The sequence below is a fragment of the Carica papaya genome, chromosome 2 (assembly GCF_054855325.1).
Source record: "Carica papaya isolate Zhongbai chromosome 2, ASM5485532v1, whole genome shotgun sequence".
In the NCBI taxonomy this organism is placed as follows: domain Eukaryota; kingdom Viridiplantae; phylum Streptophyta; class Magnoliopsida; order Brassicales; family Caricaceae; genus Carica; species Carica papaya.
In genome coordinates this window covers 33032214-33099054 of record NC_142310.1, presented here as the reverse complement: position 1 = coordinate 33099054, position 66841 = coordinate 33032214, and the positions used below count along the sequence as shown (strand labels likewise).

Below are 66841 nucleotides of genomic sequence, written 5' to 3'. Positions count from 1 at the left end.
CACAATCCCTGGACTCACCTTGGGATCCTGCTCAGCCTTAAAGTTGAAATCTTGTCGAGGGTGATCACACGGAATTGAATTGGGTTCTGTAATGTGATCCGATGGGTGTGTAGGGAGGCTGCCGGAGCAGAGAATTCGTCGCAAGATTCCGGCAAGACATCCGGCGGTGGCACTTTTTGAAGTGCACATGTTGGGATCAAAAGAAACAGATGAAGATGATGAGATTGAAGAAGAATGGGATAAGAACTTCATGATGTCTTAAATCACCAGTCAAAACCCTCCTAAAAAAGGAAACTTTCGCAATGCCAATTAAATTAAACACGAACAATGTGATTTACTAAAAGTATAGAAACGATTAGGGGCCAAATTCATGAAAAAGTTGAAGAACCCAGACGAGAAAACGAATTGTTGAAAGAGAAGAAAAGATTTTTGGGTTGTGGGTATTTCAAAATTTGAAGTTTTTCAAGCGTGAAAGTTGAGAAAAAGGGAAAAGCAATGGCATGAAAAAGGTAAAAAGAGAAGGAATTTTGAATGTGGATGGTGGCGGGCTACGCATTTGAATAAAGAAAGGTGGTGGTGATGGCAAAAGGGTGGGAGAAGACATGAACAGGGAAGGGAGGACAATGTTTGCACGCGCCGTGAGAAGTCAATTTCTTTTGCAAATTCTTGTCTAGTCCGTGTTTCATTGGTGGGTTTAGCATCTCAGAAATTCTGGGTTTGCTTTTAGAAAATAAAATTGATAATTAAACCATAAACCCACAGGTCCCTTTTTTTTCCTAGCAAAAATTCAAATAAATAATCAATTAAATTATATTGTTATTATTTATTATTTTATTCACATATTTAATTTCAATAAATTAAAAAGATATGGATATAAAAATATATGTTTTATTCAAAACTATATAAGAGGTTGCAAAATTTAGCGGAGAGGGTAGTGCAGGATCTGCAATTGATGAATGATGAGCCGCGCAGGTGGCCAAAAAGAACAGAGCAGTGGTGTGGGGCTGGGGCACTTCAGTTTCCTCTCTTCTAGTTTTCAGTGATTTAAATTAAATTTATGGAAAATTTATTACCATTATAAAATAAATATAATTGAATTAAATCTTGCTGCTACTAAAAATAAAATTTGTTAAATTAAACATAAAATACATAGTTTACCCTCAAATGGAAGAGTAAATATCTCTTTTACCATTAGGTTATTTTTTCCTCTTCTCTCGCCCTTCCAAAAATTATTTTCTAACTTTATATTTCTTCCAACTAAATGACTCTTTTTTTTTTTTTTTAATTCTTTTGTTCCTTGGCTGCTTTATTCCATTGTTACAATTAGTCAAGTTTCTAGCATTAGTAAGTTTTAGGCATTCCGAGAGAGAGATATAGAGAGAAAATATAAACTGAATCGAAATGAGAATAATAACTAAAATAGAATCAGAAACAGAAATGCCGTAAAGAGCTAATGAAAAATTAAAGTATTTAAAAAAAGAAAAATTATAATGAATTACAATAATGGTAAGCATTGTAAAGATTTTAATTCTCGTAATAGTTTATATAGTGCATAAGCGTGAATCGATCGATCTAGACATTGTACATCAATGGTAGTTGATCATCAAAAGAAACTAATTAACCAAGCTTAAGGATTTGTATAATGAACTAGTTGATCATTAAAAGGAATTACGTACACTGTTAGAATTTTTGAGTAGAATAACAATAGTGAAGAGGTGATTAGACTCAATTAGTTTTAGATTAATTTCTTTAATTACTTGTTTATTATTTAAGTATTTAAATTAAATTCTGATAGTTTTCAGAAATAGTGAGCTTTTTGTACATATTAATAATTTTTAATTTTGTTTTCCTTCTTTTTCTTTGAGTTGATGTGATAAATGATTTGTGGATGATACTTGTGGTAGGACATGTTATTCATGTGCAATTTCATGATTGAGATGTTTATTAACATATTATTTAACATCTTTTTTTTTATTTTTATTTTAAAAAAAAAACAAAATTATTGAATGCTATATGAATTGAATTTAAAATTCCTAGTGCAATCAAGCTTGGAGAAGAAAAAGAAGAGCTATATTGGTAATTTTATAAATTTTTATTTCTATAATACCCATTGTTTATTTTAAATAATGTTAAATTCATATGTTATAGTTATATTTTTGTAAAGTGAAAATAAAACATGATATTTTCTTGCATTTATGTTTCTTTAAAATAACCCAAATGTGAGTATTGATATTTCTTATGAACCCTAAATTTATTGGTGTTGATTTTTTTTTTAAAAAATTAATAAATACATTTTAAATAAGAAACATTTATTTTCTTTTAAAAACTAGTAATAAAATTTTAAATTAGACACGGCTATGGTAAAAAAAATTCGTAAATTTTTATAGGATGTATTTAAAAATTTACACATGCTTTAGTAAAAAAAAAAAAAAAGTAAAATAACAAAAATTGAATTCATATTTCTATGAAATTCAAAATATTGTTTGAATTTTATTTTAAAGTTTTCTCATGATTAAAAAATTTATCACGTTTTAAATAAAAATTTAATCTCATGACAGTAATCAAGTGTGTGATTCTAAATAAGTTTAATTGAAATCTTAAGATTTATTTCAAACATCATGTAAATATTTAGTGATAAATTCAAATTACACCAAGTTGAAAAGATAAATACAAATTGATTTTATCAATTCAATACATCAGGTTAGTAGTTAATCATTTCATACATAAATGGACTACGGTTAGTTTTACAAAAGCATTTATACACACACACATATATATAAATAAAATGTACACGTGGAAATATAACAATGCATGGATTACATATAAACCTAAATGCATGTTTAGTGCATGGAGAATGGAATTGGATTCGTGCTATATATATATATATATATATATATGTGAATTGAAAAAGTTGATGGGAAGTCTGTTGAGGTCGCAGGCAGATATATTTGACTTTTTTGTCAGTAAAATTTGAAAATAACATAAAAGTAAAAAGCAAAATGTGACGTGAGGGTGAAGTGATATTGTCTGGGAAAGAAGGTTAATGTACTGCTCTTTGCCGACCACACACTTCTGCTTTCCCTGCTCTGCCGTGTTTGGAGTTTTGAACTCTCTGCCCTCTGTAATTTATTATGCCATATTCTCCCCGAATCTTGCCCAGTGGATCGGGTCGACTCAGATTTTATTGGGTTTGGATTGGATCAAAATTTCGAGAGAGAGAGAGATATATTTAGTTATTATTTTATTTATATTTTACCCTTTTATTCATATTTTATAGAATTGAAATTTCAAAACAAATAAAATTTTAATATTTCTTGGGCTCATGTTCATTATGCTTGGATAAAAATGTGGCTTTCGGTTTAAAATAAAAGTTTCTGTAAAAATCAATTGTTAGATACAAAAAAGTATGTTTTTGCAAGACGGGCTTGACGAAGGGAAATGACGATTGCCATGGGCCTCTGTGAACTTCTTTTCACTTAATCAACTAGCAACCAGTTAATGGGGCCCGTCAAGAACTTTTCACTCTCTCTTTTCTTACCTTGAGAGAAATGAAAAAAGGTTGAAGTTCTTGTGGTAATTCATAGTTTTGATCTGAGACTAGCTTGAGGGTAAAGGAATCAAGTGATCTCTAAGCAAAAGTTCCATCTTTCCAGTTGATGAGTTCTTTTAAAATAGACTCGGTTCTTGAGCTTGCTTGAAAGATCTTTAAAAAGTCTTGGATCAGTCTGGCAGAACACAACATCTGCAGTACCGCCCACGAAGTGATCATGTCTCAGACTTCCCATCAAATTCTTGAACAAATGAAATGGAAATAGCCCAGATTTTCTCGGCTCGCAATAATACTTTCCCATAATTGTCTTTGTTGCTTTTGTCCGCAATGCAAAATTATGCAAGTTTTTAGTTCTAAATTTCCCAGGCAATAATGGTGTATATGTCTGTGCGTGTGTGAATGGGGATGTATAGTATTTATACCGCTTCTACAAGATGGTTTAAAAATCTGATATGATGGAATATTTGCATAAATTACCAAAGAGCAGATTGCTAATCTGACAATCTTCATCTTGATAATCTTTAATTTGATTGACTCACTCAGCAAATAAGGTATGCCATAGAGTTTAAGCATCTGGATTGAACCAAACAGAAAAGATAAACAGATGAGCAAAACCACCATTAAAGTCCAACACAAAGTTGAAGTTATCACAAGGTTTCTCTCATTAGGTGCGAGTAAATCACTATACGGATTGAAATGAGATCCTGTCTTTCCTGGACTTCTGTGCCACTGTAATATAACCAACAAAGAAAATAACATCAAGATTTCATTCAGGAAAATCTCTCTCTCGACTTTTTCCTGAATGGCAAAGACGAGTATAATCGGGTGATGAAGATGGATCTATTGACCCAAGGAGTGTTTGTCAGGAAAGATTTGGAAGTAGCTATCTCGTTGGATGGTCCGTGGAATGACCTTCAACCCCACCATCTCTTTTTCACTGTATCTTTTTCGTCTTTTTCGCCAGTTTTTCTCGCCTCAACGCCAACCCAACCATTATTTTGCCACCACATCTGAATTTTTGTATTTCTTCCCATTGCCGATGGAAAGGTTGAGGCAGAAAGGTTTGCGAGTATCAATGTTCACCTGGAGTGGACAAGTTTATGATGGAAGACGACACCGGAGGAAGAGGGAAATTAGAGGATTTTTTTTTTTTTTTCCTTCTAAAAACCCAAGTCGCGGTTAAATATATAATTTAATTTTTTTTTAATACCGCATTATAAATTTAATACATAATATTTAATTTAATGATATTAATAATAAATAATTAACATATGATATTTAATTTAAACGGTGTTAACAATAAATAATTGAGAAAGACTAAAATGATAATTTTTGAAAAATTAAAAAATCGAGGTAAATATTAATTTAAACGAAAGTTAAAAGTTTAAGTATCCAAAATAATTATTTTAGGGTATTTAAAACAAAAAGAAAGTAAAACATAATTAGGTTAATTCCATTTCTTGCAATGTCCCGTCTAGCCTTAACATAATTATGATTATAATCAAATTATCACTATTATTATTAAATATTTTTATTAAGTTGAAAAAAAAGAGCGCCACGTCAGTAGACCCAGTCAGCAGTCCTGGCTAACCAGGACCTGCCACGTGGCAAGACCACGTCGACCGGGGACGGGCCACGTTAGCGATCCGCGTATGCGCGATCGGACGGCCCAGATCAAGCGTGCGCACGGACGGCCCAGATGCAATCGCACGGACGACCCAGATTCAATCAAAAACGGACGGTCCAGATTAAATCAAAATGGACGGCTGAGATCAAAAGGCAAAAGGGTATAAATAGAACCCCCACACCTGACCACAAAAACCCTAGCCGCCTGCCCTCGCCGGAGAAGACGAACCAGACGCCGGAGAAGCTGGCCGCCACACCCGAGAGCACCGCCGCTGGTAAGCTTCGATTTTCCGTAATTTTTTGGCCCCCCGAGGGCCCTAGGGTTGTTTTATCGCAAGGACCGATGCAAGTGTGGCCGAATTCGGCAGGAAACGGCTGAAAACGGCCAACCCGAGGCGAATCGCCGCCGGAGCACGACGGAGCCGCCGTACCAGAATTGCGATATTGGCCAAAAAGGGGCCCTGGGCCTAATTTGGGATTTTTTGGAACACGTGCAGGTACCAGTAGTGCGTTTCAGTTTCCCGGAAAAAATTCAGGGAAAATTAGGGACAGCCTGTAGGCGCACTGTGAAGCCGTGTTCGGACCCCGAAACGAGTAAGGACCCCTCATCCTATTTCCTATCACGGTATTAAAGTTCAATAATGATAAAACGGTATTTCTTGAATCAACGAATGTGTAAAATTGCTTAAGGTCGCTAATGGAGCCCGAGTCTAGTGTGTTTGTCGGTTAACTGTTATTTGACATATTTTACAGTTTTAAATGCAGTATGAGGTCTGATGTTTTCATTTCATTGTTTCGCGTGCATATTTTACTGTTTTATTGATTATGGGTTGAATGACTGAGAAACCGATGCTGTATGTTATCTTGTTTGGCATAAATTACTGTTTGCTTGTTTGTATGTAAATTGATGATGCTGACTGAGGAAAAGGAGAATGAAAGATTATGTAAATTGATAATTGTATAATGTGGTCAGCCTGACTAGATATCCTGGGAGATGGTGGACGGACCGGGTCCGTAGGGAACCCTACCGGGATTGTGGTCTCTCATACCGGACGGGGTATGGAGACTTTATGTGTTTTGGCACCCATACCGGACGGGGTATGGGGACGGCCCTGGAATCTGATTTCAAGTGTTAAGGGTTAACGGGTAGTGGGACCCCTATGAATCCCCATGGATACTAGTGGGCTGGTAAATAAGGAAAATATGTTGTGTAATGATTGAATTACAAAAGGCGTGATAAGTATTATATTATACAGTTTATATGATTTCATGATGATGATAATGTTATTGCTTTCTATATTGTTTTATGAATTTCACCGAGGTAAGTGGATGGTAAAGGATTTATTATTGATAAAAGGATTTGTTGTAAATTATGCTCCATTGGTCTTTTTGTGTTTTATACCCACCTTTACCTCCGTGACGGTGAGATATCGTGATGTCTTTACTGGGCTAGTGTAGCTCATTCCTTATTTAATCATTTCAGATCAGGAAGACATTGTTCCCGAGCCCGTTCTGCAGGAGGACGACGAAGGGGACACCTAAAGACTCCATAGTCATATTCATAGCTTTTACTTTCGAGTTTCTCCTTTAGTTAGTTTGATCTTTTATATTTTGTGAGCACGTTTTTGGTTTTAGTGTAAGGGATGTTAATCGAAATTTTGACTTCGCTTCCGCATTTGATATTTTTAATACACATTTCATTTTAAATTTTCGGGGCCGTTACAGTTGGTATCAGAGCCGCATTTCATCGGACTCATCCCTTACACAATAGTGCCTTAGAGAAATACTCACCGATAGATCGTTACTCAACCATTCCTTGTGAATGCAGGTACACGGAAATGAGGAGAGGAAGGCCCCCACTTAACCGAGCGGCCCAAGATAATTTGCTTCGGGAGGATTTAGACAGATTATTTGAGATGGTGGAAGCTCTCGTAGCTGCCCAGCAAAGGCGAGAGGAGAGAAGGGAGTTACCCGGACCTCCTCCGCTATCGCAGGTTGAGCCCCCACTACAGCAGGCTGATCCCGAGCCACGGTACCAGCAGTACCACCCAGCACCACAGCCGCGGTACGACCCGGTACCACAGCCACGGTACCAGCAGGCGCCGCCACAACACATTCCAGTACCCCCACCACATCAGCAGGTGCCACCACAGGGTCCCCCAGTTCACCCTCAGCCGGCCCTAGTCCCTCTACCTCGGGACCCCGCTCATTCCTTGATCGACCCTGGCTTCATAGAGAGGTACAGAAGACTGAACCCTTCTACTTTTGCAGGGGGATCCTCTTTTGAAGAGGCCCAATACTGGCTGGCAGAGACTGAGAGAGCTTTCGAGACCTTGGGAGTAGTTCCTGAGCAGAGGGCTGCCATTGCCTCCTACATGCTGGTAGGGGAAGCAGTACGCTGGTGGGAGCTCAAGCGGACCACCCTACCTACACCAGCTACTTGGGAGCAGTTCCTAGCGGCCTTCCACGTGGAGTATCTCCCTAAACACATCCAACACCTAAAGGAAATGGAGTTTGCTCAATTGGTCCAGGGAAACATGACAGTTTCGGAGTATGCCCGTAAGTTCCTGGAGCTGGGCCGACATGCCTCGGAGACATTGATGGATGAGGGCCGAAAGGCCAGAAAATTCCAGTGGGGTCTCCGCCCGGAGATCAGACAGCACTTACTGGTGATGGAGCTCGAGACATATTCAGCAGTCCTGGCAAAGGCGCAAATCATAGAAAGGAGCTTCGACACCCACCCTCAGCTAGCGGGGAGTTCCCGACCCTCAGCCCCGCTCCCCAGGCCAGCACCTACCATGCCTGTCCAACCCAGTAAGAGGCCTAAACCCTCCATCCAGGCCCCTCCTCAGGCTACAGGGGCAGCACGTGGGAAGATCTGCCAGTACTGTGGCAGGGATCACGGGGACCGACCCTGCTACCGCCTCAACAACACCTGTCGCATATGCGGCAGTGCCCAGCACTATGCAAGGGAATGCCCTAGGAACCAGAATCAAAGAAGGCCTCTAATCCAGGGCATAGTTTACAACCTTACCCAGAAGGATGCCGACGCAGACCCGGACGTGGTACATGGTATGTATACTATCTCTGGCCACGTTGCTCATGTTTTGTTTGATACTAGTGCATCACATTCTTTTATTTCACATGTCCTTGCTTCCAAAATTTGTGTATCACCTGATAGACTTGATTCATTATTGCTTGTATCTACCGCTGGGGGGGAGACATTGCTAGGAGAGGTTGTATACAGGGCATGTACCGTGGAGATAGCAGATAGGAAATTGAGGGTAGACCTGATAGGGTTAGACACGAGGGATTTTGATGTAATCCTAGGAATGGATTGGTTAGCGGCGTATCACGCCACTATAGACTGCTTTAACAAAAAGATTGTATTTAATCCTTCCAACGAGGAGCCATTTACAAGTTAATAAAATTATTCAGTACTGATTTTCCCTAATGGCAAGTTTTCTAAATTCCTAGTGCCTTAATCTTGTATTTTCTCTAACTAGGTAAACCCAAGAAAGAAGTTTGTATCCAAGAGATTCCAGTAGTCCGAGACTTTCCAGACGTATTTCCGGATGAACTGCCCGGTCTACCAGCAGACAGAGAGGTCGAGTTCACCATAGACTTACAGCCAGGTACCCAGGCCATCTCGGTTGCTCCTTACCGAATGAGCCGCATCGAGATGGAAGAACTAAGGAAACAGATCACTGAGCTACAAGACAGTGGTTTCATTAGACACAGCGTTTCCCCATGGGGTGCCGGGGTTACTTTTGCAAGGAAGGGAGATGGAACGTTGAGACTGTGCATTGATTACAGAAGGATTAACAAGGTAACAATTAAGAACAAATATCCTCTTCCCCGGATTGATGACCTTTTCGATCAGTTGCAGGGTGTGCGGGTCTTTTCTAAAATAGATCTACGATCAGGTTACCATCAGGTAAAGGTAAGAGCAGAAGACATCCCCAAGACGGCATTCCGAACCAGGTACGAACACTATGAGTTCCTGGTCATGCCGTTCGGGCTGACCAACGCCCCGACCATCTTTATGGATCTAATGAACAGGATCTTCAGAGAGTTCTTGGATCAATTTGTCATCGTGTTCATCGATGATATCTTAGTCTACTCAAAAAGTAGAGAAGAACATGCTCATCATCTTGCCCAAGTCCTACAGGTACTCAGGGAAAAGAAGTTGTATGCAAAGTTGAGCAAGTGTGGATTTTGGCTCGAGCAAACTGCCTTCCTAGGACATGTTATATCGAAGGAAGGGGTGTCAGTGAACCCCGAAAAGGTTGAAGCGGTACTTGGTTGGGAAATGCTGACAACAGTTAAGGAAATTCGCAGTTTCCTAGGGATGGCAGGTTATTACCGCCGGTTTGTCGAAGGGTTCTTTAGAGTAGCAGCTCCTCTAACCCGACTCACAAAGAAGAATGCAAAGTTTGAATGGAATGAGAACTGTGAAAGGAGTTTTTCAGAATTGAAGAAGCGACTGACTACTGCACCCGTGCTGGCTCTACCGAGTGGATCAGGAGGGTATACAATTTATAGTGATGCCTCCTATCTGGGCCTGGGTTGTGTCCTGATGCACTATGGAAAGGTTATAGCATATGGGTCTAGACAGCTAAAGAATCATGAGAAGAACTATCCTACCCATGACTTGGAGCTTGCCGCAATCATACACGCCTTGAAAACCTGGCGCCATTATTTGTATGGAGAGACCTTTAAGATCTATACCGATCATAAGAGTTTGAAGCACATCTTCACTCAGAAGGATCTCAACATGCGTCAGAGGAGGTGGATGGAACTCCTCAAGGACTATGATTGTGACATCCTATACCATCAAGGTAAGGGCAACGTAGTAGGCAATGCCCTCAGCAGGAAAAGTGCAGGCACCCTAGCCCATTTGATGGTTTTAGAATGCAGGTCAATTGGGGCCACGCAGCAGGTTCGAGTGCGAGATCTGAAGAGGGCCACATGTTTGGGCCACCTAGTAGTCCAACCCGAGTTAATCCAAAGAATAAAGGAAGCCCAGTCCGTCGACCTCGCTCTAGTAACCCGCAAGAAGGATGCAGAACAGGGAGTGAGCTCAGAATTTTAGATCTCGGCCGACGGATTGATTCGTTTCAAGGACAGAGTGTGTGTCCCAGAGGACAGTGAGTTAAAAAGAGACATCATGACGGAGTCCCATAGTTCAAGGTTTGCCATGCATCCAGGAAGTACAAAAATGTACCAAATTATGCGACCTCGGTTCTGGTGGAATGGGATGAAGAGAGATATAGCCGACTTTGTATCTAAGTGCTTGGTATGTCAGCAGGTCAAAGCAGAACATCAACGCCCAGGTGGGTTACTTCAGCCTTTACTGATTCCAGAGTGGAAGTGGGAACACATCACCATGGACTTCGTATCGGGACTACCCAAGGCACGATCGAGACATGATGCTATATGGGTAATTGTTGACCGACTCACTAAGTCTTCCCACTTCCTAGCCATCAGAATGACTGATTCTTTGGACAAGTTGGCAAGAATGTATATCCGGGAGATAGTCAGACTGCATGGAGTCCCAGTAACAGTGGTATCCGACAGGGATCCCAGATTCACTTCTCAGTTTTGGAATAGTTTCCAGCAAGCTATGGGAACAAAGCTGTCTCTTAGTACTGCCTTCCACCCCCAAACTGATGGACAATCAGAGAGGACAATTCGTACGCTTGAGGATATGCTCCGAGCTTGTGTCCTTGACTCCGGGGGTCATTGGGACGACCATCTACCCCTGATAGAGTTTGCCTACAATAACAGCTACCAAGCAAGCATCGGCATGGCCCCATACGAGGCGCTATACGGGCGTCCGTGCAGGTCACCAATTTGTTGGGAGGAAGTGGGCGATAGAAGATTGTTTGGCCCGGATTTGGTAGAAGAAACCACGTCCAAGATAGTTAAAATCAAGAAGAACATTCAGACAGCTCAGAGTAGGTAGAAAAGTTATGCTGATACCCGGAGGAGAGACCTGGCTTTTGAGAAAGGTGACCAGGTGTTTCTTAAAGTCACTCCCTTAAAGGGAATTAGTAGGTTCGGCAGGAGGGGAAAATTAAACCCCAGATATATTGGACCCTTTGAAATCTTAGACAAGATTGGTACCACTGCCTACAGACTTGCACTGCCTCCTGAGCTCTCCCGGGTTCATAATGTGTTTCACGTATCTATGCTACGTAAGTACAACCCGGACCCTTCTCATGTCTTGGCTCATGAACCGCTTCCACTCCAAGAGGACTTGTCTTATGAAGAAGTACCGGTCAGTATCACGGACCGAGAGAGCAGAATACTTCGCAACTGGGAAATATCATTTGTAAAGGTCGTGTGACAGAACCACACGCCCAGGGAGGATACTTGGGAACTGGAATAAGAATTTAGGGCCCAATATCCCCATCTGTTCGATCAAGAGTAAGAGGCAAATTTGGGGACCAAATTTCTTTAAGGGGGGAGAGTTGTAACACCCGTAAAATTTGGAAAATTTGTTATTTTATTATTAAATATTTTTATTAAGTTTTTTTTTTTAAAAGAGAGCGCCACGTCAGCAGCCACGTCAGCAGACCCAGTCAGCAGTCATGGCCAACCAGGACCTGCCACGTGGCAAGACCATGTCGACCGGGGACGGGCCACGTTGGCGATCCGCGTACGCGCGATCGGACGGCCCAGATCAAGCGTGCGCACGGACGACCTAGATTCAATCAAAAACGGACGGCCCAGATTAAATCAAAATGGACGGCTTAGATCAAAAGGCAAAAGGGTATAAATAGAACCCCCACACCTGACCACAAAAACCCTAGCCGCCTGCCCTCGCCGGAGAAGACGAACTAGACGCCGGAGAAGCCGGTCGCCGCCACCCGCCGCCGCACCGGGGAGATTTTCGACCGCCGATCGAGGTAAATTTCATACCCCCGACTCGTTTTTCCACGCTGATTTCTCCTGTGGCCAAATCGGAGCCAAAATCCCGGCAAAACGGCCGGAAAACACGGCCGAAACCCAGTGCCGCCGCCGCGCCCCTCCTCGATTTTTGCCTCCAATGAGGCCATTTCTGGCCTCCGTTTGATGCAATTTTTATATCACCGTGATCACCATTCTTTTCTCTACAGGTTGATCAGAGCCGAATCACCAAAACACGAACCTCACCAGAGAGCCGCCGCACCCGAGAGCACCGCCGTCGGTAAGCTTCGGTTTTCTGTAATTTTTTTGCCCCCCGAGGGCCCTAGGGTTGTTTTATCACAAGGACCGATGCAAGTGTGGCCGAATTCGGCCGGAAACGGCCTAAAACGGCCAACCCGAGGTGAATCGCCGCTGTAAGCGGCGGCGCCGTCGCCGGAGCACGGCGGAGCCGCCGTGCCAGAATTGCGATATTGGCCAAAAAGGGGCCCTGGGCCTAATTTGGGATTTTTTGGAACACGTGCAGGTACCAGTAGTGCGTTTCAGTTCCCTGGGAAAAATTCAGGGAAAATTAGGGACAGCCTGTAGGCGCACTGTGAAGCCGTGTTCGGACCCCGAAATGAGTAAGGACCCCTCACCCTATTTCCTATCACGGTATTAAAGTTCAATAATGATAAAACGGTATTTCTTGAGTCAACGAATGTGTGAAATTACTTAAGGTCGCTAATGGAGCCCGAGTCTAGTGTGTTTGTCGGTTAACTGTTATTTGGCATATTTTACAGTTTTAAATGCAATATGAGGTATGATGTTTTCATTTCATTGTTTCGCGTGCATATTTTACTGTTTTATTGATTATGGGTTGAATGACTAAGAAACCGATGCTGTATGTTGTCTTGTTTGGCATAAATTACTGTTTGCTTGTTTGTATGTAAATTGATGATGCTGACTGAGGAAAAGAAGAATGAAAGATTATGTAAATTGATAATTGTATAATGTGGTCAGCCTGACTAGATATCCTAGGAGATGGTGGACGGACCAGGTCCGTAGGGAACCCTACCGGGATTGTGGTCTCTCATACCGGACGGGGTATGGAGACCTTATGTGTTTTGGCGCCCATACCGGATGGGGTATGGGGACGGCCCGTTTCACCCTCATACTGGACGGGGTAATGAGGTTTATAGTTTTGGCGCCCATACCGGACGGGGTATGGGGACGGCCCTGGAATCTGATTTCAAGTGTTAAGGGTTAACGGGTAGCGGGACCCCTATGGATCCCCATGGATACTAGTGGGCTGGTAAATGAGGAAAATATGTTGTGTAATGATTGAATTACAAAAGGCGTGATAAGTATTATGTTATACAGTTTATATGATTTCATGATGATGATAATGTTATTGCTTTCGTATATTGTTTTATGAATTTCACCGAGGTAAGTGGATGGTAAAAGATTTATTATTAATAAAAGGATTTGTTGTAAATTATGCTCCATTGGTCTTTTTGTGTTTTCTACCCACCTTTACCTCCGTGACGGTGAGATATCGTGATATCTTTACTGGGTTAGTGTAGCTCATTCCTTATTTAATCATTTCAGATCAGGAAGACATTGTTCCCGAGCCCGTTCTGCAGGAGGACGACGAAGGGGACGCCTAAAGACTCCATAGTCATATTCATATATTTTACTTTCGAGTTTCTCCTTTAGTTAGTTTGATTTTTTATATTTTGTGAGCACGTTTTTGGTTTTAGTGTAAGGGATGTTAATCGAAATTTTGACTTCGCTTTCGCATTTGATATTTTTAATACATATTTCATTTTAAATTTCCGGGGCCGTTACATCTTATCTTTATAATATAATATAATTTTATTTGGTATGTTTTAATTCTATTAGAATTTACTTAAACTAATTAATATGTAAGATTATTATAATACATTATATTTAATATTACAATGTTAGTTTTGAACTTTTATTAGCATACTTTAAAAGTTTAAATGCGTGCAAATATTTTTAAATTTCAACAAATTTATATAACAATATAAAAAACCAAATCAAAGTAATAGAATCATATATTATCACAAAAAAAATCACATTATATATAGTATTAGAATGGAACACTAAATTTATTCATTAATTGTATTATTGATGGGATTAATATTCATTCCCATAATAATTTTCACAGTACGTCTGTTATTGCCTTATAATTCAACTAGGTTTAAAAGTTCTCTTTGCAAGTTTGTTCCACTTAGTCTATTTTTCTTTAAAGAACCAACTTTCTTGTACTTATATTTACTATTTTATTACAATTTATTAGAAAAATTTATCATATTAAATTTTAAAATCTCAATAAAAAATTTTATAAAATGAAAAAAGGAAATCATTTCTCTAAACTTGCAGTTTTTCATTACAGACAAAATTGATAATCCACTTTCTAATTCCATCTTCCAACAATTTGCTACAAAAACCTTTCAATGAGGTTCTCCCTCTTCTTCTCTTCTCACCTTAAGAGAAAAAAAAAATGGTAACTGGATAGAGGGTATGGAATCAAGTGATATATCTAAGCAAAAGTTACATCTTTCCAGCTGATGACTTCTTGTAAAACAGACTCAGTCCTCGAGCTTGCTTGAAGGATCTTTAATCAGTCTTGGATCAGTCTGGTAGAACACGATATCTCCAGTATCGCTAACAAAGTGATCATGTCTCAAACTTTCCATCAAATTCTGGAACAGATGAAATGGAAATAGCCCAGATTTCCTTGGCTCGCGGTAATACTTTCCCAGCACTGGTTTTGCTGCTTTCGTCTGCAATGCAAAAATATTGAAAAAAAAAAAAATGAATTTTTAAGGCAACCCAGATCCAAGTTTTTACTTCTAAATTTCCCAGGCAATAATGGTGTATGTGTGTGAATTGGAGATATTGAGATATATAGTATTTATACCGCTTCTACAAGGTGATAGTGTGGTATTTGAGGGAAGAGATGGTGTATAACGTGAGTGCCAATATCGTGATGAATATTGTTGAACACTCCGTAATCACGGTCCACAGTTGTAAGTCCTCCGCGTAGATAACTCCATTCCTGCCAAATTGACAATCTCTTATTCGTGTATAACTAATAGATTGAACTCTTTACTGTCTATAATTGGTTAACCTCCTCGACCAAAAGTTTTGTGGAATTCAGATCAAACAGTAACCAGTTCAAATTTAGATACCTGGCCACGGTACCAAGGAAGTTTCTGCTCATGACCATGGTGATGCAAGTATGTCACAAAATCCAACCACATCACAAAGATCTGGAAAAAGGATATATGCATAAATTATCAATTGCAAATCTGAAAATCAGGAACAATTTTCAGAAATCTTAGAAACTTGTAAGGTCATCTTGATAATCCTTAATTTGATTGACTCACCAAATAAGGTATGCCATAGAGCTTAAGCATCTGGATTGGACCCAACAGAAAAGATAAAGAGGCAAGCAAAACCACCATTAAAGTCCAACACAAAGTTGAGGTTATCACAAGGTTTCTTTCATTAGATGCAAATAAGTCACTGTATGGATTGAAATGAGATCCTGTCTTTCCTGGACTTCTGTACCACTGTAATAGAAACCAACAAAGAAAATAACATCAAAATTTTGTCAGGAAAATCAGAAGGATGGCTATGGAAACTTGAGATCAATTAACAAGACCAGCAATATTTATTACCAAGTACATAGGATATGCCAACATGGGGAAAGGCACTGTGAATCTAAGAGTCAGTGTTTTTGGACCCAATTTCTTGTAGATCTTTTCAGGCAGCTGAAAACATTGACAACAATAAATGGATATACATATGTGTGTGTGTGTGTGTGTGTGGAGAAATTAGATGACAAGGATTCTTACTGGCACCCAAGACTCATCCTTCTCAATATTTCCATGGTTTTGATGGTGGGTCCTGTGGCTGATTCTCCTGTGAGATCCCATTGTAGAGAATTTGATTCCATTAACTCACAACCATCAAGATTTAAATGAAGAAAAGTATGGAAGATATGAAATAAAGAAAAGGGTTTTAAAGTTTATTGTCAAAGGAAAGCACACCATCCATGGTAAGGTACGAGAATGGATGAATGTAAGATATGACCCACCACACTGTTCAGCTTGGGATTATCAGAGAAGCTGCTATGGCCACTGTACGATTCAACACAAAAAAACCAGGTTACATTCATCTAACAGATGACTGACATTGACAAAAACACAATGCCATAGCTACATATATAGATATAGTACAAGATATCTACATATAAATATATATACCAATCATGTCCAAGAACAAATATTGCCCAGAACATTGTTCCTTGCGCAAGCCAGTAAAGAGGCCAAAAAACCCAGTTGTTGAAAAACACAGCAGCCGCCACCAATAAAGAAACCACCACTAAATCTCTGAGAACATAACTTAGCGATCTCCATGGGTTCTTGATCCAACAGTGCTTGGGAATGGCTGCTCGGATCTCGGCAATCCTAAATGGAGGCGGTTTTCTTGGATCAAAACTGAGGCCATCGTCCTGCTTGTAAATCCCATTTAGACCGTTACTGATGAAATTTCCTTCACTCCCCATTTCTTGGTGTCCTGCTTTTAAGGACTCACTTTCTTGGGCTCCTGACAATTATTCTGTAAAAACCCGAGTTAAAAAAAGAAAAAACAGAGACAGAACAGAGATAGAGAGGCCGTTGCAGAGCTCTTGAAATTTGAAATGCTGAAGAAGACAGACTTGGGATGTGTGAATTATAGAGAGAGTTAGGAGGACGAAGGTTTGTCGAGTTGCCATTGAAGCAATGAGGAGGTTCTTTATATAGGCACCAAAAATTTTGACGCACCCAAACAGAAAACTGAACACGTTAATCAGCCATAAGAAAGGAAAATAAATTGCTTATATATCCTTTTTGATTCCTAAATTATTATTTTTTTCATTTCAAATGAATCCCTTAATTTTTTTAAATTACTCAAAAGTCCCTTTTGAAAACCTGGAGTTATGAGTTAGGACTAAATTGCAAATTTTTGATAGATTAGAAAGTTTGTAAATAATTTAAGAAAGATTTATGTTTCTTTGTCAAAATTTTTTGAGTTATTGCTTAGTTGCACGGTAGAATAGATAACTCACCTAGCTGCAAAGAAAGCTAACCGTGCACGAGAATGTGAGGCGGGAGAAGAAGACATCCGTGATGTTGTTATTCTCCCGAGAAAATTCGTTAGACTATAAACTTAGTGTGTGTGTATATATTTTTTCTCCTAAATATGTAACCTAGAATGTACAGAAATAAATTTGTACTTTCTCACCTAGATAATACAAAACCAAATATAACTACTTCATTCTCGGTAACTAATGAAGAAAGACCCTTTAAGATTTCAAGGCAAGATAATAGCAACGCTGACTTTTTTCACCAACTTAGAAAATTTATAGAATTTAAAGATCTCCCACTTATCTTGAGGATTTATATATGAGGAGACCAATACTTCAATCAACCACTTACAATCGTTTGATAAAAAGACTACACCACAGGTAAGTTTATACTCATATCTTGTAGTATTTTATATGCCAAACTCACTGATAAATATTAGAATTTTGTATATTCAATTAACTCTCAAGGTGAAACTAATTTCTATTATAAAGTTTGCAAGAATTCACAATAGATAAAGGTTATGAAAAATGAAATTACTACACTGGAATATAATAAAACCTGGACACTCACTGATATGCTATATAAGAAGAAAGTTATAGGATGTAAGTGATTATATAAAGTGAAGTTCAATGTTGATAAATTCGTGGAAAGATACAATGTAAAGCTTGTTGCAAACCAATTTTCTAAAAAAAAATGATTAAATTACCATGAAACCTTCTACCTTGTTGCAAAGATTGTCTCTATAAGATCACTGCTTGCTTTAGCTACTTTAAAGGGATGATATCTTCATCAATTTGATGTCAACAATAAGTTCCTACGTAGAGATTTAAACAAAGATGTTTACATTGTCACCTAGGTATATTTATGAAGAGAAAACAAAAGTGTATAAACTTGTAACAATGTATATGGACTCAAACAAGCTTCACAATGATGGTATGTTAAGTTTTTTGGCTTTTATTATTTAATAAAGCTTTATACAATCAAGGATAGATTACTGTCTATTCATGCGAATGAATGAGAAATATTTTATTGCATTATTAGTTCACATTTATGATATAATTATTATAAGCAATAATATAGAATCAATTGATTATATGAGATCTGTAATGGATGAGAAATTCAAAATTAAGGATTTTAGAAGCCTTAACTATTTTATTAACATTGAAATTGTTAGATAAAAGGAAAGGATTTATACTAAATGATTCTAGAACTTTAGGCATAAGAACTTCAAAGTTACGACTCATATCAAATTTGAAATTGGTCAAAAGAAGATTGTAAATTTATTCCAGATTTGATAATGCAGAGAAGAGTCATTGAAAGATTGATATACTTGAGTCTTACAAGATCATATCTATCATATTCCATACAACTTCTTAATCAATTTATGGAGTATCCCTGAAGCCAACATCTTATGTTTCTCATAAGGTTCTAAGATGCATCAAAATGCTCTTTGGTAAAGTTTATACCTACTTCTTCAAAGATGTAGCTTAATGCCTACGACAACAGTTTTAAAGAGGTTGTCTAGATACTTAAGATCCATTACAGAATATTGTATTTTTCTTAGGTCATGTTTTGTCTCTTGGAAATCAAAGAAACAATACAGTATCTCTTGTTCCTCTATTGAAGGTGAGTAGTAATGACTGTTGTGTGCTGTGAATTAACCTAAATAAGATATTTACTTTAACACTTATAGATTCATAGTTTCAATCGTATATTGTGACAATAAAGTTGCAATATACATTACAACACATTTTTTTTTTTTTTACGAAATAACCAAATTCATAGAACTGAATTCTATTTTATTTGTGAGAAGATCAAAACATAAATATGATAGGGCATGTCAACAGTGCACTGTAATAACAAATATGTTTATCAAGCCTTTCCTTTACATACCCTTTTATTCACATGTGGTCAATATGTAAGTAAAAATATCTATTCTTTATTTTGTGAGAGGATGTTAAAACTTGTTGAGTTATTGCCAAGTTGTTTGCCAAATCAGATAATTTAGCCAGTTATATAATAACCTAACCATGCACGAAAATATAAAACGCGAAATAGACCTCCTTAATGTTGTTATTCTATCTCTATTGATACTATTTTTTTTCTCTTAAAATTTTTTTAGACTGTAATCGTAGTGTGTATGTATATATTCTTTTTTTAATATATGTAATATTATTTCATATACTACACTAATAATACCTTGTTTGGATGCAGAGACAAGGTTTTCAATATAAGACAAACTAGCTTTAGTCAAAGTGATAACAATAAGGAAGCTTTGGTATAAGCTCAAAAAATGGTGATCCTCACAAGCCAACTGGCCAAGTAGGTTTTGTAAAATTCAAATTAAGCTAAAGCAATTATGAAGAGGAACATTGAACTAAGAGAGTTGTGTATACACCACACAAACTGACTTTGTTGTGGAATGTGCAAGTTTAGGGATTGGGAAGTAAGAAGATTCCGAGTCAGCCACTTATCTAAACATTGTACATCAACCGTGTTTTCAGTCATAATAGAAGCAGTGCAACCCTAATGTTGCAAATTGATAACCCAATATGCTTGAGATTCAACTAACCATAGAGAGATTATTTAGAGGACAAAACCTTAAGAAACAATCCCTCGCCTAGACTTGGCAAAATTTTGGCTACATCATTAATATCGTCTATAGAAACATGGTCATTGATGAATTGTCCCCATAAAATTGCAGTCTTTAAGATTATATTGATAAAATAGATTTCTTTAATTAGAAGGCCGTGGTAATGTAAAGAAAGCTTTTTTTATATGTATTACTAATTTAAAATATTTAAAGAAATAAAGAAAATGAAAAAGTAAAATCTACTTATGCACCACCTCAGCACTAGACATGCAAAAACTACAAGGGTAGCAACCACGTACCCTTGAGAGGTAACAGTAAAGATGAAAAACCTAAAGTGCCATTCAATTGTTCATCACCACAGAGGTTGAATTATACAAATTTTTTAGTAACTTAGGGTTTAATCGCACACAAAATTTCTTGAGGGACTTCTGCACAATTTGAAAAAAAATTCAGGAGCAACTCTTTTTTTTTTTTTTTTGTGTGTGTGTGCAATCAGCAAGACAAATTTAATGGGTTTTGAGACTTAATTATACTATAATTAGCAAAATATATCATCATTATTTACACGTAATTATTTTTCTACAATAAATAAAATATCATAATTTATGGGCACTAATTAGTTTGTCATTACATAAATTATTATTACCAGATGCATAAAGTTTATGGTATCGACGTATATGAATCAAATGAAAAGTAAATAAAAAAATTTTCCAATGGTTTCTTATAGGAATTTTCTAATGTTTTGATATTGTTTGTAGTTAAGATAGTAACAATAGGTTCTTTAAAGCAATTAAAAATAGGTCTCCAAAATACATATTCAATGAACATATCTGTACATCTAATTCAAGTTAAATTAACTTAATTTAATATCAAATCTTGGATTATATTTTTAATTTTTTTATTTTATTAAAGTTTTAATATGAGCTGAATGAACACTTATTACTATTTTTTTTTTTGGTATCAAATCAATTTATTTTTTTGTATAATTATTATTATTATTTAAAAAATTATACTATAAATTATGTAATTTATTAACACTAATTATAACATAACAAAAAAAAAATTTAAAATGAATATATGCAGAATCAAAGTTTGAAACAAAATCATAATTTCTTATAAAAAAAAAAGAAATATACTAACTATTCAATTAAATGGTAATCGGTGACTAAAAAATAAATTAAACACATTATCTTAAAAATTTTAGTTTGTATTCCGTATCGTATAACTTGATTTTTCTCCTAAACGTTATCATTATTATAGCCACTTATTTTAGTATTTTGCATTGAAATGCGACTAAAAACTGTCTCTTACACATTTTTCTTTTCCTATAAATATAAAACCAGGAATTAAATGAGGAAAATGAGATAAAAGTTGTGTGAGAAAATGGAGGAGGGAGATAAAAATTGAAAGTCTCTTTCCGAATGTATATGAAAATTGTTTGGGACAATGAGTACACAATTTTTTTTATTAAACTGTTTATAAAAATTATTTAATAGAAAGGTAAGTATTTTTATCAATATACATAAATTACACCGTATAATTTTTAAAAGATAAATGTAACTTTGACACAAATAAATGAATTAGAAATGAAATTGTCTTACTTCTTCTGTATCAATGAATATATTTGATGATGCTTATATGTATACGATATAATTTTTAAAAATAATAAATTACGAGCACGAAATAAAAGAGTCTTGCAAACATAAATAAATGATAAGGAAATGAAATTATCATAATTCTATCACGTAGAGGTAATATGTTTAATGATGATGATTTGATTGAACATGCATCCAATGCTAAGAACCGACAAGGAGACACAATCAAGAAAGTTTCAAAGAAAAAGAAAAAAAAAAAAAAAAGCTTCCCTATAAAGCGCCCTCATTGAAGGAGTTCATAAGATTGAAAATCAAATTTTGTTAGAGACTAGCAACAATGCCCTGTTCACAGTCACTAATTTTGTACCATAAAAGTTGAACAGAAGGGGTTCTAAATGGTCTGTTAGTTTCTTTTCGGAGAAACCTGTAATTATGCCACCTCTTTTCTGGGTTTTTATCTTTTGTAGTTTTTAGTTTACCCCAAGAAAAAAAAAAAAGGGTGAATGGAATGTTAAATAAGACTATAAAACAAACAGAGGAAAACAGAGTATGAAACAGAGCAGACAGAGTCCCTTGATTTATGCAAGAAAAGAAAAAAAAAAGGAAGGTAGAAAAATGAAATGCAGGGTAAAATTGAAACGAAGCAGAGACATAATAAGTAATTTATTTTTTACGAGAGATAAAAATAACAATGATTCAAGTTAAAAAGAAGAGGAAGAAGAAGAAGAAAAAAAAAAAAAACAGAGAGAGTACCTCGATTCTCTGTTTGAGGCTGGGTTGGTTTCCTGTTTGATGGGTTGCTAATTTGATATGATCAAGTTAACGAAATAGGAAAATCGGGTTACTAACGCCGAGGAGAAAAATTGGAAAGTAATTTGAGTAGAAGGGAAACATTTTGGTGGAGCACAGGGTGGTTCAACCATGCAACAGTTCTACCGGTTAATAGGTTTCCAACTGGCTAATAATACTGCTGCTTGACCATTTCATTGCCTATTTTATTATCTCATATTATAAATTTCGTTTTTCTTTTCTAAATTAAAATTTCAAAAATATTGTTCCTACAAGAAATAATGTCTTCCAACAAAAATAATGATATTTTTCTAATTTTTATTTTATATGTATTTTATTTATAAGTTTATACAAATTATTAGTTAATAAAGAAGAAGTCATGAAAAAATGATGATGTAATTAAAAAAAAATTCTCAAAATATTATTTTATTTTTGATTCAATTATTCTATAAATAAATTTTGTATGTATTTTTTAAATAATCTAATAAAAAAAATTTAGATTTGTTCGGAACGTACCAAGAAGTTTATTTTTAAAAATTATGGAATTGTGAATTTTAAAATATTAACATTTATTTGAGATTCTTGCATATCTCATCAAATATATATATATATATATTAATTTTTTAATTGTAAAGTAAAAAATAATTTGGTACAATAATAAAAAGAAGGCATTGCATATATTGAATTGTATTAAATAATAATCCAATCGAATATTAAAAAGTGAAAATACAATTAATTATAATCTCATTCATTGCCATATAATATTATAAGTTATAATTAAACCTATGATTCCTTCCAAAGCGAAAACTACGACAGTTTACTGCATTGCCAGTGATGAGCATCTAATCTATCCATACTTCACACAAGGTTTAATTACTAAATTTAAGATTTCCAGTTTCTCTCTTCCTTAATTGGGCAAGTGGGTAAATTAAAGATTAATTATGAGATTAACATCATAAGCACTCCACGTGAATTGCAAAAGTATTTCTGACATTATTAAATGGAATTTTATAATACAAATATTATACTGATTTGGAATAATTTATATATTCGTTGTGTAAATTTTTTTATTTTTTATTTTTAAAGATTATAATTCAAGATGGCATCTTTTTAACTTTATTTATAAATATTACCACAACATAGTTTAAGAAGATTTCTTCTGTTTTTTAAAAAATAAAAACAAAAATTCAAGTTTCAAATTTTCAGAGCACTAATTTCCAAAATTAGCAACAAAGCTGTTTCTTAGCATAACAATTATTTATTTAATTAATCTGTGATTAGTTAAAGAGGGACTGTTGAATGGTAGCTGCAATGATGTTCTGATAAGAATAAAATGCAGAGACGTTGGACAGTCATCACGTGGAAATGCAATGAATTGATTTAGAATACTCTGATTGCTCATTGCCCCAATTTAGCTGCAATAATTTTTTTGGAAGATTCTCCACTGGGTGCATCTGATTATTTCAACTTCATGATTGTTACACCACAAACTCTTAAGCAGCTCTCATGTCCAAATATCTAAACACCCAATATTGAACCAGTTACCAAATATCAAAGTTCAAATTCTACTCAAAATCCTCTCCGTCAATAAAATACTAAAAAAGTATTGAACCGATAGTCACCACCAACAGAACTGAGGAGGGCTAAGGCAGAGTCCCTCAACTTCTAACCTCTAAATAATCAAAGAAGAAGATGGTGTGGGATTCACACTCCCAAAATTGTCCACGGTCAAAAATCTTAGCCTGAAATGGTGTTACAGGAGTTCGGTTTTTTGAATTCTTAAATCTTTTTCCCTTCAGAATCACTTGCATCAACCATTAAAATGGGCTCCCAATTAAAAGAACTACATTGCCAATCTATCTGGTAGCATTTTCACAGTTGGATACATTTACTGATTCAGACAAGTGGAGAAAACAGGAGGCATAACATTGAAATTTGACCTCTTTTGCGTTTCACATCCTTAATGATGAAACTAACATTAATGCCAACTAAACTAATCCAGAATTATATGCTACAAAAGTTAGTGTTACTGTATCATTGATTTGACAATACCAGTTATCGATATTAATATTTTAACCGTAGTTAGATTATAATTTTTTAGAAAAATTATTTTTTAAGTATTAACATTCACCAGTTGAAAGACTAGCACTCACAATTAATATTGTGAACTTAAGCTTGTTATAATGTTCCCTATGTGCTAATGTGCTTGAAAATCAAACAGAAGGCAACAACTGGGTCAAAGAGTTCCCTTCCTAATATTCTAACCAGAAATACTTCATATAATTACTTGACATTATGCAACTACTCTTTTCCACTTCATTAAGTGTGACACCAGAGGAGGCAATCACTTTACATTGAAAAGGAGGTATTTCTCACAAGGAAGCCAAATTTGGGATGCTTTTTAAGTGTCAACTATTCTAACTGAGGAACAACTAAAAAAAATGTATGAATTAGCAAACGACATCCTCTTAAAACTGTCCCCCAAAAGAATATGAATTTCTATACGAATCTTACTTGACAATAATGCACAACAAATCAGCTTATTTCTTCCCTCTAATGTGTGTAAAATTGGGTGATTTTTAAATACTATACAAAATAAATAGCTTACAGTATAAACACAAGAAGTATGACAGAATCATTTCCCATCACTACCTACCTTCGTTCTCGAGCTTGACTAGTGTGTTGACCACTAACTCCTGATATTTGCTTTAGGTTGGTAAGAGCATCTTGAGCATGCCTCCTTGCATTGGTATTCCCGTGCTTGAAGGCTTCCACCAAAGCTCTAACTAGAGACTGATTGAGAGAATACTGATGGCTGAGGCCTTCGACTCTTAACATCCTCTCTATCATCCAAAGTGTCTTCTCCTGGAGCTCCCCAGGACGAACTTCAATGAAAAGATTAATTAGAGCACTTACGACACCGAGTTTCTCAAGCTCATCAGCAGCTCTTTTAAGGCCAGTACTAGAGGTGTCCTGTAATAGAGTTGATAGTGCCTCTACTGCAGCAATTTGGACATTGGCATCCTGGTCGTTGAGAAGATTTACAAGAGGTTTAACACAATTAGTCTTTAGCAAGCACAGCTGATAGTCATCTTTGCATCGGGCATTGTGTATAGGACACATTGAAGGTTTTGTAGAACTGCTCCCGCAAATAAAACCCAGTGACGTGCAGAGCCCCTTGGGGACTGGTGGTTCTAAGTCCCTAGAAGCGAATGACCTTCCAGCTTCTGACAAATTCTTCAATCCAATAGCAGCTAGTCTTTTCACTCTTGAATTTGAAGGAAAGATGAGCTGCTCATGGAAGATGGTCATAAGGCAATGCTCTTTGGCCATACTAACAATTTGTGGGTCAAGGGTCCTTGTAAAGTGAAGTAAGAGGCCAAGAAGCCCCTCTACCATGCTTGATGCTGGTCGAAAAGTTCTCCCATTAGAGCTATGGCGCTGGTTCTTGAGACTGGCAACAATCCATGTCAAAAAGCTAGGTCCTAGGAGTTCTTTTACTTCATCTTCTCTTAGGGGAATGTTGGCAAGTATGCATGCAGCATCTGATCTCTCATCATCTGGTGATTGATCATCTAAGAGCTTGTCTTTGAAAATAGAAAGCCTATTGGACCATTTCAACTCATTAGCTAAATCTTGGCCAAATATCCCTGAGAATATTCTTGTCAGCTTAAAAGCATAAATTCTGTGCTCAACTTCTGGATGTTCAAGAAATGGTATAATGATTTTGATGCCATCCCCAGATTTTAGATGAGTCGCTACTGAACCTGCAAAAAGTAGTTACTGCCTCAGTACAACCTACTACACCTAAACTTCTGATTCTATGAAGTAACTCTATGAATACTTGTAGCATTTAAATCAACAGCTTGTAATTACTAAATGCAAATAACAAAAGAAACTATTTTAAAACATGTAGGAGGATAATCTCATGGTAACAAGAACAAACAAATTATTCAGCAAATAATTACCTGCTGCTTGGGGAGAAGAGGCAATTCCGTGCAGAATATGGAGAATTGAAACCTGGCATTGAGGGGATACAACAGATAGAAGTCTTAAAAGGCTCAAGACCATGGATTCTGATTGCATAGACTGCCCTTTTTTGTCAGCAGATGCTAATTCCCAGTGCCCTGGATTTGATACAATGTTTGCCATGGTTGATGCTGCCAATTCCGTCCACTCTAGAGAATAATCTTGGTTTTCAAAAAGAATGTCTGTAAGAGCTGGAAGCACAGCACAATTGACAAGGATAGTTGCATTGTCATCCAAACTAGACAGGTTAAACAAGGCTTGTAAGCTTGGTGCTCTTCCCTCTGGTTTAGCAAGCAACTCAATTAGCACCCTAGCACTTTGCCTTGCAATCTGTTCCTTGCTGCTATTTGTCAGGGTCAGTCTTCCTATGATGGATGCCATCTCCATCTTAACATCATCAGAACCTGTTTCGAGGGCAAGAGCAACTTCAATTAAATTCATGGTCATAAAAGTATACCATCACTTTGTCAAATTGATAAATGTAATTCTCCATGGATTCTTGTTTGCTGCTTAGGATATCTTGTCGTTCTGTCTGGAAACTGATATTTCAGAGTTTATTTTGCAAGTCTACTTCAACTGAAACACACATGATAGTATCCAAAGTGCAAACATGTAATGGCATCAGATATACCTTCATGTAACCTGCTAAGCAGGGGTTCAAATCTTCCCGCTGATGCTAGATGCTGAACATTTGCTTCCACTCTCCCCAACTGCTTTAAGACCTCCTCAGCTAAATTTGATAAAGAAGGATGCTCCACATCCCCGGCCATGCTTGAGAGAAGAACCAATGCCCCTTTTTCTGATGCAAGTTTTATGCAGTAAGCTTCATCACTAGAGAACTCAAGTAGTAACTTCACAGCATACTCTCTCTCTTTCTCAGAGCTTCCAATAAGACCATGTATGGCTAATCTAGTGATACCCTCCCCGAGCATTATCTTCTGTAAAATGTTTTAAGAGATTTTATCAGAAACCGAAATGGTATTGATTCAATCACCAGAAGTGTCTAGCATATACAATTATCAATCCAGACGCAAGGGAATAAATGTACCATGTCAAAATTAACATATAGAAAAGCAATTTAGCATGACAGAAAAGATGATTAAGAAGGAAAATTCTAACAATGTGAGATGATATGCAATTAGACATTCTAATCTTTCCATCAACAAAACATTACTTCAAGTACTGTTATGCAGCACTTCTTTACAGATTGCATATAGACAGATTTCATGCTTTAACTGATAATTTCAAGTTAATTCCTATATTCTTATGTCTGAAGTTCCCTGATTCACTCACACAAGAATTCAAAAGACACGCCTAAAATGTTATCTACGATAATTATACACATGTTAAATCTACTAACAACTGATCTAGTCAAAACAGATGTTACTTCACCCCAATTCCTACAGTTTGGATTACTGTAAACGGATGAAACTCCCAACATGTAATGATCATTTCCTAGGCATCCCATGAAGACCAACAAAAACTAACCTTGCTTTCTTCATCCTTGGCCATGCTAAGGAAAGTCATGAGAGCTTTGCTTCTCAAGAGAGACCCAATATTCTTGGAGGAATTCTTCAATAGTTCCATAATAAGCACAACAACCCCAGCATTCCTCACTCTATATCGGTTCCAATGATACTCCTCCGAAATCCTATACACGTCATCCAACACCCTTTCAATACAATCCACATCAAGAGATTCCTGGCTAAGATGCTTCACCGCCAACTTGACCTGTATGTCGACGTTCCTATTAATCCACTCCTCTATAGCACCTGCCAAACCGATATTTGGCTTTAGCTCCAGGGACTTCAACACCTGCCCTGTCACTGGACACGTAGGGTCCCGCCCGTCCTCTAGACATCGGCGGAACCAATACTCAATCGCTGTCCGCTCGTACGTCTGCGACGACTCCAAAACCACCGGTTCCTTCATCACTTCCTTCGTCAGAGGGCAAAGGAAGTTCTTAAATGGCAGAATGTTGGCCTCCTCCTCGAAATCCACATCCATTTTTGGTCTCACCGAGTCAGGTGAAACGGACCAGTTGCCTAGGATCCTCTCCAGCGATACAAGGATCCGCCGCTCGGTCACCGAGCTGGAACGCGCCAAGTCGTTCTTTAGAAGCTTGACCTGCTCGGAAAGCTCCGCGTGATCATCGGAATCAATTCCTAAGGCCCGTGCCAAATCCATTATTATCGCGCTCTGCACTGCTTTTGTGCTCGGCCTCCCCTGCCCTTCCTTTTGCAGTGTGCACTGTACTCGCTCTTCGTTCTTTGTAACCTGCACTCTCACAAACACCCGTAAGCACACGAAGTACTTCCTCAGGGAACATAAACGCAAATAGACATGATGCCCAACATTTACATAGACGTACTTATTTAAGCAAGCAAGCAAACTCATAGGTCAAGTAACTTACATTGAAGAGAGCTTGCTTCATGTCAAGGGCGAGGTCGGCGGTTTTCTTGCGTAGATCCGGAAGGTGGTCAGCGTTCTGGAGGGAAGATTCAATAAGTGCGAGCCATGAACCGATGGCGACGGTATGGTTCTGAAGGGAGGAGCAGAGAGACTGGCAATTAAGGAGAACGAAGATCTTGCTTCGCTCCCTGTAAGAAGAAACCGTCTCGGCGGCCTTGGCGAGCTCCACAGAGATTCCCCGAAGAGCGGTCTGCGTGGACGCAGGAAGGTCTTCCGGTGAGGGAGACGAACCAAACAGCTGGCGGAGGAGGAGCTGTAGCCGCGAAGCATAAGCCGTGAACCGGCGAGCGTTCTCAAAGGAATCTTGGTTTCTGTTGCGATGGTGGTGCTCGTCCCCGGAAATGATGACTAGGGAGCCATGGATGGAATCAATCGCCAACGCAATATGTGGAGGCGGCGGTAGTTCTGACGTCATTTCACAGCGAGGGATTGGCACATGCTGCTTGGAGAGAGAGAGAGAGAGAGAGAGAGAGATTAGAGTACTTGAAGAGTCGAAGATTTTACTTTCAGAATTTCAGTTAAATGGCCAGTAGTGCGGCGTTCAAGGGTTGTCCTATTGGAGGAGGAAGAAAGAAAAAGGGCGAATCAAAAGTGTTGACTTTCATCGTGGATTTCTCTCACACGAACTGAACAGCAAAGACATGGACGCTCGTCTTTCTGACGCTTGGACAATTTAGACTTGTTGAAACAGATGGGGACAGCCGTATCCGTAACCCGGTTAAGGATATCCAAGCACCCAAACATTGACTTACATTGCATTTTGGTCATTTGCCCTTTTACCACTTCCTCGTCGAACCCGTAACTAATTAACCTCTCTCTCTCTCTCTCTCTCTCTCTCTCGTAGAGTCGGGTATTCGTGTAATCGTGTTTGGTGCAATGGCAGTGGATCGTATTCAGTTGATCCTGGTGGGTCTACCGCTATTCTTATTATGCTCCGACCTCGTCAACCTCTTCACTCCTCCAACTCCCAAACCCCACCACCACAAACACAACCATCATCACCATCATCACCAACATCAACAACCGGTTACCGAAACCCTAGAATTCACTCCACAGGTTAAGAAAAAATAACAATTTGATGTCTTTATCAAATTCTTTCATTTTCGGTATCCTCTGTTAATTGTTTTTGTTTTGGTTTGCTGCAGAAACCAACTGGCATCGGAGGAATTGGGTTTGGCGGCACAATTAACATCGATTTCTGTGCTTCCTGCTCTTACAGGTATCTTAATTTTAATTAGGGTTCAATTTTGTGTTTTGATTGGATATTAAATAGTTTATATTGGTTGTCGTAGTCATCATTTTTTATTCGGCGAATTAATTGATTTGTGTGGATATAAGCGGTTTTTTGGTTTCTGTTTGGTGGAATCTGATGTGCTTGCTTATCATGAAACGATTAACTTGATTTGGAATATTATTTATCACCCCTCGATAATTATGAGTTAAGATTGGACAACAAATTTAGGATATTTTCTCTATTGGAATTGTCTTTAAGTTTCTTTCCGACCAGTCCCAGACAATTTGATCAGATGGAGATTCAACTCTTGGTTCTTCTGGACGTCAGATTTATGCCTTTACTCTTCTGTTAATAAATAAGAAAATAGCTTAGAGAATCATGAAGGTCGCTTAACTCCTCGTTCCTATGGGAACTACTGTGTGTTAATTACATAATTACGTTGTCTAGTAATCAATCAAAATTATGCTGTTAATAGAGAAGAAAATAGCTTAGAGGAAATCCTCGTTTCTAGGGGTGCCACCAGTATCATGCCTTCAGGGCTCCATAAAATTAACTGTTTCTGTGGCCTGCAACTGGGTTAGGAGTGTGTCCACCAGAATGCCTCACGGCTTTTGCTTTCTTTTGTGGATCAGTGATGTCAGAGTCTGGTTTACCTGGTTCTTTTGTATGGTTTCTTGTACGAACTTGGGTTGCAGTCAAACTGTCCTGCCAATGGTCATAGTATGAAGTATTTCTCGGCAAGTTTATTATGATCAGATTTATAAGTAGGCTTTTCTTGTAAAATATGAGCAACACGAAATCCCTATAAACCCCAAACCTCCATTTCATGCACCCGCTGCCTCAATAAATGGGTAGACTCATCAATGGATTCTCTATTCTCTTTCTGGCAACTAATTGGATATGTTTGTTATAGGATTGCAAAACTAGACAATTAGAATTTTTTTTTCAATGAATAGTTATTTTGATTTTGAAAAGATACGTCTTTTCTTTATTAACATATTGCTGCTTCTACACATTCATCTCCAACACCTAATAAGGGAAAACTAATAGTGAAGATCCATTAAAAAAATTGATAATCCACTCATGAGAAAAGTCCTTCCTGCATTAGGCACTAAATTAAATTTGCTTTTTCTTTCTCTCTATTTGAGCCGTATAGGCCTATTCGTTTACTCACTCGACCTAGCTTTGGATTAAACTTTGAATCCAATTCATTTGGTTTGGTACCAAGAATTCAAACACAGATTTGTACTGATAGAGTGAAAAATATGTTATCTGGACTCTTAATTTATATGCCATGCTTTTTTCTGTAGCTAATTTGCTTATTGAAATTCAAAAGGCTTAGTTTGCTTGAGTACTAGTCCTGAGTTCTACCTGTTATGGAAACATGAGGGTTGCACTGTATCTGCAGGGGGACAGCAGTAACCATGAAGAAAATGTTGGAGACAGCTTTTCCTGGAATTGATGTGATCCTCGCAAATTATCCTCCACCCCTGCCAAAGCGTTTGCTAGCTAAAGTGGTGCCGCTTGTTCAGATAGGAGTTATTGGGATCATAGTTGCAGGTGAACATATTTTTCCCATGCTGGGGTTCATGACACCACCTCCTTGGTACTATTCTTTGCGTGCAAATAGGTTTGGGTCCATGGCATCTACTTGGCTTCTTGGCAATGTCTTGCAGTCTTTCCTGCAAAGCTCTGGGGCATTCGAAGTCTTCCTCAATGGGGATTTGGTTAGTGTTTACTCCATCTGTTATATACGTTTGGTTATGTTAATATTTTTCACATTCTCTGCGTGCCCAAATTTGGCGTTTGCAAGTCAATTTCCAAAGTGCAGTAAGCAAGATATGGATTCCATGGGAATAAGCTTAGGATTATTTGGTTCAAATTTTAATTTTATTGAATAAAAATAAAATTATAATACAAATAAAATAATAATCTGAGTACATTTCAAAAGCATAATGTTAATTTGAGTGAAAAAACAATTTAGATGGAGTAAATTTCGTTTTCAATTTGAGTTAGATATTGTTGTAGTATTTTTTTGATAAGTGAAATATAAATTTTGACAAATGAGATTGATTTCTACTCATGCATGGGTGGAAGAATGAGGATGGTGGCAGTGTTGCTCGTGAGTTGTGAATGTTATCCATGAGACAACGAAACCTTTAATAGATTTTATTGTTTGACTAGAGTTTCATTCCAAATAATGTTCTGGGATCAAACAATTCAACTTCTTTTGATTCATCAATTGCTCCATGAATGCTGTGGGAATGATTTTCAATCGGATTTGTATTGTGCATTTGTAGGTCTTCTCTAAACTGAAGGAGGGCAGGTTTCCGGGTGAAATTGAGTTAAAAGATCTAATTGGCCGAACGTTGGCAAAATCAAGAGTCATGGACAGCCTTTGAAACACCTGTGCACCCAAATTTCACCTGCCAGAAGTGGATGGTTCGAAGCAGAAGGCATTGAAGGAGCTTGTTCCTGGTTGCTATGTCTGTGATAGCACAAACTTAAGCAAGTAGGTCTCATAGATTGTATGAAATTTGAAAACCTACTGCATTTCCGTGGAAAACAGTCTATAGAGCATCTTTTCTTTCTATCCTCACAAGGCTTACGGTCACTAACTTCCCCTGCCTTGAAATAATAAGGCAATGGTGGACCTACTTACTCTTTTCGATCTTTTACTTTGTTTTGTGTTTCCTGTTATCAGCAAAGAAAAAGTTTGGTTAAAAAGACCTACCAAATAATTCGGCCAAGGAGCAACAAAGTTGTGTTATCGATATCATTAGGGCAAGTCATGAAACAACCTGGAAATTTGTTCAAAAATAGACGTGCGTTCATTCCATTTGGGAACAAAACTTACGGTGGCTTGAGTAGTTTAACTGTGTGGTCAAAATAATGTTTTATTAACTTAATAACAAAACCTATGCAACCCTTAAATAGATTATTGGCCCATGAAAGTAACTTAAATGGGTTTGAACAGATCCGTTTTACTTTTGGCTGTTTTCTTCAACCTGCAGCTGGAATCAGGGTTCATTTTGCATTAGACGAAAAGATTTCCTGACCGCAGGAATCAATCTGGGATTGTTAACCTGAAAGTACCAAGGAATTTAAGGCAGGACAGGAATATCAGAAGAATAATATCCTAGCAAACACCTCTCGAGTAACAAGTTGAGGTACCTATTTCAGACTTATATTCTACTTATATCGCGGCCAAAGACCAGAGTTGTAGCCCAGTTGACAGCAACATAGAATCTGTTCCTCCAGCTAACGACTCGTGTGAGATATGCAGAGCGCCACACGAACCAGCTGAGAAATCCTGCCATAGATACACCCTTGGCTTCCTGCATATTATTGTATTCCACATGAGTAGCTGATTTTGCACCCTCAACCTCAAAATCGAAGAACCAGAATTGAATAATATCTTACCTTGCTCTGTCTTAAATCAACGAGAGCCTTGTATCTGCCAACAGTTGCCATGCTTCCTAAATGCTTGTAAACAAACGGATCTCCAAAACTAATGTCCTTTGCACTGTTAGCACGCCCTCCCCCAGCTTCACCAATTCTATTCAGAAGACCTGCTAGATACTTTCCTTGCCTCTCTGCAACCTTGTCTCCCCCAACACCACACAACTAAAAACTTGAGAAACAAAACTTATAAAAGAAAATTTGACTCCTACATACAAAATGACATATGCGAGGACATAGGAAATTAGTTTTCTATGGATTCAGCCGCTGATGCAAGGGCTTCTGAATCTGCTGAAATTGTATAAAACTTACCTGAGCAAGAGCTGGAAGTACTGGTTTGCCAGTACTTTCTAGATAGCCACTGCAATCACCAATCGAGAACACATCTTCTGCTGAAGGAACTCTTAACCACTCATCCACACCAATCCTGTAAAGGAAAGCATCCGAGAAGGATGTATAACTTTGGTTAAGCAGTTCAATGACACTGAAGCCAGATGTGATCACGGTGCATGATGGTTGAATCAAAAATTCAAATACATTAGACTTAAAAGTGCATTACATGAAAAGAACAAAAAAGCATCAATCCAAACTCCTGAAAAGATGGAGATTTTCCTCAAAGAATTATTGATCTTAAAAGTTTTCTCTCCATGTGTTAACATCTTAACAGACCACCGAAAATATGAAAGCTGACCTGCCACCCGGAGCTTTTGGAAGTTCAAGAGACTTCACGAAAGGTGATGGACCAACACCTGTGGACCATACTAAGAGCCCATATGGAACCTCTGTGCCATCATCAAGAATTATCTTTTCAGGCTCAACACCTTTCACAATTCCACGAACAAGACGAACTCCTGACTGAGAGAAACTATGAAATTAGATTCAAAAGATCCAATCTAAAATGGGTAGGAAACATTCACCAACATGCAAAAATATTTATTGAAACAACGTTATTTGCTGATATACGACACCACACAGAATTTTATGCACAGAGAGAGAGAGAGAGAAAAAAAGCTTATCGCACACAGAGAGAGACTTGAGAGAAAGAAAACAACTAACCATAAAGAATAAAACTAAACTGACAGCTATATATCTTCCTGCCATTCTTTCCTAACCATTACAGTGTTTTCCACATCAATTTCCGGCCCTTAAGCTCACTTGTTCTCAAGGGAAAAATCTGGGAACTTCTAAGTGAACCACGGCGCATCTTCCCAAGTGGGAGGTAAACCATCTGACAACTTAATGAGTAATTGTACCAGTGGCTGATTGTGGTGCTTAATGAGTCTCCTATAAATTATAGCAATAGGTTGGCGCACTGGACACTGTGATATAATAGGCATTTCTTGCAAAGGCACTGATTCTGGAGCACACTTCGGCTGTGAGACATGGGAAACAGGATGACATTGGCTTCCAGCTGTTAGTTGTAGCTTGTAGGCAAGAGCTCCCAATTTGGTTAGAACTAAAGGACCATTGTAAATGGAAGCCAGCTTCGGATGGGAGCAAACCGCAATCATTAGTTGACGGTCTGGCTGAAGCTTGACGAGGTTTATCACCTTGTTGTTTCATCCGTTGCTGTGCTTAAGTGAAACTTGAAAATTTTTAGCAAGAGTTCGTTCTTGTAAAAACTTATCAGACTTGGAATTTGGGGATCACCTTGAATGTACGGTGTGTGAATGAGTGGTGGATACCGAAACAAAGCCTTGAGAGTGTTGTTTTAATAGATGTATGAAAATTGGTATTATGCTAAAATTTGGCTAAGGTAAGCCATTGAGACTAGGGTTGAAGGTTGCTCATGGCACATGCACCGCAAATAGTTTTCAAGACATCTATTGACGACTTCTGTCTGGCTGTCAATTTATGTGTGGTAGACATTGGATGTATCAAGCTTCATGCCTTGCAATTTGAATAGTTCATGCCAAAACAAACTGATGAAAATAGAATCGTGGTCACTTACTATTGTTTCGGGCAAGCCGTGCAGTTTGAGAACAAAATCCATAAATTGTTTGGTCAATGTTTGTGCGGGAAAAGGATGTGCAAGTGCTATGAAGTGAACAAACTTAGTTAGGCGATCAACAATTTTCCAAATTGAATCTTTGCCATTAGACTGAGGGAGGTAGTCAATAAAGTCCATAGAGATTGTAGACCAAGGTGTTTGTGGGATTGGAAAAGACTGTAACAGCCTATGATTCGCTGTTACACTAGCCTTGCAGCTTAGCATATATCATAATTCCTGAAGAAGTCGTGGATGTCTAGTGCTAAAAAACCAGAGAGAGTTGTTTAAGGTGGCTTGAACTCCAGAGTGTCCAGCAATAAAGTTAGGATGGAACTCTTTGATTACATGTTGTCGTAGGTCTTGATCTGCTCTCATCATCAATGTTCCTTTCCTTCTTTCCCTCCCTATAGTGTGAATAGAGATTTGGATTGTGGCTGTTGCTGCAAATATATTAAAAGGTTCTAATAACTGCATTTTGTTGCCAACTTTGTTGAATGCATTCCAGCGACATAGGCGTGAGCCAAGAACCTGCAATTGCATCATATGAAGCATTGGATTTCTGGAAAGTGCATCTGCAGCAGAATTATCTCTCCCTTTCTTATATGTGATTTCAAAATAGGATCCCATCAGCTTGGTAAACCATTTGAGTTAACTTGTGGTAGCCATCCTTTGCTTGAACAAGTACTTGAGACTATAATGATCAGTTAGCACCAAGAACTTCCTTCCCATCAAATATTCTTGCCCTTTTGACACTCCAAAAACGGAAGTCATTAGTTCCTTTTCGTAAACCGAGTAAAAGATTTTTTACTAAAAACACCTGACTTATAAAGGCAATTGGGTGGCCCTTTTGCATCAGAACTGCTCCCATTCCCTTTTGTGAATCAAATGTCTCCACAACAAACTGCTCCTTAGAGTCAGGCAATGCGAGTACTACAGCTGTGATCACTCTATGTTTGAGTTCCTCAAATGCTTGCCAACACTTCTGGCATCCACTGGAAATAAGCTCCTTCAGCATGTTGTCAAGTGGTTAAGCAATTATTCCATATTGGTGAATAAAACGTCTATAATAGACTGTAAATCTGACAAATCCAGGAAATTGTTTTGACATTGTTAGTTACTGCCATTCTGTAATGACTAGGATTTCCTGCGGATCCATTGAAACTCCTTCACCTAAAATCACATGTCTAAGGTATTCGACCGAAGAGGTACTAAAGACACTTGCTTTTCTTAGCATAAAGTTGGTTTTGTCTAAGAAGAGCAAGTACTTGAGTCAAATGATAAGCACAGTCAGTAATATTTGAGATGTATACAAGAATATCATCTAGAAAGATAATAACAGATTTTCTAAGGTTTGAATTTACACTGTTCTGAGTGCTTGAAAGGTGGAGGGAGCGTCGGTGAGTCCAATTGGTATCACCAAAAACCCGTAGTGTCCCCTCATGTGTGCTGAAAGCTTATTTCTCTGCCATGCGTATCTGCTAATATCCAGAGCGTAAATCAAGTTTAGGAAAATTGATGCTCCACCCAATTCATCCAAAAGTTCCTTTATAATGGGAATTGGGAACTTGTCTTTCACAGTCCACATATTAAATTCCCTATATTGATGTGCATCCTCCAAGACCCATTTTCTTTTTCACTAACACAATGGGTGATGAGAAATGGCTTTGGCTTTCTCTAATGATCCGGATTCCATCAGCTCTTTTACAATTTCTTCGCTCACATCTTTTTGTTCTCGGGAATGCTTGTAAGATGTGATATTGATTGTTTTTTGGGGGCTTGTTGACAAGATGCAGTGGTCATGACTTCTGTGAGGTGGTAAGGTCTTTGGTTCTGTGAAGACATCTTGGAATTAGCTCAAGATTGGCTGAAGGAGGTCTGAAGATTCTGGTGGCTTGGTTGGTTCTCTGATAGCTAGACTGCAGATATAGTCCAGAGTTGCCCACACGATTCCTTTTTAATGAGCTGCATCATCTTTGCTTGGGAGATTTGTTTCATTTCTATCTCATCTTCTCCTGTCAATCGTATCCATCTATCTCCCCTTCTAAATATCACCTCAGCTGTTTGAAATTTCATACGATGTCATCTAAACTGGTTAGCACTAAATTTCCAAGATGGCTTCCACACACTGGTACCACAAAAGGATTTGCTTGGAAATTTTCCCCTTGCATACTCCAATTTACATTTTCACAGCATTGGCTGCACAAAATAGTATGACCACTCTTATTTTTTTAAAAAAAAAATAGTATGACCACTCATTTTATTTTTTTTTTAAAAAAGATAGTAAGACCACTCACAACTTCAATGCACATAGGTTTTGTAGTAGTCTCCACAGTCCACTGTCTTACTAACGTCACTAGCAATTGTTTTACTTCTCCTAATACTTGCTTTGTTCCTCCCACATCCTGTTTCAAGATTCCCAATTCATGGTCCATTTTCTCCTCCAACTCCACCATCTGTTTCCCTAATTCTTCCATTTCTTTAATTCTTGTGCCCTGGTATTGTCAAAAATTCCCATAGACCCAAAACCGTTCTAATACTACTGATACAAACAGAATTTGTGCACTGAGAGAGAGAGAGAGAGAGAGAGAGAGAGAGAGAGAGAGAGAGAGAATTTTATCACACACGCAGAGACCTGAGGGAAAGAAAACTTGGTGTATTCAATTTTGGTTCTCATTACAATTCCGTATACTGCTATTTGTAGTAGAGAATCCAACTAACTGTAGAGAATACAACTAAACTAACGGCTATATCTTCCCGCCATCCTTTCCTAACCATTACAGTGTTTCCCACATATCAATATATATACATATATATATATATATTATCAATATATGTATGTGGGTATATATATATATAACTGAAGAATCTTCATATTTTTCCCTTCTGAATTTCAATATAAAGACCACCTATGTATATGCAAGATTGGTCCTACCAATGTGTTTAGGGTGTGTGCGCAACAATCAAACATCCCTCACCTTTACCAACTGTTTAATCGCATAGTGGCGGAGGCGGTCATCAAAAGAAGATAGAATCTCTTTCGCCTGAGAAGATAGGATCCATGGGATTAAATTCCATTTGCAATTATTCAACTATATGTTCATAAGACAGAACTTTATTGGACCTACCTCAATCAAAGTAACATGAATATAATCTTTGACATGGGCGTATCTTTGATGAACATCTCTCATAATAAAATCACTCAGTTCACCACTAAACTCAACTCCTGTAGGACCACCTCCTACAACAACACAATGCAGCATTCTTCTTCTCTCTGCCTCTGAAATCCCTGTCTCCACCAAACCAAAATTGCAGTATAGCTCAGTTCATCCGGAACCAAACATGAAATTAGGGAATTTATAGATTATAATTAAACATAGCTTGACTTTGGTTCCGTTCTCAATCTCGAAATTGAGACATTCATATTTAGAAACTAATTTATATTGCTTATGTATGATCAATCATATAGTAGGTTACCGGGGATATCAGAGAGCATCAGGTTCAGGAGTAGTCTTCTTCGAATCTCCTGAGCATGGTGAACTTCACGGAGAAAGATTGCATGTTCTTTCACTCCATGGATTCCAAAAGTGGAGGCCTCTGCCCCACAAGCAATCACCAATTTGTCATATGAGACCTTGAAATTCCACGGAACCGTAGTCTCGGATTCATCAGTGACAGTCTCACACTTTACCTTTTCCCAAAATCAAAAATCCAAATTCCCACCATTACGAAAAAGCTTCACCTTAAAAAAATTCACTCATCAATTGTATGAAAAATCATAATCTATCAGATATATTATACCAAGTGCTTGTCAGTATCGATGCCAGCACAGTTAGCGAGGAAGAAGTAGGAGCCGGGTTCCCGGGAAATTGCGGGTTGGATCCGGGCAATGGGTTCGGCTACGGACCTGAACTCGAGGGTTCCAACACAAGTGGAAGCCAAGAGTGGCGTGAACACCATGTGGTTCCTCGGCGAAATACAAACGACGTCGTAGGTTTTGGTGTCAACGCCTTTCATAAGCCGGCAAGCGGCCCAACCGGAGCCCAAAACCACCACCCTGGGCTTCTCGCCGCGCTTAGTGGGTCCCAGCCCCTCGAACCCTGGATAACAAGCGCTGGGAGCAGCCGTTGATGCGGTTGGCGGTGACTGGCATTGACGGTCATGATTGATTTGTTGATGGGTACTGAAATGTGAGAGGAAAATGGGAAAGCATGGATTTAATGCTCTGGGTTTGATCGAAGATTTGATGGTCGTGATTTGGATCAGGTTCTTGAACCAAACCATGTCTGTTTTTGATGATGATGATGGTATTCAGTCTTCCATTATATATATGTATACATGGATAAATAAATGAGAAGTGAAAACGTAGTAAAATCAAATCAAATCAGACACCTCTTAAATCATAAGTGACTTGATCGTAAAATTTCAGAAATTGGTATTTGTTTTTGGATTTAGGGCGCTTAAAATAATATTATCCTGAAAATACATGTTTAAATAATAAAAATTAATAATTACGTTATTTAATTTTTATAAAAGTTTTAGTTCTAAAAATCGTACAAATAATAATTTCTTACCTTTTTTTTTTTGTTTTTAAAATTTATTATTTTACAAAATATCTTTGAATATTTTTTGCTGGCGTTTTTGTTGACTGCAAAATATACGTGGCAGTTGGTGGAGCGTGCCATTTCTGGGGAGCTAGATGACGTGTTTCTCTGGTATCATGAGAGCACATGCTTACTCATACTCAGAATATGCAGTCTGCTCATATTGGGATTAAATTTTTTAAATTTTATATTTATAAAGTAATATAGTAATTAAGATTTTTGTATTCTATTTAAAAATTATAAACTCAAATATTCTAAAAAATTTAAAATTTGTTACTCATAAAAATATATTATATTTTAGTTGTGATAACTTGAAACTTCATTCGTATTAATTTCATATATTTGATATATTTAATTTAATTTTACATATGTTTAAAAATATATAATTAAGTTAAGAATATAGTGTAAAGTTAAACAGAAAAATGATGGATAAGGATGAAGGAGATAGAATAAGCATGAAGAGGCATGAGAAAATGTGATAATATTTTAAATGAGATAGTATAATGAAAAGTGATAATTACTAGATAAAATGATAACTTTTAGATTAAATAACATATGAAAAGTAATAATTTTTTAGATGAAATGACATGTGAAAATGTCTTTTAGATAAAACAGTATGTAAAAAGTGGTAACTTTTTACATGAAGTGATATGTTAAAAGGTCTTTTAGGTAAAACGATATGTGAAGAGTGATAACCTTTTAAGTAAAGTGATATGATGAAATGTGACAACTTTTAGATCAAATAGTAAGACGGAATAGTGACAACTTTTTCTGCGTGGCTCTCCACTCTTATAAATGGGGGATAAGAGAAGGGAGGAAGAGACATTCCGAATGAGAGAAAAATAATAATAAGCATAGAGGTGAAGGAAGAAGATGGAGTACGAAATGTGTGATATTTGATAGTATTTTGAGATTTTAGATAAAAATCTTGGGGAAACTTTCCTTAATTTGTGAGAACAAAGAAAGAAGAAGAGAAAAAGAATAAGGCTCACGATCAAAAGGAAACTATAAACCGTTAGAAAGGTAAATTTTTTCTTAAGTTTTGAAGTTCGGTTTCTCTTTAATTTTTTAAATTAGTTTTTGAGTATTGTGTTGGATATTTTTGAGTTAACAAAGTGACCAAAAATCATCTCGAAATTCTGCCAAAAATTTTAAAGTAAAAAGTCATAAATAAAGTCAGAACTCTGTCGAAATTAAGACTACGACTGCAAAAGATCTAAAATGAGTGAATATTATAAATTCATAACCTACGTAGTTTTGAAGCATTTTACGTGTGCACATGTTTAATTTGTCTTCTATATTTGTTAAATAAGTATTTGTTAAAATTTTACTTCGATATAAATATTATTTCGCTTTGTGTTTTCGAAATATGATTTTGATATGTATGTTTCACTCAGTATGGAAAGAAGTTACTTTGAAAGCACCTGCATTATGCTAGGCTTTAATTGGGCAGTACATCACTGTTACGTGTTCGAGTGTATTGGCAAAGTGATAAATATGTACCCATACATAACTATTATGTGTTCGGGTGTATGAAAAAAATAGTCTTATTTGCGTACCCTAACCGTTCCATGTTTGGGGGGTAGCAGTGTTTCAAAGTACTCATATATGTCATTCTGTGTTTGGATAAATGGGGAACCAGTAATAAGTATCTGTGCCTATATATAATGTGTGGTAATTGATTGATCCTACATAATAGTGATGAGGTATACAATAACCATCTATTTTTTGATTTGTACTTTCATCTTTTGATTCATATCTGTTTTAGAATGATTATATGATATATGTTTTGTTGTGTGTAAATAAACTATATGTTACATGTACTATATTGTGATTTCACAATATTTTTTATTGGGATATTTTATCTCACTCTCAATATACAGAAGATACCTTTGCAGAGTGAGCGGTGATACAGAAGAAATCTCTGAAGTCTAAACTCCGATATTAAGGTTACTGTTTCGTATTTTTGTTTAGTAAAGAAAATAAAGAAATTTAGAGTTTCATTCATATGTTTATATTTTATATTTAAAGGATGTAATGTTTATGCGACTCTTTTATTATTAATAAAGTTAAGTTATTTTACTTAACTCGAATTTATATGATTTAAAGAAATATGCTCTGATCATTATCTTATAAGGGGGGGTGTGATATGTGATGTTAGTGGTAATTGATGCGTAATATTTAATTTAATAAAATTAAAAATTTAATATTTCAATATATTAATGAAATTATAATAATTAAATTAAAATAAATTTCAGTAGAATTATTATACTTATGTGTAACAATAAATATTTCATAATTGTTAATCTAAGTGCCACGACATTAGTTTAAATATTATATAACGAATTAAAAATCTGAATTCTAAAATTAAATTTATATGAACATTTTGTTACCTAACTTTTTATTTATTAAATTTATATGAACTAATCAAATTGTCAAAGATAAAATTATGTAAATTAAAATTTCCCCAATATTAACATAGAAATGACATCAAACAACATAAAACACAACAAATAATACTTAAATATCTAATGACAACACAATATACATCTCTAGCTATAATCCTAAAATTAAGTACATATTCATGACTATAACAAAAATATGTTTTTGTTAATTTTATTTTTCAATATATGTAATATAACTTTTTTATAGTAACGTCATTTTTTGTATATATTTTTTTTATATATAAACGTGAATAAAAACTTCATTAAAAATTTAAGTTAATGATGCACTTTTTATGTTGATTTACAACAATTGTAATTTTTTTTTACTGAAAATTTAGGTAGTATAATACTTTTTTAGTAGTGTTAATAATATGGTTTCAAATTTTACTTCAAATAACCTTTTAGTTATCTATACATCTTTTAAGTTCTTGCGAAGTTGTTTGGTTATAATTATTATATTCAAAAAGCTTATAAAGTTTTTGAAATATTAGTGTTGGCCGTCTAAATGACTAAAATTTTATCGTAAAACATATTTCTTTCCCTATTTCATATCTATAACCTCCAATAAATATAATAGATTTTGGACTTATTTTACCATTTCTCATAAAATGTAAAATCTTTAATGGGTTTTTGCTTATAAATTTATAACAAGCTTTTAAGAGGATTATCGGTACATCTTCACATCTCCATCAATTAATTTATTTAAAATTTTAAAATATAGAGAAATAATTTTTTGAAAAAAAATTTAACATAAACTTGTTAGGTTTCAATTAAAAAATATAATTAATTATCTAAAATTAAATTAATTCTCAAATTAATTCATATGAATTAATAATAATAATATAAAATTAAATTAATACATAATTAAATAAAATAATAAATAAATAATGACTATAAAATAAAATAAACAATTAATTTTATATAAAAAATCTTTCGATATAAAACAAAAAAATCACGAATCAAACTTTTAAAAAAAAAAAAATCTACTAAAATAAGTACAGAATAATCCAATAAAAATTAAATCCATAATAAAAAAGACCATACTATTTTCTTTTATTTCAGTGGGAAGAACTTGAGAAGAGAGTTAACCAAACAAAAATAAAATAATTTTTGCTTTCATTAGAAAAAGACAAAATAGATAATGTCATTGATGATGTCATTGATGAGAAAGATAAAACTCTTTTTTTTTTTTTTCTCTTGGTTATGACTCAACCTATACACTCGCACATAAAAAGCTCTTCCTCCTTTCTTTTTTTTTTTTTTTTTAATTTTCTATTTTTTTTACTTTTTTTTTTTTCTAATACAATTACTATGTTCTCACTTATTATTATTTGTCAAACTAAATATCATAGTTGCTGTTGATAAAAAATAGGCAAGTGGTTCAACCACAACTTGTTCTGTAGCTCTAGGTGCCAATATATCTTCTTCCTCATTGACAATATTTTGTATAATGATCGAAAAATCCTATAATTTCGAGACCCAAAGAAAGAATGGTACGAAGGATTTAGAAAATGTATGACTTGAAGAGGAAAAACAACATATGTATGTAAGCTATCTATTGATTTAAGTATAATGATCATGCTTGATATTTTTTTAAGTAAGGATATAAAAAGAAAAAAACATATAAGAAACCTGGGCAAAAATACAAATTTGAAAACTATTTACAGATAAGCAAAAAGGGAGTAGCAATGACCAATCTCTGATAGACACCTATATCAACTATGTCAGAGGTTGTTGTTTAGGTGGAACGACTCATATTTTTGCCACATAGACCGATATAGCAGCTAAGACGACACAAATGCAAAACCCATCAATGGACGACCCATATTTCATTACCATCCTCAATGTCTCTGATCGTTCTCTTTCACTTTTAAATAGGATGTCGGGCTGTTGGGGAATAGCGAGAGGCAAAAAATTCATAGCAAGAGAAAAATCGAGAGGAAGGTTTTTGTGTAATTTCTCAGCAAGAACTGCTGGTGGGGAAATTAGGAGTGGAACGAGGGAAGAATATGTTAATAAGATTAATGTCATTGCTAAAAACAAAGGTAAGTAAAATTTGACTCTCACCACACAGAGTAAAATTTATCTTTTAAATTCTTTGAGATATTTTTAGGAAGCAATGAGTTGATATGGGAATAATGATATTTTTTTGTGAAATCATATTTGAACTAGGAAAAAATAAGAAAAATGGAGAGTAAGATTCGAGAAAAAACAAAAGATTAGATAAAATAATAGAATTACCGTCCGATTGGCCATGAGAAGAAGATAGAGGAGATATGTTAGAAAGAAATATATGAGGCAAAATTGAACGGATGAGAACGAGAGAGGGATAGAAGATAAAAGAAAAAAGGAGAAATAGTGGTCTTAATCTGATGTTTGCTTGGGAATCTTGCATACGCTTACCATGTTTATGCATACTCATTTCATGTTACTGTATTCCAAGTGATATTTTCTTTATTTTTCTTTAGGCCAAGTTGTTGGGTTGAGGGGTTGATGTCCTGGGTCTAGATTGGCATTTAAAATGTCGATGAAACATTACGCTCGTATGGTTAATTATTGTTCATTGACTGATAATGGAATTATATTGAGGCCCAGCTACTGGGTTGGGGGGTTGATGCTTGAAAAATTATTATTCTTTTATCTTTTATATTTAATTCTCTTGATGTGCTTATTGAAATGCCTAGAAACAGTGGTGTGGATAAGCTTACCTGTGTTGAATACTAGTTTGAGTTTGGGTAATAGATTTGTGAGGTTATTGGGGATGACCGAGGACTTCATAAAGAGGAACTTGAAAGGTGATGAGAATGAAAGGGGAACGTGTTACAAAGAGTAAAGAAAATATAGAGAAGCAGTGAACGAGTACAATAAGTACGGGTGTAGAAAAGGAAAAAAAAAAGAAAAACAAGAAGAATTATGGACAATGAAGAAAACATAGGGAACTGCAGAGTGTAAAAAAAAAAGGGTAATATAGAGGGTCATGTGTGGACAGAAGTTGAGGAGGAACAAAAAAGAGTTGTAGAAAAAAAATAAAGAGGCTACTGGGCCGAGTTTGGGTAGAAAAACAGACAGTATTATGGTATCGCACAAATCATGTGTGAAGAATGAGTGTAAGAAAAGTAGATGGTAAAGGAAAAAAAAAGTTAAATGATAAGTTGAACAATGCCCAGTACCAGAATTTAGTTGTAAATTTCTAATGGTTTTAATGTGATTTTCAAATTACTTTTACTGGGTACTGTAATTCATTACATGATATATTACAGAACAGGTAAAGCAAGAGCAGGATCCGAACGTACAGAAAGCGTGCCTCCAAATTTAGGAGCAAATAGAGATGAACAATATTGTAGTGTTATTGATGTTGTTCATACATTATACCATAAATTAGGCATAATGACATTTTTTTTTTAATTTTCTTCACTGTTATACATCGTAAGGAGAATGCTATGAGGTGAAAGTGAAATTGAAAGTGAAAGTTGGACACATATATATGCATAAATTTCACATAATGAAAATAGTGGAAATTTGATTCATTTGAACTTGAAAATCTAACTATGGGATGTATTGATGTTGAGCTATATAATATGTGTTAACACCAACACATAGGTTTTAGTTGTCATATTTTGGGAAAATCAATCATTGTGGGAGACAAGAACTTGACATGGACATTGCTCAAGTATATGGAATCCCACCATTTCAACAATCATATTCCTGACATTGAGTAAATAAAAAAGAATCAACACAAACTAGAGCTCGTTCTTGATGTGATGCAAGAGTCTTTTGAGGAATTTAAAGATGTTTACACGGAAAAAAATGTGGCAGAGGAAGTGATCTTCAACAAAGGATTGGAAAAGAATCGTGCGAACTTCATTGGCTTATGTGTAGTGGTGATTGAACATGGACACAATTTGGTCTCTGCAGCAACTATGAGAATACATGGAGATGTGGCAGAAGTACCAATTGTTGACACAAAGATCCAATACAGGAAACAGGGGATGTGTCGAATTCTCATAAAGGAGTTGGAGAAGTAGCTTATGGGAATAGAAGTGAGGAATATGATTTTTCCTGCTACTGTTGAGGCAGTAGATACGTGGATACATAAATTTAGATATTCAAGAACAATCATTTCTGAAAAATTAGGAATTTTAGACAATAGATTTCTTAAATACAAAGTCATTTAGAGCAGAGTTACTAAGAGACACCATCATAGTCTCCCAACTATCTACAATGAATTTAAGAAGAACAATGTTTGCATTTCATCATTTAGAGTTATTTTTATAGTGTTTGGTTAATTTTTCAGATCTTAGAACTCACTCAAGTGTCACGTTATTGACCATCTATCTCGTAGCTTTAGATTCATCAGCTTTGTGATCACAAAAACTTTATTTTGAGTACTTTTTCCTCTCGTACATATTCTCTAATTTCTTCCGTAAGTTTTATGCATTAACATCTTTACTTATGCAATGGTAGATATACAATTTTACGTAAAAACTCTTCAAATATAAAGAAAAAAATTAAAAGTCAAATATCGAATCAAATCAAATTTACCATTAATGAAAATAAATGCAGGATAATTCAGTGAGAATTAAATTCAGAACAAGAAAAAGAAAGTTTTTCGGGAGTAAAACTTCAAGAGAGAGGTAACCAAGCAAAAAAAAATTAAATTAAATTTTGCTTTACTAAGAAAAAGAGAAAATAAATGATGTCATTGATGCAAAAAAATTTGATCTTTTTTTTTTCTTTCGCCCTTCTTTTCCTCTTCCTCTTTTCTTTTCTCTCTCTTACGGCCTCCCTCATAGACTCTTTTTTTCGTTTTTCTGGTTTCTTCTCTTCGTTCCAGACTCTTCTTTTTATAGGCGAGAGGAGCTGTTAACATCCACTTTATCCGCTCGCGAAATCTACTCGTCAGCGATCGTAGATTCATGGCTGATCTTCCTCGGTTCTGTTTGCAGAAAAGTCGGGGCTGATCTTCCTACCGAAATCTTCCAATCTCATCTTCATCATGATGCTGAGATCTCGTGATTTATGGGATGGAAGAATATAAGTGTATTTTGAAATGGGACCCCAACCAGAACATAAAGTTTATCATCATATCATAGATCCCAACATATTATTACTCTCCAACAAAAGATCTGATTATGAACATACATGGATCACAGAGTATTTTTATTTATCTTTCAATTGAAGTACATAAAATATTTCTCACCAGGCAGGCTGATGATAACGTAAATTCAAAACATTAGAAAATTACAATAAAGCAATTAAAATACAAATATCTATAGATTATAATATATAAACTTATCGTAATTCCCATTAAGCAGGAGACAGTGGTGGATCATTTTCTTCATCATTCATTTTTATAAACTGAATTCATCTGATCCAACGCAGGGGGAGGTGGCGATAGATTATGACCGGGATTCGGTCCTGGTTCTTCATAATCGTTCGCGTTAAATGAGTTTATTTCTGTTGACACTAATTTCTTGTTCTCTGTAAAATATATATATATATATATATATACACACACACACACACATACGTTAATATTATTTTAAATTTAAAAAATACATAAAAAATTTAAATGAATGTTCATAAAAAAGAGTAAATCATTACCTGAGAACACAGTGATATGACGAGCATAACATAATGTAGCAGAAGAAAAAAAGAGAAAACATAAGAAGAGTGTTGTTCCAAATCGAAACCCCATTGCTTGCTTGCTTTCTTTCCTGGGTACCTACAGAACTTCTTTTATTAATTCAAATAGCAATGTCGATTAGTCGGTCATATGCGTCTCTCTCTCTCTCTCTCTATATATATATATACAGACACACATGAATAAGAGTTTTTTTTTTTAAATGGAGGGTAGGTTATAAATTAAATTTATTTAAATTATTATATTATTGAATACTATTTCTTTTCATTTAATTAATTACTCTAAATAGGTATTAACGTGAGTAATTCTATTTAGGATGAAGATCGATCAAGAGGGTTGATGACCCAGTCTGTCACTGCCTTTTATTCTAATCTGATTATTTTGTTAATATTGGAGGAGTTTAACAGAAAAATAATTAATAATTTTAATTCTTTAATAAAATCAATCTAATTACTAATAAATTCATAATTTATTATGTTAAACATAAAAAAGTTTAAAGTTAATTTCGATTATGTTAAACTTTTACGACATTGAAGGGTCTGTTTTTAGTATTAAATTAAAACATAAATGGATTACTAAGTTTTGATATCTACTAAAATAAAATATAAAAAATAATATAATAATTTTATAAATTAATTGATTACTTATTCTAAATTAATAGATCACTCATGAAATTAATGAAAATATTATTTATAAAAAAATTTACAAAAGGAATGTCTTAATCAATTACTTAAATCGATTATCTCATGAATTTAATCACGTATTACTCTTAAAAGCAACAATTGATCACGCATTGCAAGGGTAGCTAAAATTGATTCTTTTTTTCTTTTTTTTTTATTTTATTTTATATTTTCTTTTAAGTTTGATTGGTTAAAATTACTAATTTTGAGGTAAATGAGATTTTTATGGCCTTTTTTCAGATAAATTATATGTAATATATCTAAATTTATACACACCATGCTTTTTATATGATTTTTTGTTGGTTCTTTATCATAACTCGGTTTTAACGTGCGATTTAACTACCCATAATTTGACAAAAATATTTAAGTTTGAATGGTTTTGAGATAAATGTAAAATAATTTGAAAGATTGAGTATGATTTAGAATTAAGTATTTAACGGTCTGAAATTTGAAAGTAAATAAATTATAAATTAATTGCAGAGGCAAAATAATAGCGTTATAGTTTACATTTTTTACACAATAATTTAAAATACTCAATAAAGATACTGAAATGACCATTCTAAAATAACAACGAATAATCAAAAAAATAAATGAAAAATAAACAACTGAATATCCTATTCGCAACCTTCTTGTGGATTGGGATCTGGATCTTGATTCTCTTAATTTAAAATTGTTAATGAAAGAGTGAGCTACACTAACCCAGCAAAAATATCACATTACTCACCGATACAAAAATGAAGGTTGGTAAAAATCATGAAAACAACTAATTAAACTCTTAATTTAAGTAAATTTATTTATCATAAGTAAAATAATTTATTTTACACTTAACATAACGAAATTTTCAAAATTGACCTATAGAAGCAATAATACAAACAATATTATAATCTCATATTTAATTAACCAGAACAACACTTTCCTTTTTTATCTGACTACTGGTATTAATGGGGGTTCATAGGGATGTCCCCACTACGCGTAAACTCTTATTTAACATTTTCAAGTAACCGGCTATCCCCATGCCTCATCCAGTATGAGTGCCAAAAATATTATCCCTCAATACTCTGTCTGGTATGAGGGTAAAACGAGTTGTCTTCATACTCCGTCTAGTATGAGCACCAAAATACCAATCATCGATATGCAATACTCTAAATTAATTTTTAATGTAGTTTAAGATTTATTTATAACTATAATTTTTTAATTTTTTAATTTTAATTTAGAGTAAAAGTGAAGTAAAATTGATGGAGGATTAAATTCAAAATAATTTTTTTAAAAAAATGGTGAAAATTTGAGTTATAAGAGTATTTTTGAAAGAAAAATCAAAAATTGGGAGTCAAAATATAATTTAGAAAAGTTTTACCACGTAGGATGCCTAGTCAATAGTCCCAACGAATCAGGACGCATCGCGTGGCAACGAACACTGACGCGCTGCCACGCGAGAGGCCACGCAGGTGATCTGCGTGCATGCGATCGAACAACTCATATCTGTTCCCGCCCGCACAAACGGCCCAGATGCGTTCCCTCCCCAAACGCGATCTGACGGTTAGATTTGAACACGAGCAGACGGTGTAGATTAGATCACGATGAACGGTACAGATTGGATCACGATGAACGATCCAGATTCACTCCCTATTTAATTGCGATCAGACGGTTCAGATCAAACGCGATGGACAGCCCAGATCAAAAGCTGATGGATATAAATAACCCCCCATCCACACCAAACGCTAACCCTAGCTGCTAGAACCCCTCGCCGGATAAGAAGATCCAACCACCGAGAAGGAGAATGTCGCCACCTGCCGCTGCGTCGGAGCCCTTTTCGACTGCTAAAAGAGGTAAAAAAAAATTTCTTTTGCTTAGAATTCAATTTTAAACACACACATAACCAAATCGGAGCAAAATGACCACCCGATTGACCGAAAAATATGGGTAAAGCTCGACGGCGCTGTCGCAAAAAATTTCACAGAACGCCTCCGATGAGGCCTTTTCTGATTCCCGTTCTACGTAATTTTTTCATTGTTTCCTTATCTACAGGTTGACCAGAACAAAATACCCAACCGCAACGTGAGCTGAAGGAGCTGCCACACCAAAGAGCCCCGCCGCCAGGTGAGTTTCAATTTTTTTGTATTTTTTTAGCCAACCGAGGTCCCTTACATTGTTTTCTCGAAGGAATTGATGTGAAATAGGTCGAATCCGGCTGAAAGTAGTCGACCCGAGGCAGACCGTCGCCGCGAGCGGTGACACTGTCGCCCAAGCACGGCAAAGCCACCGTGCTGGAATTCTGAAATTGGCCAAAAGTGGCCCTGAGACTGATTTAGGATTTGTTTAAGACATTTGTAGGACTGATTCAGGTTCGGTGTGATGCAAAATATTTATAACTGCTTGTGTAAATTTAGGTCGTTCATCTCGTTTTATCTCAACCGTCCGATCGTGTTGAAAGAAGAAATGAATCTATATCGTTCATCGCGATTTGATTTCAACCGTCCGATCACGTTTAAAAAATAAATAAATTTGGCCCATTCATCACGTTTAATCGCGATGGTCCATTGCGTCTGAGAAGGGAATGGATCCGGACTGTCCACGCGCGCGGGAACGCTCTTGGGCCGTCCGATTGCGGGACACGCGGATCGCTAGCGTGGCTCCCACGTGGCATCAAATCAGTGTGTCTTGCCACACGGCGTGCTCTGATTCGTTGAAGTTGCTAACTAGGCGGTCTTATGTGGCATAATTTTTTTAATTGCATTCTGACCCCAGTTTCAGATTTTTTTTTCAAAAACACCCTCTAAACCAAAATTTTCACTCCTTTTTTTCAAAATTATTTTCAGTTTCGTTCTCAACCTATTTTTTTTTCATAATTTCACATTAAATTAAATTTTATTAATTTTAAAATTAATTTTTATATATTTTTAAAATTTTAAAATTAATTCCGAGCTAAATTCTATGTCCGGGTATTAGAATAGAAATCAAATCAAGTCAAACATAATATGTATATATTTATTTACTTTTAAAGGTAAAAAAATAAAGATATATTTATATTAAAATTATACAAAATATAAGTTTCTAAAATTTGAAGAATTTTAGAATAACAAAAAAAGAATATTACAGAAGTAAAACATAAATACTAATATTTAAAATTTTTATAATTAAATATTAATTGTTGATCTTCAAAATAATTATAGCGGCCAAATCTCAATGTTGATAAAAATTATTCATTTTTAAAATCAATTTAAAAATAAATTTTTGAAATATTCTGAACTTTAGAATAAGATAAAAATATTTATTTTTTGAAATACATAAATATAGATGTTTTTAATTTTTAATTTTTAAAAATATTATGAAGATGAAAATTTTTTAATAATAATAGTATATGGTTTATTTTTGTCCTTAAAATCAAAGTAATAAGGCCAAATATTTCATTCCATTGTAGATATATTTTACGCAAGTATTCATTTTGATGGTCCAAATTTATTTTAAACACAAAATCCAAATTCATCTATAAGGCCTTGATTCTTAAGAAAACCTACCTTGCCAAGACGAACTCGAAAATCAGCTTACAGCCGATCTAGATCAAAGGCCCAACCAAATTGAGAACAGCGCAGCCCGTTCCTTGGAGCTAAACGACGTCGTTCGACGCGCATTACTTCTATTTCCTTTTCGAATCCGGAGACTGTGTTTCCTATTCTGCCTGGATTCGGAGTTTAAGTTTACACAATGTATATATATATATATGTACATCCAACAGAAAAATTTATCTCGATCATTAACACATCAGTTTCCGAATTAGTGATTCTGTATAAGTTCAACAAGAAACCCCCAGCTTCGACATCTTTTTTGCTTTTTTTTCTATCGGCTGACGAAGTCGAACAATTAGTATTACAGTCTACGTCTCCAAACACACACACACATATATATATATATACTCGAGTTCTGGTTCTGGGTTTGTTGTGAAGAATACTATTAAAAAAGATGGTGTTAAAGTTAACAAAGGATACTGACAAAGTTAAAGACCCATTATATTCACAAACGCCTGCAGAGTTAGTGGGTCTTGATTTGTATTTGCTCATAAACGCTGCGTTTGGAGAAGAAGATGACCTTGATGGAGATCAAGATCATGCTTATAAACTCCTCGTCGAGGTTCCAGACAGCTATACGACGTCTTCTGTTAGAAAAGAAGTGAAGACGGAGGTGGTCTCTGATCAGGAAGCGGAGAAGGGCAAGAAAGATCAGCAATTACCAAAGGAGGAGATCGGGAGGAAGAAGAAGTATTTTGCTTTGTACGACTCTGGTTCAGTCTGGAGACACGACAAATAAATATTTTTATTATTAAATTTATTATTATTTTGCTTTATTTTTTTAAATTCATGTATTTAATTTCTTTAATGAATAGTTTTTGAAGTTATTCTATTTTTCTCGACATTTAAATGTTAACATTTAACATTACTTCAAATTTTTTTTTTTTTTTTTAAAAAGGCAGGAAGGAGTAAGTATGAATATTTTAATACTAGAAGTATGGTGTAATTACAAGTAATATTAGAATTTAACGAAGAAGTAAATGGATAAATTAGACGTAGATGAAATTGCTCATTATATTAATTTTTCATTATTCCATTGTTTTCCAAAAAGTAATTTATCTTTAAAAAACAATAAGTTAATATGATTATTAAGTATTAACCCACCTTAAATTATAAATGAAGCTCCTGCAATAGTGTTATATATATATATATCTCCATATATATGTGACTAAAGAACAAAAGAAAACCAATGACATACAACGATGCATAAAATAGGCACATACCAATTAGGAATTATTTCAGAAACTCATCACACACACACATATATATATATATATTAGCCTTTCCTGCCACCGCCAGCTCCAATTTTGGGCTTTGTAGGGGGTGCCGGAGGATCATGACCGTGGTTGGCCGACGGTTCATTGTAATCATCGGTGTTCACCGCCATTACAAACCTTCCTCCCTCCATACCTACCTCAGAATCATTTAATTTTATGTCAAATTATTCAATATATATGCAAGCCATGTGTATATAAATTACGTACAAGATTTTACATTTAATTTACAGTTTTTATCAAACGTATTAATATATTAATATTATAAAACTCAATATTAAGAATTTTTTTTAAAAAAAAGTGTCAAAAATAACTATTTGAAAATCTAATTAAAAGCAAGCCCACGATTAAATGAAAACAACTTATTAGATTAAGAAATTGATAGTAAAAGTTAAAAGCAAGATTAATCGTAATAATATAAAATATTCTTAGTCAACTATATATAATATTTACATCTATTTAGTATTAATAGGGAAATAATAATAACAAAACAAAATGTTTAAGTAGCTAGTACAGTAAGCAAACTGTAGAATCCAGCGATTTAATTAATTAATTCGACCAATTTTTAAATAGTGGGAATATATAATTATGATTAATCAAATAATTAAGTTCATTACTAACGATTAATGAACATAAATGCGCGCATGCAATGTGGTACATAGAGTCCAGCTGTAATTATCATCGTTAACTCTGGGTCTACGGTTGTATTAAATGATTTTTACTTATAATTTTTTTGTGTAAAAATATTTAAAATTTTACATTTTTATTAAAATAAATATTTTATTATTTTTTAAAAATAATATGTATTTCTTATAAATGTAAAATTTAAATCATTTTTATAAATAAAATTTACCGGTATGTAATTTCGAACATAATTTTAAAGCTCTTTAACTTTGAGATTAATAGCTTTATTTCAACTATAAGAATACAACAAGTTAATAGAAAATACATGATTAATTAATGCGTTTATTTAGTTTTATGATTATAGTTTAACTCTTAACGATTCATTTATCAGCTATATATATATATATACACAGACATACTCAAGAAGATTTCACATAGATGAATACATAAGTATATACATACGGATCGGACTTGCGCCTTTGCATTTTTCTTATAAACTAATTATGATCATGTTGATGCATATACACAAACATATATATATATATATATATTATATGTTCAGAAGAAAGAAAATCAAGACAGATCTACAGTAAAACAAAATGAAAAAATACGTGTTTATATACCTACATGTATGTATGTATGTATGTATTACATGCAGCATTAACAAAGCATATACATATGTATATATATATACGCAGAAATGTGAGTAGGCACCTGAAAGTGAAGAGATGGTCCGAGCTGCCGAAGAAGAAGAAATAATCGCGAAGATAAACAAGAGGCACAAGCTGAGTCGAACTCCGAAGCTCATCTCTGAAACTTGAATTTTGAATTTCTGGTCTGTGAGGAGGAGGGTGCAAAAATAAATGAGAGACGAACTAAAGCGACAGCTCTATTTATGGAGAGGAGAGAGGACGGTGTTATGCGGAAGCCACGTGTCGAATAGTGGTTGGATGTTGATAGTTGACTGATTGGTGGTCGTGGATGCCACGTTTCCGCTCCTGAATTCAATTCCATTGGTCAACGTAGGGGTAGATTTTCGTTGCTTTATCAGAAAGGGAAATATCTTATTTCGATGCTAAGCTTTCGTCGTTTTGTATTTAATTTTTTTTGTTTTTTACTAATTAATTACGTTTAAATATTTTGTGTTAAAAACAAATTTATAGGAGTTAATTAATTATTCCATCCAAATTATAGCCCGTGACATTTATCTATGTACTATTGTTAAGAACCGGGTGCATACACCCAAAAATGATAGTTTCTACTATAATTATTTACAAATTAATTTTTTTTTTTTTTTACCAAATTCCGGTACCGAACGTCAGACACTAACAGCTGTATAAAAAGTTACCAAATTATAGCCCATGAGATTGAATGGACAGGGTTTTCCATGGGTAAAAACCATAAATGCCAAGAGCAATGTTCCTTAACAATGGCAAGCAACAGTTGCATCATAAATCATAACCAGTATAAGTGGATGTCTCTGTGTATAGAAAGTCAAGGTCAGTCATCTATGGCTCCTTTCCCTCCACTTACAGAAACAATCAACATATAAAGCTTTTGGTACAGTCATGTTGAGTGCAGTTGCAGTGCAACCACTAAAGCAAGATTACATGCTATGGACTAGTCAATGAAACAATTCATCTAAGAATAACAAGCAAAACCAATGGCCTTTCGATTATATCCCCCTCCTTGTCATCATGGATGATGGAGATTCAGGTCTTTGTACCAGCCAGCTTTCATTGGCTTTGAGCTTCTGCATAATGGGTTTTAAACCCATAAAAAATAAAATCTATGTATAGAATGCATAGTTCAAGAGAGCATTTTCTCTTACCCAATAATGGATCGACACACGCTCTTTATCCAGCAATGTCGAAGTAATTGTGGTATCTTCTGTTGAGAGCATTTTTGTGCCACAAGGTGGTAGTGAGTTGACTACGGACAATCAATGGCAGCAAGGAAGGATATCTTCCTGTCCACCAAAAAGAAAAGAGGAGGAAACTAAACACCAACAATAAGCTTCATTTTGGTACAATGAAATAAAACTGCAACCAGCAAAGCAGATAAGGCAGACAATAAGTCCATTCACCATAATATTTTCATCGTGATATCTATTGCAATAAACAGCAGGGATATGAAGAACTACAGAGACAACTCAAGTATGACGAAATCAGCTAGACTATAAATAGTCCCTTCATTATTGACAGGGAAGATGGTTCGGTCACTATCACATTTATCATCATTCACAAATCACAACAATAACCATTAATAAAAATGCCTAAAAGAAGTCACTCACATTTGAATTAGAGATCTCTAAGTTTGGAATTTTACTGCAGAAGTTAAGAACATTTGCTGCAGATTCGTTACACAGCAATCCTCATCTTTTCTTGAAACCATATTTCTTATGCTCATAGAAAAGATCTGTCTCGGCACTTCCCAGATTAATGATTTTGGGACAACACGCAATCTAATACATCATTCATTCACAAGGCAGTATGCACAGCACTCAAATAAAAGGCTCTGCCTAGGTCTCTAAATAACAAAACTAACTCCCACTTTTCTGCTACCACCACTTAACAATAAATCATTCATCCATTCATTCATGAGGCAGTATGCACAACGTAGCCAGCAGAGACATCACTACTTTTTAGTCTTAGCTTTATCTATACATAAGAAGTTCTGGTAAACCAAGATATGCATCATTGCATGAAGACCTCAGTCCAAAAGGAAAATACAGAATAAATGGACAACACAGGTTAAATATCAAAGAAATCACTGCTCACATAATGCTTTTAGGATCCTAACATAGTGCAATTTTCAGAACTATTTTTTTTTTTAAATAAGCAATTTTCAGAACTATTAAGGACTTAGGCAAGGACCCCAAATCAATTTCAAACTTCTTGGTTAATACTATCATTTCCAAAGGAAAAAAATAAAAATAAGAAAGATAAAGCACAAGGAATTAACTAATCCAAGGACCTTTAGAACATCATTCAATGGGACTCACCATCCACAATTCAAGATTTATCATTAAAAAGACTAGAAACCTAAATGAAATCTTCCCGAGTAAACCACATCATGACCCTAGATTAACTGATGTCAGATTCACATACCCAAAGACTTGGAGACCTTCATGATTTAGTGCGAGGATTATCTGGTAAACGACTCAATTATACCCTACTGATTTAGCTTTAAACAAAAACAAAAACAAAAAAAAACAACAACAACAATACTAAACCTGGACTTAGGTACAGGATATTGAAGTAACAATTAAAGGATACCAAAATAAAAAGGTACCGAAGTTAAGGAGTCCTTACAGTATGAAGCTAACTACAAGGTAATATTTAGTTCTCAAACCAAACCCAAAATCAACGACCCAGAATCAGGCTAGTATATATTACTCAAATAAAGAATGAAGCGTTCTTGGCATTTTCTCGAAGAGATTCTATGCAACAGATCTATTGATCAACAAGATGGTCAAGCGTAACAATATCATATATTTCAGCATTTAATAATCTAGAATATATTATTTCTTTATAGTAAAGGAGACACCATTAAGAGAAAAAAGCAAGAGCAATAATGTGAGGGTTCGAACTACTAAAACATCATAACAGCATTTCATTCACCCAGGCAGGGACCTAAACATGTCCATTTCTGGGTTCGACTTAAGAGTGCAGAAATGATATTTTGAATAAGAACATTACATGAAGAGTGATGAGCTAATAATGGCTGTCTTGGAGTTTTCTCCTGCCTTGCTAGCTGCTGGGGTTTTCTCCAAAGTCCCCTCAGATCTCTCTGTGCACTAAATGAAAGGAATGGGAGAAAGAAACTCTTCTCCCTCTGTCACTTCTCTTTATTTCCCGACCACCTGCAAACCGTCTTCTACCTCTCCCCTGCTATCCGCTTCTTCCTTTCTCTATCCTTATCTTCCTCTCTTTGCCCCAGCAATAAACCGGAAGCCCTAATTTCCTCCCTCCTCTACTTGCACAAGTTGGAGAAGTCTCCCTCTCCCTCTTTTCCTTTTTTTCTTTTTCTTTTGCCCTCAGCCCCCGCTTATACACCTCCTTTTCTCCACTTTTTTTTCCTACACTAGCTGAGACCCTTCTCTTTATAGGGTGCTGTTCCTCAATCTCCATCCTCCAGCTGAAGCAATCTCGTGGAGCTCGCAACAGAACAATCAGGCGGCTCCAGCGACGTGTAGTTGATATAAAAAACTGATTAATTAAAATAACTTAATTTTATTAATAATAAAAAAATCGTAAAAATATTGCTATCTCTTAATTATAAAATATAAATATACCTACGAGATTTTAAATTTTTTTATTTATATTAGTAAAAAAAATACGAAACAGTAATTTTAATATCAGAATCTAGATTTCAAATATTTACTCTGTATTACGACTCACTCTGCAGCGGTATCTTCTATATTTAGAGAGTGATATTAGAGGTGAGATAAAATATCTCAATAAGTAATATTGAGAAATTACAATAGAGTACATACAATATATAGTTTCTTTACACACAACAGAGCATATATCATATAATCTTTTTAAAACAAATATGAATCAGAAGACTAAAGCACAAATCAAAAAACATATCCATGTTGTATACTTCATCACTATTATAGAGGATCAATTAGTTATCATATATTATACATAGGCACAAATACTTATCGCTAGTTCCCCATGTATCCAAACACGAAACGACATACATGAGTATCTTAAAACACTACTACCTCCCAAACACATAACGGTTAGGGCACATAGATCAAACTGTTTCCTCATACACCCGAACACGAAATGGTTATGTATAAGTACACACTTATCACTTTGCCAATACATCCGAACATGGAATGGTTATGTACGGTCATACTAAAGCCTAGGACAATGTAAATGTTTTCGAATAACTTCTTTACATAATAAGTTATGCACACATATCAAAATCATATTTCGAAAATACAAAATGGAATAACATTTATAACGAAGTAAAACTTTAACAAATACGGAAGACAAATTAAACATGTGCACATTTTTATACTGAAAATACGTAAAATACTTCAAAATTACGTAGGTTATGAATTCATAATATCCATTTACCTTAGATTCTTAGCAGTCGTAGTTTTAATTCCAGCAGAGTTCCGGTTTTATTTATAATTTTTTTTTTCTAAAAAATTTGTTAGAGTTTCAAGATGATTTTTGGTCACTTTCTTGACTGAAAAATATTAACACAATACTCAAAAACTAATCCCAAAAATCAAAGAGAAATCGAACTTCAAAACTTAAGAAAAAACTTATATTTCTAACGGTTTATATCTTCATTTTGATCGTGAGCCTTATTCTTCTTCTCTTCCTCTTTCTCTGCTTTCACAAATTTAGTAGAATTTCTCCAAGTTTTTTATTTAAATATCAAAATACTCTCAAATGTCACACACTTCATACTCTCTCTTCCTTCATCTCTATGTTTTTTACTATTTTTCTCTTATTCGAAATGTCTATTCCTCCATTTTCTTATCTCCTATTTAGAAGAGTAGGGAGCTACCAGAAAAAAGCACTTAAAAAGTTAACATTTTTTACTTATCTTTTTACCTAAAAGGTTTTTTAATATGTCACTTCATTTTTCACATGACGTTTTATCTAGAAGATATTTTCACATGTCATTTCATCTGAAAGTTATCATTTTATCTAATAGTTATTATTTTTCATTATACATCTTCATTTAAAATATTTCTACATTTTCTCTTATCTCTTCATGCTTATTCCAGCTCTTTCATCTTTATCCATTATTTTTTCATTTGACTTTACACTATATCCTTAACCTAATTATATATTGTCAAACACATACAAAGATAAATTAAATATATCGAATATAAGAAATCAACTTGGATGTATTTTCAAGCTATCACATATAGATCATATTTTTATTTACTAAAATTTCTTATTTCACACTTAATTTTTAAAAATATTCAAATTACAACTATAATTTTTTAAAAAATTTAAATCAACTTTTAATTTTTTAAAATATTCGAGTCACTTTTTTGCATTAGTGAAAAATTAATATTCATAAATATTAACACACATGAATAATAACATTATTTATTTTAATCTATGTTAACACTACATTATATTTCAAATCTTATTATATAAAATAATTTCTATTGTGCTGTTTTTTAAATTATTTACTTTTAAATCAACAATAACTTATAAAATCCTTTAAAATGTTTTAATTATTGTACATACTTGATAATTAAACAATAATTTATAAATTAAATAATATAAGAAAATTTGATGTAAAAGTTATTTTTATTGAATTCAATATATTTTTTTAAAAAAATAAATAAAAAAAGTTATATCTATATATCATTTGAAGATGATGTAGTCACACTGTAATTAAAAAATTTATTAAAAAAAATTCTTAATTATTTAATTAACTAATAGCTTATAAGATTTTATAATAACATATGCACATTGTTTTTTTTGTGTATAACTTTTATTTTAAAAAGCTTATGTTGGTCAAGTCAAACCTAAAACAACATTTAATAGTGTTAAAGACTATATACCTGTGTCATGTTTACCATTTAAACAAAATTAGCAATTTATAAATTATATATATATATACCAAATAGATAGGTGAATTAATACAATTTATAAATTTGTGTTGGTCAATCACTTCAGTATAGGTGGGACTAAAAGATTTAGATAGTTGGTGAAATAATTTTATTATTATAAAGAATTTTTAAAATTGGTACAATCATTTTATATTTCTCTATTTTTTAACGTTTTTTAATTTCAGAAAAAAAATTATAATATTGTCAAAAAAATTATCAACTTAGTCAATAAACTACTGATTATGTAATATATTAATTTATATCTTAATGGGTAACTTAAAAAATGAATTAAAATTTAAACTTTGTACATTATATATTTTATGTTTTTATTAAAATATAATATACAATTCCAAATATATATTATAAATAATTTATTGAATTAGGGTTTACCCAATAATTGTTATTATTATATAGATTAAGTCGGCAAAGTTGACATGGAAGTTCTGCAATTGATATCAATTTTTGTTACGACCATTACGTACCCAAAAAAGATTTTCTTCCCCTCCACCGCCACCTTTTCTTTTTAAACTTTATTTTATTAATCTTCCAAATTTTACTTGGAAAAATTAAAAGATTGTTTGCTGGTACCCACTTTCATAATCTATTTGTCTCTCTAAATAACTATGGTCCAAATATTTCTTAAAAAATATATACATATACAGTCTGAGATTGCTTATTGTTGACAAAATAATAATAACAAAAATACGAGATTTAATTATTCACAAAAATATATATATAATTTCTTTTTTGTCATAATAAAATAAAAATATATTACAAATAGAATTTATGTAAACAAATTAATTGAATTTCCTTTTACAACATTTATCAGATATCTACAAAATGTACACAAAATATCCCTGAAGTCAAGCCACATCAACGTTTATGTGGCTGAAGCTGAGGCTTGACCGTGATTCTTCTTTCTTCTCCAACCTGCATTTAATCATTATCTGAGATTACCCAGTTTACCAGCATCCATCACCATGGTATTCATGACCCCTAACCTAAATCAGTAGAAGAATTACATATATATACATGTAGATCATTTCAGTAACCTAGTTATATTTATTGTGGAGAAGGAAGAGAAGGGTCCTACAAAAATTAGGCAACAAGGACAGAGAGGGCAGAAAATTTCAGAGAAGAAGGGATAATAGGGAAGAAAGGAGAGAGTAGGTGGAGGGCCACTTTTCATCTCCTTCGCAGGTGTCATTCATCTCTCATATTATACAAAAGGGTCCCTCTCCCACCCCAACCCACACACTTGGAAGCCAAAATATATATGTTCGTTTAGAAGGTGCCCCTTTCTTCGATCACCAGTTATCTGATAAAAAAACCCAAAGAATTTGAGGGGTTTTCATGGCGGAAATTAGCAATTTTGAATCCTACCCACCTCTGATTCTTCACCATTTAAAGAGCATGAGCAATGGTGAAAGCAGCCAAACGGGGAATAAGACTGACCCAGATGATGATATCCACGAGTGCTGCTACATGGATGATCCTATTCCGGTTATTGATTTTCTGTGTTTGGATCCGGACAAGCTTGGCGAGACTTGTAAAGAATGGGGTGTTTTTCGTTTGGTCAATCATGGGGTTCCCGTTTGCCTGTTGACCCAGATTCAGGAGCATGCTAAAATGCTGTTTTCTCTCTCTTTTGAATCCAAACAGGAGCTTTTCAACTCCCCCCTGTCCTACTTCTGGGGTACCCCTGCACTTACCCCATCTGGGACAGCCTTGTTTGGAGGTCGCCCAAGTATTAGTTTGGTTGAAGGAATTAGCTTTCAGCTCAATGAAATCTCAAGCTCTCAAGCAGAAAACCCAATGCTGGAAACTTTCAGGTACAAAAACAATTCTAACGTTTGCTTCATATTGCAGTATATCTCTTCGGTTTCTTAATTTACTGATCACATCTCTTGTTTCTTATTTAATTAATAAGGTGTTTGCTATGGGGAAAGTGAATAGTAGAGTTTGGTGAGTAAATAAGAACAAAACTACCTTTTGTTATGATTTAAGAACAAAATTTTGATAGAAAAATATTTCAATGGACAATCCTTCGCTTTGGGAGCATTTGTTTGAGACATGATCCTGTGGAGAATTTGTTCAGTTCATACCCCCTATCATGTGTCCTTCAAATTTCAGATTCCCCACATTTCTGTTATTTAATCAGCCTAGTGGTAATAATTAGGTGAAACTCACATGAAGGAGATAAATTTAGGATCCTCCTCTTTACCTCTTAATTTTCTTTTAGCCGGCAAAAATCTATTTGATGGGACAAAGATGTAGAAGAATATCATCAAAAGGCAGAAGGATATTTATATATAGATACACATATGTCCGCACATTATATATATTATTCATATCTGGCCAGCACTCTTGAGATATGATTCAAATAAAGCAGCACAGTGACAGTGGTTTTAAAGTCATGTGAGTTGATGAACAGAAAATTAAATCAGTCACTCATGTTTTTCCTTTTGGGTTTGTTGGACTATCAATATCAATCTAAAAAGATAGAGGAAAAAAAGAAAGTATCTCTCATTTCTGTATGTTTTCTCAAAAGGAAACATGCTTTTTACTGTTCTCCAACGTCACTTCCATAATGATCATGTTCAGTGTTGAGAACTGTTGCATTCTTGATAGAAATGTTTCATCTTTTCTCACTTCATCATGCAATTGATGATGCATTTCTTGCTACTTGCTCATCAAATCTTGTCCTTTTCATTTGTTATTGTTATTAAATAATTGGTTCTCAGTTGTGACCAATTATCTTCATATTTTAAGTTTTCACTAAAAAAAAAATTGGGTAACTTTATTATTTAATATAGAATTAGAATTAGACGTTATATTTAAATACTAATCTGATTTAGCTAATTTTTCTATAATATTTATTATTATTTGTAAGTATCACTATCTTATAAATTTTATTATGTTGTGCCACCGTTTAGTTATATTGTATTATTATTATGATTATCATCAATTATTAATATATAATATTAAAAATCAATAATAACAATAATGATAGTCAATAATATAGTAATAAGATATATATATATATATATATTACTTAAATCTAATTTACGCATATACACCTTCACCTGTAAATAAAAGATTACCATAAACTTGCTTGATAGCTATAATTAGTTTTAGCACTTTTTAACCCATTTAAGTCTTTGAAATAATCAAGATCAATTACTAGTTTAGTTTGCCTTGATGATATTGTATAAGTACAGGATTGATCAACTTAACTGTATGCTTTCTCTACAAGAATGTTGATGGAAGAATATGGAAGACACCTTGCAAGACTTGCTACCAATATTTTCCAAGCTATGGTGAAGAACCTAAATCTTGATCCAGAAAATTCAAGCTCCAACTTGTCAGAATCCGCAGGGACCATGCGTGTTTATAGATATCCTCCTTGCCCTAATGGGGCTACAGGCCTGCATGTGCACACAGATAGTTCTGTGCTCTCCATATTGAGCCAAGATCAAGTTGGTGGACTAGAAGTTTTTAAAGATGATGAGTGTTTTCAAGTAAAACCAGTCCCGGACACGCTTATTGTCAACATTGGAGACATGATGCAGGTGATGATCTAGCTTTGTTTCGATTATAATACGTCTATAAAATAATTAACTTGACGGGTATTTAAAAAAAAATTAAACTTTATTATGGGTAATACTGTATGTAAGTCAATAATCTACGTAAGTTTTTACTTGTCTACGATATTATATATTCTAATGAATGTATGGATAAATATGTTGAATTAGGCAATAAGCAACGACGAATTTAAGAGCGTGAAACACAGAGTGAAGTCGAGCAGAGAGAAGGAAAGATTCTCAGTCTGCTACTTTATATTTCCAGGTGAAGGCAGGTTGATTCGAAGTTCCAAGTATAAGCCTTTTACTTATACTGATTATCAAACCCAGGTGCAGCTGGATATAAAAACTACAGGATCTAAAGTTGGACTTGAAAGGTTTAGGCTACTTGCTGATCAGCCTTGTTAATTAACCAGAAATGCTTTATACACATATCTCTATATATATGCACAGGAGACTTGTATATTAATGTCTATATTTTATAGACATGCATGGATCTATTTATGCTGGTTGGTCTAATGTAAATAATTGTTTCTCAGTCAATCATGTCTTCTTTTTTTTTTTTTCCTTCTTCTTCTTTAGTATGAAATTTTAGATTATAACTTCATAATTGAACATGAACATGTATATATGTGTGAGTACATATACATGCTTACACGTGATGATATGCACATCATATATGTACACACTGTTCCATGTCTCCTGCTTCTTGCCATGACGTCAAGATAATATAGAAAATGTCTTTATTTTTACTATTAAAATTGATAATTAGTAGAATAATAATGAAAATAATAATAAATTTTAAAATTTTAATTTCTAATGCCTTTTAGAAAATTATTTTATTTACATTTTAATTATTTTAAAAATATGCGAGTATCATATTTTTATACGTAACAACAAACCAAAACCTAATTCCCTTTCTCAACTATTGATGTTGGGCCCAGGTGGAGTCATGTCCGTACATTCTAAAAGTTTAAGTATGTTATTGGGCCTTCACTGTCCCATCCCACCTTAGTATCTTTTTCTCTTTTTTTTTTTTTTTTGAACTTCCAATCTAATTTAAACTTGAAAAAAGGGGAGATTTTTATTTTATTTTTTTCAATTTTAATGTTTTTTTTTCCAAATAAATTTTAAAATAGTTTGAGATTTTATTTATTTACTTTAATTAGGAAGATGTATAAATTGTATTGGAGTAACAAAAAAATTTCACGTACAATTAAAAATAGAAATTTCATATTTCATCAATTTTGATAAATTTTTGGAGGGTATAGTTTTAATTTCATATAAAATTTTAATACATATGAATATAATTTATGCTATGTTTTAATAGGTATGTTTACATATTTTTAATATAATATTTATTGACTTTTGGATTCATGCACTTCGCCTTTTTTTTTGTTTTTATTAATAAATTATGATTCTAGTTTGTGCATTTAATTAAATTAACTTTAATGCTAAATGGAGTCCAACGATATAGTTAGTACAATTCTAATAATGACAATTTACCTTATTCCATTACCTTAATGTTTCAAATAGTATGGTAAATTATCCTGTTATAGTTTATTTATTTATTTTTTTAATTTTTAATCTCATATGAAAAAGAGTAATTTTTATATTTTTAATTAAATTATATATTTAAATTAAATTATGTGTCTTATGTATATTCTCGTTAGAGATTGAGTATATTATTTTTTATTAAAATATTAATTATATTATTATTATATATAAATTTCGCATAATTTTGTTAACGTGTATTTTTAAAAATAAAATAAAAATTTATAATAGATTATTTTTTTGTACTCAACATGAATGATATCCTAATTTGAATCTTCATTTATTTTACTTTCATTTTTAATATGTTCTTCTTAATTTCCATAATATTTAAACTTTAAATGAATTAAATGTCATAAAACTAGTATTTATTAAAAATTTATGATATTTTTTAATAGAAATATTCAATTATAGAATTGTTTATTGTGAAACACGTGTATTTATTATTTATTGTAATTATTTTATTCAAAAAGCAAAATAAAAGGTAAAATAAGTGACTAAACACATTAAAAAAATAGTTTTTCGGACATAAAATAAATTAAAAACATATCTATATGAAACTTTAAACTAAATTATGTTTAATTTATTAATAATTATTTTTCACATTACATAGGATGAAAGTTAATTTTATTTAAAATGCATGGTAGATTTATTACTCATACGTCATGGGAAAATAAATTAATAAAATTATAACATTTGTTAATATATATATATATATATATATATATATAGATGTACGTTTTGCAATGTGATAAGTAATTAATTAATCAGAACTTTTCTGACAATTAGAGACGGATTATGTACATAAAAAGAAGACTTAGAACTTGAAAGTTAGAGGGAGGTTCCATGTATCTATCAATCTCTAAATATAAATTAGAA

At 34.5% G+C, this 66841-nt stretch overlaps 6 protein-coding genes and 3 long non-coding RNA genes across 13 annotated transcripts in view; 2 read left to right on the top strand and 7 right to left on the bottom strand.

Moving 5' to 3' along the window:
- LOC110810041 (uncharacterized) overlaps positions 1-655 on the bottom strand; it is a 2159-nt gene extending 1504 nt beyond the window's left edge. Inside the window, exon 1 of the mRNA XM_022036077.2 lies at positions 1-655. This exon is cut by the window's left edge and continues 724 nt beyond it. Within this exon, the coding sequence (XP_021891769.2) occupies positions 1-252 (252 nt within the window). The 5' untranslated portion in view covers positions 253-655.
- A 13804-nt stretch (positions 656-14459) lies between these two features.
- LOC110810025 (acyl-lipid omega-3 desaturase (cytochrome b5), endoplasmic reticulum-like) lies at positions 14460-22330 on the bottom strand. 3 transcript variants are annotated; one of them, XM_088214179.1, is made up of 10 exons: positions 22174-22330; positions 17939-18046; positions 16369-16723; positions 16153-16242; positions 15958-16024; positions 15781-15873; positions 15487-15672; positions 15289-15369; positions 15018-15155; positions 14460-14880 (listed from the first exon to the last, which is right to left on the bottom strand). In XM_088214179.1, the coding sequence occupies exons 3-10, from the start codon at positions 16668-16670 to the stop codon at positions 14686-14688; spliced, it is 1152 nt and encodes a 383-aa protein (XP_088070305.1). In that variant the 5' UTR covers positions 16671-16723; positions 17939-18046; positions 22174-22330; the 3' UTR covers positions 14460-14685. The 3 variants fall into 3 exon arrangements, with proteins under 3 accessions (XP_088070305.1, XP_088070304.1, XP_021891747.1); XM_088214178.1 differs by having other exon boundaries at positions 17954-18046; XM_022036055.2 differs by lacking the exon at positions 17939-18046.
- Positions 22331-24659: 2329 nt separating this feature from the next.
- LOC110810003 (U-box domain-containing protein 44-like) lies at positions 24660-29349 on the bottom strand. Its single transcript, XM_022036029.2, has 5 exons — positions 28652-29349; positions 27727-28515; positions 26870-27176; positions 26178-26642; positions 24660-25976 (listed from the first exon to the last, which is right to left on the bottom strand). The coding sequence occupies exons 1-5, from the start codon at positions 29123-29125 to the stop codon at positions 24862-24864; spliced, it is 3150 nt and encodes a 1049-aa protein (XP_021891721.2). The 5' UTR covers positions 29126-29349; the 3' UTR covers positions 24660-24861.
- A 146-nt stretch (positions 29350-29495) lies between these two features.
- On the top strand, positions 29496-32537 carry LOC110810067 (Selenoprotein, Rdx type). Its single transcript, XM_088214175.1, has 4 exons — positions 29496-29766; positions 29856-29929; positions 31353-31671; positions 32245-32537. Exons 1-4 carry the CDS (start codon positions 29587-29589, stop codon positions 32344-32346), a joined length of 675 nt encoding a protein of 224 aa, XP_088070301.1. The 5' UTR covers positions 29496-29586; the 3' UTR covers positions 32347-32537.
- On the bottom strand, positions 32088-39814 carry NDA1 (alternative NAD(P)H dehydrogenase 1). 3 transcript variants are annotated; one of them, XM_088214174.1, is made up of 9 exons: positions 39195-39814; positions 38871-39084; positions 38522-38682; positions 38372-38437; positions 34098-34261; positions 33719-33833; positions 33368-33547; positions 33119-33282; positions 32088-32638 (listed from the first exon to the last, which is right to left on the bottom strand). In XM_088214174.1, exons 1-8 carry the CDS (start codon positions 39675-39677, stop codon positions 33130-33132), a joined length of 1536 nt encoding a protein of 511 aa, XP_088070300.1. In that variant the 5' UTR covers positions 39678-39814; the 3' UTR covers positions 32088-32638; positions 33119-33129. The 3 variants fall into 3 exon arrangements, with proteins under 3 accessions (XP_088070300.1, XP_088070299.1, XP_088070298.1); XM_088214173.1 differs by lacking the exon at positions 32088-32638 and adding an exon at positions 32954-33030; XM_088214172.1 differs by lacking the exon at positions 32088-32638 and having other exon boundaries at positions 32954-33282.
- Positions 34315-38365, bottom strand: LOC148268986 (uncharacterized). Its single transcript, XR_015817278.1, has 2 exons — positions 37691-38365; positions 34315-37592 (listed from the first exon to the last, which is right to left on the bottom strand). It is a non-coding gene; the product is annotated as an uncharacterized LOC148268986 (long non-coding RNA).
- A 7754-nt stretch (positions 39815-47568) lies between the features above and the next one.
- Positions 47569-48275, bottom strand: LOC110823867 (uncharacterized). The gene is made up of 2 exons (XR_002541462.2): positions 48046-48275; positions 47569-47922 (listed from the first exon to the last, which is right to left on the bottom strand). It is a non-coding gene; the product is annotated as an uncharacterized LOC110823867 (long non-coding RNA).
- Positions 48276-55618: 7343 nt separating this feature from the next.
- Positions 55619-58424, bottom strand: LOC110823806 (uncharacterized). Its single transcript, XR_002541449.2, has 3 exons — positions 57928-58424; positions 56058-56195; positions 55619-55979 (listed from the first exon to the last, which is right to left on the bottom strand). It is a non-coding gene; the product is annotated as an uncharacterized LOC110823806 (long non-coding RNA).
- Positions 58425-61662: 3238 nt separating this feature from the next.
- LOC110823569 (2-oxoglutarate (2OG) and Fe(II)-dependent oxygenase superfamily protein) lies at positions 61663-64954 on the top strand. The gene is made up of 3 exons (XM_022053967.2): positions 61663-62659; positions 64084-64399; positions 64583-64954. The coding sequence occupies exons 1-3, from the start codon at positions 62181-62183 to the stop codon at positions 64817-64819; spliced, it is 1032 nt and encodes a 343-aa protein (XP_021909659.1). The 5' UTR covers positions 61663-62180; the 3' UTR covers positions 64820-64954.
- Positions 64955-66841: the final 1887 nt, after the last annotated feature.

Excerpts from the sequence above, each read along its gene's own strand:
- LOC110810025 (XM_088214179.1), bottom strand. The coding sequence starts at position 16,670 with ATGGGGAGTGAAGGAAATTTCATCAGTAACGGTCTAAATGGGATTTAC. Across the intron at positions 15,874-15,957 it reads AGGATGAGTCTTGGGTGCCA|CTGCCTGAAAAGATCTACAA; the intron begins GTAAGAATCCTT and ends CAATGTTTTCAG. Across the intron at positions 15,370-15,486 it reads TCTATGGCATACCTTATTTG|ATCTTTGTGATGTGGTTGGA; the intron begins GTGAGTCAATCA and ends TCCTTTTTCCAG.
- LOC110810003 (XM_022036029.2), bottom strand. The coding sequence starts at position 29,125 with ATGACGTCAGAACTACCGCCGCCTCCACATATTGCGTTGGCGATTGAT. Across the intron at positions 28,516-28,651 it reads TGAAGCAAGCTCTCTTCAAT|GTTACAAAGAACGAAGAGCG; the intron begins GTAAGTTACTTG and ends GTGAGAGTGCAG. Across the intron at positions 27,177-27,726 it reads CCAAGGATGAAGAAAGCAAG|AAGATAATGCTCGGGGAGGG; the intron begins GTTAGTTTTTGT and ends AACATTTTACAG.
- LOC110810067 (XM_088214175.1), top strand. The coding sequence starts at position 29,587 with ATGGCAGTGGATCGTATTCAGTTGATCCTGGTGGGTCTACCGCTATTC. Across the intron at positions 29,930-31,352 it reads TGTGCTTCCTGCTCTTACAG|GGGGACAGCAGTAACCATGA; the intron begins GTATCTTAATTT and ends CTGTATCTGCAG. Across the intron at positions 31,672-32,244 it reads TCTTCCTCAATGGGGATTTG|GTCTTCTCTAAACTGAAGGA; the intron begins GTTAGTGTTTAC and ends GTGCATTTGTAG.
- NDA1 (XM_088214174.1), bottom strand. The coding sequence starts at position 39,677 with ATGGTTTGGTTCAAGAACCTGATCCAAATCACGACCATCAAATCTTCG. Across the intron at positions 33,834-34,097 it reads CCAAAAGCTCCGGGTGGCAG|GATTGGTGTGGATGAGTGGT; the intron begins GTCAGCTTTCAT and ends TTTCCTTTACAG. Across the intron at positions 33,548-33,718 it reads TACTTCCAGCTCTTGCTCAG|GTTGCAGAGAGGCAAGGAAA; the intron begins GTAAGTTTTATA and ends GGGGGAGACAAG.
- LOC110823569 (XM_022053967.2), top strand. The coding sequence starts at position 62,181 with ATGGCGGAAATTAGCAATTTTGAATCCTACCCACCTCTGATTCTTCAC. Across the intron at positions 62,660-64,083 it reads CCAATGCTGGAAACTTTCAG|AATGTTGATGGAAGAATATG; the intron begins GTACAAAAACAA and ends TTTCTCTACAAG. Across the intron at positions 64,400-64,582 it reads ACATTGGAGACATGATGCAG|GCAATAAGCAACGACGAATT; the intron begins GTGATGATCTAG and ends ATGTTGAATTAG.